Source organism: Caretta caretta, chromosome 1 (assembly GCF_965140235.1).
Source record: "Caretta caretta isolate rCarCar2 chromosome 1, rCarCar1.hap1, whole genome shotgun sequence".
Classification (NCBI taxonomy): Eukaryota; Metazoa; Chordata; order Testudines; family Cheloniidae; genus Caretta; species Caretta caretta.
Genome location: NC_134206.1, coordinates 66,549,370 through 66,621,458, shown reverse-complemented (window position 1 = coordinate 66,621,458; position 72,089 = coordinate 66,549,370). Strand labels below are relative to the sequence as shown.

At 41.6% G+C, this 72,089-nt stretch overlaps 1 long non-coding RNA gene across 1 annotated transcript; it reads left to right on the top strand.

Annotated features, from left to right (window-relative positions):
* The first annotated feature begins 26,450 nt into the window (after window positions 1–26,450).
* LOC142072218 (uncharacterized) lies at window positions 26,451–32,721 on the top strand. The gene is made up of 2 exons (XR_012668632.1): window positions 26,451–27,320; window positions 30,235–32,721. It is a non-coding gene; the product is annotated as an uncharacterized LOC142072218 (long non-coding RNA).
* Window positions 32,722–72,089: the final 39,368 nt, after the last annotated feature.

Below are 72,089 nucleotides of genomic sequence, written 5' to 3'. Positions count from 1 at the left end.
ATCGTTACCCCCCTCCTAACAGAGGGGGCTAGAGAGATTAAGGGTTTGTCTACACTTAGAAATTTACTGCTTCAACTATGCTTGCACAGTAAAAAATTGCATCCTCCTTTTCCTCCGCCCCCCACTATAAATGCAGTTATAGTTGTTATAGCTTATTTTGATTTGGGAACCAAAACAAGCTATACCAGTATCAATGCATCTCCACTAGGGTTTTTTACTGGCACAACTATGGTGGCAATAAATCACACCCACACTGACACAGTTATGTCAGTAGAACTTTTGAAGTATCTACCAGCCCTAAGCAATTTACCTGAGCAAGGTGGCAGAACTGCAAATTAAATGCCAATCTTGGGGTCTCATCCAGTGCCTGTAGCCACAAGACCACCCTTCCTGTCAAGACTGAGCTAATTTTGAAGGTAATTTCATTGGTGAACTGTGAGAGCTCTTAGAATTTGAGGATACACAGCAATTTGTAGAAAAGGGGTTCATAGAAAGAGGATGAAGTTAAGGTGGAATTGACAGAAATGGCATTCCAACATTTTCTCTCAACATGAAATTTATCTCCTGACTGCCCTTGAGTGAAAGTGTGTCAAGAAATAGCCCCAAGACAATGGTATTAACAGAAAAAGTGGTTACGTTAATTTATGGGGAGGAGTACAATGAATACATTTGATTAATTGTTTGAACTTTCTCAAAATAATGTTCCTGCAGGGGATTGATAGTTGACAGCTGTGTTCACTGATTAGTAACCTTTTGTTGCAAGTTCTCTGAAGAAAGATGTTCTTCTTCACTGGACTTGTCTCTGCTTTGTAATTTTTTTCTCAGAGCCAACACTGCTATTGTTACATTTTAAAATATTTTTATCATGTATTTCTTCTCTGAAATAATTATTTTTTCTTTACAGTGCTTGGTTGATAACATGTCATAATGTAGGCTGCCAAGTGTCAAATGACTCTCAGAATCATTCAAGCAATCAAAGCAAGGAAAACCATTCATCTAGATAAGATCTTGTCTGACAAGTCAAGCTCAAGGAATCTCAGTTTAATTATACGGTGTTAATGAAGACCATGTATACAGGCAGTTCCCACTATTAACCTCTGTGTTAATCTATCAACAGTAATGCGGATCCATCATTTTAAGTTAGAACAAATAAGTAAATTTAGAAAAACTAAAACAAAAACTTTTTGCATAAACAGAACTTTGTATCTTTGTAACAGCTCATTAAGTTATAGCCTTCATTAAGATGTCATTGTTCTGTTTTTATTAACCAGTGCTTTTGAACAGGTGCTTAGAAACCAACAAATAGGCATTTTTGCTCAACAAAGGCTATTGCTTGATGTCTAATGTACCGGTTAATAGAACCCATTGATTACATGTTTATCTTTCTTGCCATGTCTTTCTTGTCTATCTAAATTTAAAATGACTGAAAATATCTGGATTTCAGAAATGCTGTGATTAACAATAATTTCTTGAAAGTATTCTTAATGGTAGAGCTGTGAATATATTTTAATCATTGATGGTAATTTCCTCTGGCTCTTTTTATTTCTTGGTCCGAGGTTGGTGTGAGAAGGTTTTATTTCATTAATTTACTTATTTATTAATTAGGTTAGATGTGTCTGGTTTGGGAAAATGACTTCAATCATGTCCTCTTACAATTATAAAGTTATCAGAGAGTTTGAATAACGTATCACACATAAAAAGCCCATTATGTTTACTTTTCATGTCTAAGGAAGATCACAAATTGGGTAAAATTGCACATGTACAAGAAACTGAACACAAGCAGAAAGTGCAATAACCAAGGGGAAGTTGCTATAGCACACAGTTGGGCAAACTACGGCCCGGGGGCCACATCCGGCCTGCGGGGCCATTCGGCCCGGCCCCTGAGCTCCTGGCCCAGCCCCTGAGCTCGCCCCCGGCTCCTCCCCTGCTGCCCCCTCTCCCCTGCAGGCTCAGCTCACTGCACTGCCAGCGCAATGCTCTGGGCGGCTGGGCTGCAAGCTCCTGGTGCAGCGCAGCTGCAGAGCCCGGCCTGACCCGGTGCTGTGTGCTGCGTGGTGCATGGCTGGCTCCAGCCGGGCAGCGCAACTGCATGTTCTGGTACAGCCGCGCTGCCAGGCAGCGGTTCTCCAGGCAGCGGGGCAAGGAGCAGGGGAGGGGGTTGGACAGAGGGCAGGGAAGTTCGGGGGGTGGTCAGGGTCCGGGGATGGGGATAGAGGTTGGGGTGGTCAGAGGGCAGGGAATAGGGGGGTTGAATGGGGACAGGGGTTCCGGGCCTGTCACGGAGAAGGGGTGGTTGGATGGGGCAGGGGTCCCGGGGAGGGCAGTCAGGAAGGAGAGGGGGTGTTGGATGGGGCAGTTAGGGGTGGGGAGTCCGGGGTTGGTCAGGGGACACAGACCAGGGAGTTGGCTGGGGCAGGGGCCATCAGGGGGCGGGAAGCGGGGGAGGGTCGGATAGGGGTGGGGGCCGGGCCACGCCTGGCTGTTTGGGGAGGCACAACCTCCCCTAACTGGCCTTCCATACAATTTCTGAAACCCGATGCAGCCCTCAGGTCAAAAAAGTTTGCCCACCCCTGCTATAGTATGTATGTTGCCAAAAAAAGATGTAAAATCATATTGACTGTAATTGAGGCTATAATAATAATGCAGTACAGTAAATGTATGGATCACCTATATACACTGATATTCAAATGTTGGGCTCATTCCAAGAAACCTTTCTACATTTGAGTAGTCCCAATGTTGTTAATAGGTAATCTCTTTGGAGCAGGAACCATCTTTTTGCTATGAGTTTGTACAGCTCCTACCAGAAAGGATCTCTGATACCCCATTGGGGGCCCTAACCACTACTGCAATACAATCCAGATATATAATATTTCAACATAATAATGTAAGTAAGGATTGCTCATGTAAGTAAGGGTTTGCTGAACTCACCCACCACATGCTTTGACCCTCATCCTCCACAGTGACCAGTGCCTGATTTTGTGGTCAGTCTCACTAATAGTTGAGGTTTGATTTATTATTTTTGAACTTTGGGGGTTGGCAATATTGAATCTGCTCCCATGAGAGCAACTGTAGAGGGCTTAAAGGAATACGTAAAAAAAACTTTTAGAAAGAACTACAATTTCTAAATACAGAATTGTGTCATATTAGATTCAGGGAGTGAGAAGTGAGTGCCAAGTTTTACTGGGAAGTTGGGTAACTCCCTTTCCAATGGTACAGAGCCCCCACTTTTATCTATCTCAGTCATGGAATATTGAACAATACAGCATCACTGGTTCAATTCTGAATATTGACATGCGGCAGGTGAGATGAAAGCAGATGGGAGTCTAAGGGATTTAGCAGGTTGAGTTTGCTAACAGAGGAAGTCAGGGAAATAGAGTTGTATGGGTTTTTTTCCCTTTTCCTTTCCTTAACTTGCAGCTATCCCCAAGGAAGAACCTGCCAAGGAGGAAAACAGTATCACCAACAATACTGCTAACTCTTCTGTCTGCACCTCTGGAGATCTCCACCAGACAGGCATCCTCACCCGAGCCCTGGTCTTAACTTGCTGGGAATGCAGAATGCATGTTCCTGCCAACAAAAGCCAGACAGGGATATCATATTGTTGGAATCCCTCAAGAAAATGTAAGAGAGCTGCAGGAGGTGGTGGCTTGTCTTTGTAGCATCACTGACTTCTTTGACAGTATGCATGTAGAAATATCTGAGATGGAAGAATCTAGCCAACCACAGATGACTGCAGCAACACCAGAGGAGGAAGGAAAGCCAGTTGTTATACAGGGGCAGACTGGCTGCTGGCCACCTCAGGCAGTGGGCAGTGCTCAACCCCGCACCACTGGGTGACACTACCCTGAGCTATTGCCACTATGTAAAGCATTCTTTGGACTCTTGCCAGTGGGTGACACTACCTCAAGACATGAATGCCAGGGATACAGACTTTTTGACTCTCACCATGAGGTGATACTGCCCTACCTGGAGTACACCGCTAATCCCCTGACTGGCATATTCATGATTTTTTAACAATTTGGGTTAGCAATACTACACACATCTGTTTCCTCACATACTCACTCATGTGGAGAAACTGAACTCCAACTTCATGTTTTCAATTTAAAAGTACCATGTTAAAGATTTTACCCCATCACATACATCCGTACATCACATAACCAACCTGTATTTACATTCAGGTTGGGTATGTGAGTGTGACTGTGAAGACCTAGATATGCAAATTGTGGGTTGATATTGATTTTTTCCCTGGATTTTTGGTGATGGTATTGATAGGATGTGCAGTTGAGCAGCCATAACTGTAAATTAACAATGTTTTTGGTATAGAACAAAAACAGATATAAAATCACCATGGACAAATTTTTGCCTTCACCTTTACTGAACTGGTCAAGAATTATCCAGTACTCACAGAACATTACATTTATAAATAAGTAGCTCAGTGGTTTGAGCATTGGCCTGCTAATGAGTTCAATCCTTGTGAGTTCAATCCCTGAGGGGGCCATTTAGGGATCTGGGGGAAAAAATTGGGGATTGGTCCTGCTTTGAGCAGGGGGTTGGACTAGATGACCTCCTGAGGTCCCTTTCAACCTTGATATTCTAAGTACTGGCAGATTTTACTTTTGGTATTTCCAAAGAGAAAAAGCCACAACTTTGCTCATTGAATTTCACACTTTTTAAATTCTTAATTCTTCTGCTTGAAAATCCACATCACTGCTTCAAACACTGAAAAGATATACAGACAACTCTAGGTAGATGCATATAATAATAATTAGTGTACAAGGTGCAGTGGCTTCAGGATACATGAATCATATGTTCTAAAGAAGTAAAATCAGTGTCTTGTTCAAGAAATAAAGCATCGTGGTGAGTACAGACTGTATATATTACAAAAGCCCAATTCAGTCCTTGTCCAATTAAAATAATACAAAGCTAAAACAAAACTAGATATCAAAAATAGATTAGGTGATAACAGGAAAACATTTCTGATAAAAACACTTCAACATGTTTTTTCCTCTCATTTTGATTTAAGTATAAAATGGATATAGTAGTGTGGTACTGAAGAAAAACACTCAATGAATGGAAAAGTTCTGACTGCCTCATGACTACCTTGATTTTGAAGATTATCGCTAATGTGTCTTTTTTATTCTGACAGGGGCAGGGTAGTTGTTAGTTGTTGGAGAAGAATTCTGCCTTCTTTAGAAAGAAAGAAAGAAAGAAAGAAAGAAAGAAAGAAAGAAAGAAAGAAAGAAAGAAAATAGGAGGATGAATACAAGGAACAAGCAATCTATGAAATACTAAAAGATTTTTAAACTCCAGAAGGATCTGGTTCATATTTGAGCCAATCCGTAATGATCCACATCTCTTCTCCATTTTCATGGATTATTCTGTCTTCTCCTAGCTCTGCAAATTCTCAGCCCTCCTCCTTTCAGCTGCCTAATCTGTATTTTTGACGTTCTCTTCTCCAAAATAACCATCAACTCTGTCTCCAGTTTAGCTGTCACTCTTGTGCTTGTTGACCTCTTTCTCCAAGTGAAAGTTGCTCATAATGCTCCTTCCTTTCCTCTACTCACCAATAGAACCTGCTTTAGCTTTAATCCCATTTCCCCATGCCCAGCAAGCAGTTGCTACAATTCCAGTCCACTGCCCATTGAGCTACCACCTAGTCCATATCATGAGCCTCTCTAGTTAGTTGGGCTGGACACTAAGTAATTTCACAAGGAACTGGGAGGTGCGGGACATTCACCTCATCCCAAGTCACACAACTTGGCCAGTGGCCAGTAGTGTAGGCTATAATAGCCATCTCTAACTCACACTCTGGAGGGTACATGTAGAGCAGGAGGAACCTCCATCACTGTCCCATTCCCATGCTTGTTGATTTAAAGGGAGATGCCATATGAAATCAGTGAGAAGCAATCTGTAATTTGCAGAGTTAGGCTGTAGTGACGTCCACATTTTTATCTTCCAAACATCTTACACATGAAGAATAGAAATACCAACTTAGCTGCACAGTATACATGATCTTTTTCTCTCTTTCCTAAAATCATTGGAAAGGCAGAGGAAGCATTTTTTTGTATTCATTAAAACAAATGACCAGTGATACTGCATTTTAGGACAACCTGTAGTATTCCCCTGTTCTTGACGATACCTTTCTTTCCATACATTGCATTTTCTAGGAGCTCAGTAATAAGGGTATCAGAAAGAAATTTATCTTCAAATCAATGAAAGGTTGTTGGGTTTTTTTGGGAAAGTATCATCTATGTCATCACCTTTAAGAAAGCCTGACAGTATTTTCACTCAGCCAAAACAAGCAAAATAAGCCTCCTTTAAGTTTTGATTAGTTTAGAAAAAATATGTGCTCAGTATGCGAGGATAAAATGGGTTCAGTTCAGTTCATATACTCTACCTAGGTATGAATCTGTGTTTGTATCTTTTCTTTAAATGAGGAAAGCCTAAAACCATGTATACCTCGATATTCAATCATTGGATGTTACTCAGATTTTTTTGAATTAAGTAAGCCACCAAATGCTAGGCTGATGGGCACATTTAAAAGGTGAATACTAATTCACTAAACTGATTTTTTTTAAATTTACATATCAGTTGAGTACTCTGTGCAGAACGATATTAATCTTGTATGAATACTCCTTTTATAAACACTATCATATGTTTAGTATAAAGATCAGGTTTTTTGAAGTTGACACAAAAATAAGTTTTACGTCTATCTATCTATCTATCTATCTATCTATCTATCTATCTATCTATCTATCTATCTATCTATCTATCGTTGTGTACTAAACCGACCAAACACAGAAACATAGCACCCAGCCTGAGAAGTGGGAATCAGCAAATGCAAAGGTATGAGAAAATATAAAGTATTATGAAAATAAGTTTGTCTCAATTTTCAAAAAGGGCTTTCTGGTGGGTTCAGTCCAAATGTTGTTCAGAAACTGGTTTGTCCATGTTTAATGGCATTATGTCCTACTTCTGGTTTCTGAAATTGTTTTGAATACAGGTCCTGCTATTTAGTTCACTTCAGATATTCTTTCTGATTACCCTTTCCTGTGAATATTAATATCACGCTTGAGAAAGACAAGCTCTCTGTATGTATAATAATGTGTGTAGCACAAGTTTGTATAGCAATGTGGGTACTGTGAGTTACAATACCTTCTTTCAAATCCCTTATCCTTCTGAAATTCTATCTTCTAGGGAATAGGTATTAATCTGAGGAAGACTGAGCAGTGGGGAAACCTTCCTTCACCTCTTTTATGGATTTTTCTCAGTCCTGGTGAGATTTTAGATTCTGCACATGTATTTCTGTATCTTTACTAACATTTTAATCAAAAGCAGAATGGAAGAATTATTTATTTATGGTCAATATCCTCTGGAAGTCTGAGAATTGATGGCATGACACACAAAGTTCTGGGTCCCCTTGTGTCTTCCATTAATATTGCACCTGCTAGTTTGTTGTTGCTAACGTACTTACTGGTCTGTCCTGTATTGGCTCGTTGCTGTAACTGTTACCCTATCGCTGGCATTTGTAGAACAGGGGCCTGTACCAATACCTTCAGTTTTGTATTGTCTCTTTTTATTTCTGTTTGAAAGACCAAAAATGCCTACTCCACTAATCAGTAAAGCTTAGTCTCAGCCAGCAGGGTTATGGACACACCTCCCAGTTTGAACTACTGGGAGAGGACCCTTCTTTCTTTTCTTCCCCCACTCCTGGATATGTGGCAGTGTAGCCTCAATATGCAGCCAAACCCAGAGGAGTGATTGGTTGAGTGGCAGACCGCAGTCTTGGCCATACTCCTTCTCTCCTATTGCTGACTGAGCCATTTGCAGGCAACTAAGGGCTGGATTGGCCCCTACTGCATCTGTCCCCACAACACCTTATATGATTCCTCCTAAGTAAAGCTGCTTTAGTTGTCATCATTTTGTGCTGACTATTCTCGCTCCCTAAATAGTTAAGTGTCAGTTGGAGACTGTTGTTGTCTTGGACTTCTGGATGTGCTGAGAGCAGAAATGAATGTCATTTGTTATTGGAAAAGACGTTTTTCTCTCACAAAGCAAAGATGGCATGCTCCTTTCGTGGGTTTTGCCTTCCTGTCTGCACCCTGTAGATCTGGTCAGGGAGCTGTTTTGTTAGTTGTTTTTTGTTTTAATCATCACTGCATTGGCATGGGTCCAGTGCCTGCTGTCAGGGGGCTAGTTTGGAAGGCCAGAAATTTTGGCTGTGTTTAGAACAAATTTATCTTTGACCTTCATTCAGCAGGATGGACGTGCTAGGCCATTATGTCTTCTATAAATTTTGATATTTCTGAAGTCACCAACTCTTACAGTTTTATCACTAGTCATGCAATATTTGGTCCTTTTTCTTTAGTCCAGGTGTAGATTAATGTGGTTATATGACAATTTTAGCTTGCATTAAAAATAAAAAGTCAAAGTGAATGTCTAGCCCTTACTAGACAAAGATCGAGAAAAGCTAGAAAATATTAAGTGAGTGTACCCTAAAACTCAGAATCTGAAGACACATAAAAATAACCCAACCCTTTTTTTTTATCTCATTATTATTTAATGTTTGGAGTTGACAATACTGTACCTCTCAGTACTCTCATGAGAAATGGTTCTATGGGATATTGGCAGAGTAAGCTAGTTCCCAACCATTGGCTTGGACAGGGTGTGGTGAGGACTTGCGGTTGCACTAAACCTTCTGGATTACAAATTAGATGACCACTGGGACAGCTTAAAGACAGCTTTGGGCTAGGTATGTCAGGCCAAGCACTGGGGAGTATAAGAGTAAAAATAACACATACATTGAACGTAGAGTTTTGCACATATAATTGAACAAACTCCCGTTTGAAAATTAGATCCAAATGGTGCACCTGAATCAGCTCATTCTTTTTCCCGTTGCACTATAACTAGGCACTTTCCCCCATGTAATATTCAAGAGCTGTTTTATAGCCTTCAACCTCTCCTTAATTTGTTCATGGGTTTCAAAGGTTATTGGATAGCAAATGAAGAAAATACTTGATTTCAATTAACAAGGGTATGTAGCTATCTGATCCTTTGGAGATATTCTTTCTTGTCTATCATACATGTGCTTTTCCACTGGCTTAAGTCCTGAAAAAAACAGACACAAACTACTTTGGCAAACAGCTGATCTCTCAGAACCATGAAAACTTTACAGATTTTCTTTCTGCAGAATTCCATCATGTTTCTTTAATATTACACGTGTCACAAAGAAAAGAATTAAAGACGTTTATCTTCCACAGTGCACTATTTGTATCTTTATATAATTTACAAATGAGAAAAGGTCATTTTGGGACAGAGCCAGCTCTACGTGCCGAATACACCGCCGCCGGAGAGAACAGGAACATCGGAGAGGTGCTTCTGCCGAATTGCCGCAGGGGCTGCTGCCGGAGCACCACCCCAAGAACAGCTGGATTGCCGCCCCTTCAGCAGCACCGCCCCAGGCACCAGCTTGCTTAGCTGGTGCCTAGAACCAGCCCTGTTTTGCCAGGAGGGGAATTCATCAACATTAGAGGTGAAAAAGACCTCTTAGATTAACTAACATACTCTCTTGCACCCTGGCAACCCCTTGTTTAAAATCCAGTGTGAACAAATAAAAGGGGAGGGTTGTTTCCTTGCCTCCCATGGAATATATTCCCTCTTATAATACTGCTTACTTAATTAGCCTTGCCAGACACTATTTGCCTTTTTGGCTCATCATAAAGCTCCTGTAAAAGCTGCTTTTTTTCCCCCTCCCCTTTTTGGAATGTAACACATTACACTGAGTATAAAGAATTTTAAAAAGTAAAATTCCAAAAGGAGGATACTCCTGGCATTGCTCTACAAATTCTTCATAGACCCACCAAATTAAAATAGACAAGTTGAATACAGTGTTATACTATTATGATACTTGGCATAATTTCAGGGACAAAGTGTAACTATTTCCAGGAAAGTCTTACCAGGTTCTTTGGTTATGCATCTCAGAAAGGATTTTTGTTTGAGTAGTGTTGCCCTTTCTTTCAACACCAATATTGTTATTCTATCGGGGGGAGCAGATAACGGGCTTGCAGGATAGCTTCCTAATGGAGGAGAAATTAGTGACACAGTCTGGGTATATTCCAAGTGTAATTTGCTTTATTTATAAATGTATCCCACTGTGGAAATGAGATGACCAAATAGTATGCAGGCCAGGAATCTCAGCCCAATACCAACCCCCAGTTCCTAAAGAGTAACTCTCCCTCAAAAATTTACTGCAATGAGAGCCCAAGTTAGACAGCAAACTCTTCTTCCTCTTGCACAACTCCCTCTCCAAGATGTCTTTAACACACAACCTTGAATAACCTAAAACTAACAAAAACACAGCATATTTTCCCAAGAGTCAAAATTTCCTCACACACAAACTGAGAAAAAATGACTTGGAAGGCTATGTGGGGATGTCTTCCATAACAATAGCAAAACAAACAATCAAAAATAGATCTTTCAATTCATTACCCATCTTCCTTACAGGCATTTGTACCTCTGGTTATCATACAGAATTTTTCACAGGTTTTAGGGAATATATTTGTAGAAGTCCTTCATTAAAATATTGGCAATACGTTGCCACTTCTGTCCTGGAGCAATATATTAGTTGAAAGCTGAGCAGCTTTGGGGTGGATATAACGGTTAATGCTGGTACCTGGGATGCATTTACTCATTCTTGTGATATCTGATTTTTTTTAAAGGTTGCAACAGTAGATTTATTATTTTAGTTGAAGACAGCAGCCTTCACATGCATAAAGCAGGAACAAAGAGAAAGTTCACCTTCACCTTTAATCCCTTATTAATTGCTTTTGAGTAACACTGGCTATGGTTTTTCAAAGAATGGTAAAAACAGAATGAAATAATTTCACTAGACCTTAAAACATTTCCAAATTGTTATAACATGAGCATAGTAGCAGTTGTGCCTATATAAAGGTTGTGGATTTGTCACACTTGTGACAATGCATGAGATAAGATTGCTTTTCTTATACCAACATTTTCCACGTATATACTACTATGAGCCTGAGCTCAAACGTGCCCTAGTGCTTCATGCTATGTCAATACTTGGAACTAGGATTGTGATTCCCAGCTCATGCAAAAAGAAAAGGAGGACTTGTGGCACCTTAGAGACTAACCAATTTATTTGAGCATAAGCTTTTGTGAGCTGCAGCTCACTTCATCAGATGCATATTATGGAAAATACAGATGTTTTTATACACACAAGCCATGAAAAAATGGGTATTTATCACTACAAAAGGTTTTCTCTCCCCCCCCAAACTACTCTCCTGCTGGTAATAGCTTATTTAAAGTGATCACTCTCCTTACAATGTGTATGATAATCAAGGTGGGCCATTTCCAGCACAAATCCAGGTTCTCTCCCCCCACCCCCCCAACAAACCCACTCTCCTGTTGGTAATAGCTTATCTAAAGTGAAAAGGAGTACTTGTGGCACCTTAGAAACTAACCAATTTATTTGAGCATGAGCTTTCGTGAGCTACAGCTCACTTCATCAGATGTTTACCGTGGACATCTGATGAAGTGAGCTGTAGCTCACGAAAGCTCATGCTCAAATAAATTGGTTAGTCTCTAAGGTGCCACAAGTACTCCTTTTCTTTTTGCGAATACAGACTAACACGGCTGTTCCTCTGAAACCTGTCATTATCTAAAGTGATCACTCTCCTTACCACATTGTAAGGAGAGTGATCACTTTCGATAAGCTATTACCAACAGGAGAGTGGGTGGGGGGGGGGGAGAAAACCTGGATTTGTGCTGGAAATGGCTCACCTTGATTATCATACACATTGTAAGGAGAGTGATCACTTTAGATAAGCTATTACCAGCAGGAGAGTGGGTTGGGGGGGGGGGGGGGAGGAGAGAACCTGGATTTGTGCTGGAAATGGCTCACCTTGATTATCATACACATTGTAAGGAGAGTGATAACTTTAGATAAGCTATTACCAGCAGGAGAGTAGTTTGGGGGGGAGAGAAAACCTTTTGTAGTGATAAATACCCATTTTTTCATGGTCTGTGTGTATAAAAACATTTCTATTTTCCACAGTATGCATCTGATGAAGTGAGCTGTAGCTCACGAAAGCTCATGCTCAAATAAATTGGTTAGTCTCTAAAGTGCCACAAGTACTCCTTTTCTTTTTGCGAATACAGACTAACACGGCTGTTACTCTGAAACCTGTAATTTTGTAATATATTGAAAATAATACCACTTGTTTAGATCTCTAAAAACTTCTAAAATAGATTTTCTGTAACATTCATGTCATAGAATACATGATGTCATGGTAGAAAGTTGGAATTAGGTATTGGGGGTGAGATGCATAACTCATCTGTGATTTTGTCATATGTGAATAATGTGATCTTCTCAAACTCCTGTCAATGAAACATCTAAACCAGGAATCGACAAGCTTTGCGACACAGACCGTCAGGGATATCCGCTAACAGGCCGCGACGGTTTGTTTACCTGCAGCGTCCGCCGGTTCAGCCGATCGCAGGTCCCACTGGCTGCAGTTTGCTGTTCCAGGTGAATGGGGCCTGCATAAAGATGCATGGGCCAAGGATGTGCTGGCTGCCACTTCCCGCAGCCTCCATTGGCCTGGAGCGGTGAACCGCGGCCAGTGGGAGCTGCGATCAGCCGAATCTGCGGATGCTGCAGGTCAACAAACTGTCCTGGATTGCCAGCAGATTTCCCTGATGGGCCACGTGCCAAAGGTTGCCGATCCCAGCTCTAAACCATGCCACATCTTCAGATTCAGTCCTCATAAAACACAATTGCTCTGACACATGAGAAATAAACCAATTTATGATGGCTAAATCAGGGGCAGATATGGATAGCTGATGTTTATTTTGTCAGTTTATAATACCTTTTAAGAGGTGTAAATGCATACATGTATGTAAAATATTAGGGCTGTCAAATGATTAAAAAATTAATCATGATTTATCATGTGATTAATTGCGCTGTTAATAATAGAATACCATTTATTTAAATATTTTTGGATGTTTTCTACATTTTCAGATATACTGATTTCAATTATGACAGCTGTGTCATAATACGTGTACAGTGCTCACTTTATATATATTTTTGATTACAAATATTTGCACTGTAAAAACAAAAGATATAGTATTTTTCAATTCACCTAATAAAAGTATTGTAGTGCAATCTCTTTATCATGAAAATTGAACTTACAAATGTAGAATTCTGTACCAAAAAAACCCCGTATTCAAAAATATATTTTTTTAAACCTTTAGAGCCGACAAGTCCACTCAGTCGTACTTGAGCCAATCGCTCAGACAAACAAGTTTGGTTGCAATATGTAGGAGATAATGCTGCCTGCTTCTTGTTCACAATGTCACCTGAAAGTGAGAACAGGCGTTTGCATGGCACTGTTATGGCTGGCGTTGCAAGATATTTACATGCCAGATGCGCTAAAGATTCATATGTCCCTTCATGCTTCAACCACCCTGATGATGGATTCTGCTTGATAATGATCCAAAGCAGAGCAGACTGACGCATGTTCATTTTCATCATTTGAATTGGATGCCACCAGCAGAAGGTTGATTTTCTTTTTTGATGATTCAGGTTCTGTAGTTTCCGCATCTGCATGTTGCTCTTTTAAGACTTCTGAAGGCATGCTCCCCACCTCGCCCCTCTCAGATTTTGGATGGCACTTCAGATTCTTAAACCTTGGGTCGAGTGCTGTAGTTATTTTTAGAAATCTCACATTTTTACCTTCTTTGTGTTTTGTCAAATCTGCTGTGAAAGTGTTCTTAAAACGAACATGTGCTGGGTCATTATCTGAGACTGCTATAACATGAAATATATGGCAGAATGCGGGTAAAACAGAACAAGAGACATACAATTCTCCCCCAAGGAGTTCAGCCACAAATTTAATTAATGCATTATTTTTTAACAAGCATCATCAGCATGGAAGCATGTCCTCTGCAATGGTGGCCAAAGCATGAAGGAGCATGAATGTTTAGCTAATCTGGCACGTAAATACCTTGCAACACCGGCTACAAAAATGCCATGTAGATGCCTGTTCTAACTTTCAGGTGACATTGTAAATAAGAAGCAGGCAGCAGTATCTCCTGTAAATATAAACAAACTTGTTTGTCTTAGCAATTTGCTGAACAAAAAGTAGGACTGAGTGGACTTGAAGGCTCTAAAGTTTTACATTGTTTTGTTTTTTGAGTGTGGTTATGTAACAAAAAAATCTATATTAGTAAGTTACACTTTCACGATAAAGAGATTAATTTTTAATCATGATTAATGTTTTGAGTTATTTGCATGAGTTAATTGTGATTAATTGACAGCCCTATTATATATATATATATATATATATATATATATATATATATGCTTGGAAGGATCAGATTTTTATCAATAATGTCAATTTCACTGTAGCCACACAATTGAACAAATATTATTTATATTGATAACAATTGTAATATACAGATAGACAAAGTAAGAAAAATGCTGATCAATAACTTATTGGAATTTGATTTCAGGACATTTACTTTGTATATTTTGAAATGAGATGTTAATTTATCTTTTAACAGCTAGAAAAGCTTTAAATATTTTAATCTCAAAAACTATTGTCACTAAATAATTATTTTTAATTTCTCTTAACTACGAAAGCTGAAATGAATAAAAATAGAAGAAAATGCTGACAAACTGATATTATCTGTCAAAATGATATAAAAACATAAAAACTGAATTCTGTGAAGCCAATTATATCGGATTGTATTCCTCTAGTTCTATTCTGAGATGGCCCTTGTTAGGTCTCAATTCTGCAGACATTTCAACACATGTAATTTGCTTAGGTGAGTCCATTTTGGGGGGAAAATGATACTTTATCAGCCACACTTCTAGCTGGGTTTTTCCTTGTTGCCAGGTGGTATAAAGGGCTGCAATTCCCTTACATTAGGTATAGGAGATAGGAGGGGCACACACATGCAGTGAGGAGAGGGCATATCAGAGCTTCACTTCACCAGCGGCAGAAGTCAGAGCTGCCCAGAACCAGCTTCAGTTGCTGATGGGGCTAGGGATGGCCCTCGGAATGAGGGGACTGGAACCAACTTGCTGACATTGCCCCATCCTCCTGTGCCAAACAGAGCTCCAGCCTAGAAGAGAATAAAACCCTTTGAGTCTATTCCTGCCAACATGCACGTTAATCATGTGAATAGCCCTAGATATGTAAAGTTACTCACATGCTAAGGGTTTGCAGGATCTGGGCTCCATTTCATAAATACAACTACGAAGCCTCACTCAGTTGTGGAAGAGCAGACAGCTAGGTGAAGGCTCAAAGGGAATCTGTGTGTGTGCGTGTGTTTATACAATTGTCAATGTGCAGAAAAAGTACTCCAGCTGCTCTGCATCAAGTGACTATTATTTAGCCTACTGTCATTTTAACTGGTGACTGTGATTAAATGGAGCACATGGCTGATACAAATAACATTTATGATTCACATTTATTAAAATGATTCCATAAACCTTTTCTTCTCTCCAATCTAAGCCTGCTTTCGACTAGTCCTTGTGATGTCTCTGAGGAGGAAGTTCATACCAATCACATGACAGCATTCTGGAGAGTGACTTCTCTACGCTTCCTGAGAACATGTCATTCCAAATCACTAAGGCCAGGTCTATACTAAAGAGTTAAGTTGACCCAGTTACATCGCTCAGCCAACTTACCCTGGTGTAGACAATACTAGGCTGACAGAAGAATTCTTCCTTCAACCTAGTTACCTCCTCTCAGGATTAACTATAGAGATGGGAGAACCCCTCCCGTCACTGTAGTGAGGGTCTACACTGACGCACTACAGCAGTGCAGCTGCAGTGTTACCTCTGTAGCCATTCAAGTGTAGGCATAGCCTAAGGAACAACACGGCTGTTGTTTTCTTTTTGTAAAATAGTAGACAACTTAACTGATGTGGTTTAGACTGTGTTTAATTTTCTGGGCTTGCAAAAAGGTGCTCACGTTAGTTGTGTTTGGAAATAAGGGCTAGATTCCCTATGTATATATAGGTGTGCATACCACACATGCATGCGTGTATGTAGGTCTGTATGTATATAAATCTGCACATTATTTCCTCCGTGAAAGCAGCAAGCTCGTTTGTCTTTTGTTTGAAAGAATGCACACTGCTTGCCTTTCTTACTTTAAAAAAATAAACAACAAAACAAATTGTGTAAAATAAATACCCGTGAATTCAAAAGAACCAGTCATTAAAAAATAATGGCTAATAATTAATTATTAATTATGGTGAGGAAAGACTGTCTGCAGTTGCCTCCGGCTTGACAAGCTGTCATGAATACCTGCCAAGGCTGCCAGGCTTACCAGGCTCCTGGGTAGTCACCATGTTAAACACAGAAAGTTAAATGACATTTCCAGGAACCTGGAGAGTAGCATTTGGACATAAGATAAACTTTTATTTTTCCCTCTGTGTTTTTTTTGTTTCCTATTTTTGGCAAAGGATAGAAAGATAATAGAAAATCTGTTTAACAGACAGTAAGTGGCACATTAACTGTGGAGCAGCTAATAGATTCTTACAACAGTGCCCCGAGAAAACAATTTGGAAAGCCAATAATCACAAAGGGATAAACTCCTTCCCTCATAAATATAACTTGTATAAATGTAAATGATAAAAAGTGATAGAAGACAAACAATAATAGAAATCATGGTGTATAGAATACTGTGTCGGTGTAGCCATTACTCCAGCCTCACATCTGGAGTATCATCTGCTGATCCACTATACCTGTTATGTGGTGGTTAGTGGTCACTGGCCCCATGCAAGCCTGGACCCCGTAGCCCTCCACTGGCCCCCTCCCAATGCTCCCTTCCCCTCTGGCACATTATGAGGCATTGATGCCTTTTGAACTTAGTTTTCACTCTACTCAGAGCCTGGCAACCAGGATCGGTGCTGATCCCCTAAGGTACCCCATTACTAAAGCATACCTTCCCCAGAACTCCACCCTCATGGGTACTCCAGTTTATATTTTAACCCTTCACAGACACATGACTATTGAAGTAAGTAACCCATAGACTTTGCGGAGGACTTTTTAAAGCAATTATATTTTACTCAAAGGACATAGCCCCAAAGAAGCATTCTTAGTCAAAAAACAATAAACATCTGCATGCAATTCCGTCCCTTAGAGTCCTCATCATTCTTGAATGTTCTTTGTGTTTCAGTCAGTGCCTTCAGGTTCCCTCTCCTCACCCCGACTCCCATGACTCAGTCTTGTCATCATGGACTCTCTTCTAACTCCTGCAACAAGTTGTCCTTAGTGTGTTTAGACCAACCAGTCATAAGACTCCCTCTTAGCTCAGTGAGCATGTCCCTCTTTAACAGCAACTTCTAATACCTTCTATCTTTGTCCCTTCTTTTCTGCTGAGTCATTTCCATTGTTGCAACCCCACACCTTACAGGGAACCTGAGAAGAACTGATTTCTCTTAAGCTGCAGCCTTCTCATCATTCTAGCATGTAGCTCTTTGAATTGAAGATCAGTCAGTTAATGACTCTTATTTGTTCCTGTAGAATGTCCCTAGCTCAGGTCTGGGGGGTATGTGACACAAACCCTAATATCAAATAGCTGATTCAGTATACAGTGAGACGTTTTGTAAGGTTTACTTAGCTACATTTTCCAAACTGCCACACTAGGCTATTCTGCCTCTATACTGTCTGGAGATTTCCTCAACTGGGGAGATTCCTCAAGTCTGGTTAAGCTGGTTTACAAACCTCTTTTGTATTGCAAAATTCAAAATGGGTTAGCCCTGTCTTCTGTCAGACAAACAGTTTTCACCATTGGTTGATGAACATAGAGTGTGACAGGATTGTCAACAATGGGTCATTTTCCAAGTATCAGTGAACCTTAGACTATTGTGTGTGGAAGGAGCTAATCTGCAGTTTGCTGTTTCACTGGCTGTGAAAGATGATTGGTCTGGAATAAATACTTCTGGTTACAAGCCTTGTTTACACTAGGGATGAAATCCTGGTCCTATGAAAATAAATTGCAGTTTTGTCACTGACTTCAATAGGGCCAGATTTTCTCACTAGATATTAAAAAATGTGAAGGTAAAATGTCAAATACAAAGAATGCCACAGTAGGTATGGGTATTTTGTGAGTGCCATTGGGTCAAATAATAAACCGACACATCTTTTGATTTATTAACCTGTCTTGTAACTGAGCCAACTTCTGGCAAACTAAAAGTAGTATTCTAAATCATAAATTAACATGAGCTTCCCCCTATTAACAGCAAAACAACTTTTAGAAGACATTATGACACTTTATACAAAGGGAAAGTAATATGAGTGATTCTGGGAGTAAGCATACCGTATGCTATGGCATGTACAGCATTATAAAAAACATAAAGATGAAACAGTTAAATAAACAAAATAAAAACAAGTGCCAGGGTCCCAAAACACAATTTTCAGTTCAGCATACTGTAGATACTAGAAATAGTGCAAGAGGGAACTTTTTAAAAGTGCAAGAAAAATCTTAGAAGGAGCATATTCTCCAGAGGACTTTATGGGTACAGAGTAGCTGTATGTATTGTAATTGAAGAAATAGGAGCACTAAAAACAAACTAGCACTGCTTTTTTTTTAAATTTGTATTAAAGATGTCTTAATGGACTGGATAAATCTAGATATATGCTATACAATGTACAGTAACTCCTATATCCAGAATATAATATACATGGCCAAATTCCGTTATGATTTACAATCTCTGGAACACAATTGGGATGCATCTGGATTGTACCATGTGTAGAATTTCCCCCTGCCCCTGAAACCTCCATGTGACCGCAGCAGGGCTAACATGAGGAAGGACATGCTCTCAGACAATTTTAGAAAAGCCCAGCCAGCTTGCAAAAAAGAAATTGAGAAGACAGAATTAACCTTTCCTTCCTTCCTTATGTGCAAGCATTTTCTTGTCATTTTTATTTATTATTCCTTTTATAGTTGGTTATCATTTGCCTGATCTTGTTTCATTTCTGATTATGTTTCTATTCTTCATTTTGGTTATTGACACATGATTCTTTGAGATGGGCACAGGTTCTCATTGTTAAAGCCCATCTGTTAGCAATTGTACATTTTCCCATTGCATTACAGAGTTTGGTGTAACATTTATTTCCCTACTTCTACAGGTTTTTCAACTTATCACAAGGGATCCACTCTCTGTGCTCGCTCCCTCCTCATAGATTTGCTCTTTCTTTCTCAATCCAGGTCAGAAGCTTTGAGAATTTGCCCTTGTCAGCTGCTGTGCTTTTATTTTATAGTTGCTGACCACACAGTCACTTGGGAGTTGTTAAATCACTCCTCCCAGGGCCACTGAATCTGCATGTGCTATTATTAGAAAAGTCTGAAAGTACACAAAATGGATATCTATGATACAGAAAGCAGTCAAAATGGGCCCAAGTCCCATTTTGTGGGCACACAACTTCCTGGTGTTCATCACAGTTGCACATGCAAATTCTTTGCTACTGAAAATCAGGTATGCATCCTTCTTCCCACTCCTCTCAGTTTACTTGTATACAAGTTCCATATGTAGCCTTCTGAAAAGACCTTCTTTTTCCCTGAAGGCTGTCATAGTCATGTCAAACAGAGGGTTATATTTCGGTGTCAGACACTGGAATGTGGGATTTATTAATCTCACATGAAAAATACTGCTAGCAACAATGTTTCTAAAAAGCAATCCTGTCCTCACTGCAGATTTTAAGTGTATAAAGATGGTTGGCTATTGTTGAGATAGAAATATAAATGGCACTGGGGCAATCCATTGCTGCCATGCATAGACATTTGCCAGCAGCAGTAACAGCGAATCTTGTCCTTTGTACTGCATAATGCATACCCTGTTTTCTGTGCGGACAGGGACGTCCTGAAAATATCTCTCAACAAATTTCTACACTATCACTCTGTTGTGGCTGGCTGGACCTGCCAAATGAGATTACTTCTCTTGTTCTGTCTTTGTCTCACCTTCTGGCTGTTGTTCCTCTCCCCAGGTATTTCTGTTTGGCTCTTTGTTTCATGAGGAACTTTAGCAATAATTCTAGCAAATTAGACTACAAACAATTCTGTTCAACATGCGGTAAGGGTCTGACTAAAATCCACAAAAGAAAGGAAATTCAAGCCTACAGCAGGGCTTAAACCTACGTCTATTTCAGTTATTTATATATAAGCAATTATAGTAGTGCCCATGTGCTGTTCATAACTCACTCTATTATACCGTCCAGTAATCCCCCCCCCACACACACACTTATGTAGTCATGCATATTTTAGATGATACATTCCAAATCTGGTGTGTCAAGAGCAGCTGGTGGATAGGACACATGACATGCAGTCAGGATATCTGAGTTCTATTTCCTTTTTCCACTACTGACTTAACATTGAGGAAGTGACTGATATTACGAAAAAGAATGAGGAGTACTTGTGGCACTTTAGAGATTAACACATTTATTTGGGCATAAGCTTTCGTGGACTAAAACCCACTTCATCAGATGCATGCAGTGGAAAATACGGTAGGAAGATATATATACAGAGAGAACATGAAAATAAGGGTGTTGCCATACCAACTCTAACAAGACTAATCAATTAAGGTGGGCTATTAGCAGCAGGAGAAAAAAAAGATTGTAGTGATAATTAGGATGGCCCATTTTAAACAGTTGACAAGAAGGTGTGAGTAACAGTAGACAAATCACTTAAGCTGTCTGTGTGTTAGTTTCCTCACATCCACAATGAAGATAACAATGCTTACCTTTGAAAAGCAGTTTGAGATCTGTGGATGAAAATTACTATATTGTGTAACAATTTACAGTACTCAGAGTACTCCTTTGTTAAGTCTATGGGAGCACTCACATAAGGTACTACTCAGCATGAACAAAGATGGTAGGACTAGGTGCAATATATAAGGAAAGTATGTTATAAAATGATAAAATATTATTTATTATTTATCATCCCACTAAAAGTGTGGCACACACTAAGGCAGAGGGAAATCATCAAAGAAGTGAAAGCTAAATCCAGAATGTTATGCAGCAATTTTGCCTGCAGTGCAGTGAATGGGGCAATATCAAATAGGTCTGCTGTGTGTTAGTGGGCAACACAGTGTGAAAAAGCATGGTTTATGCACTGATGGACATTTTGAAGGGCTTGGAAATGGAAAGAGGTATCATTTCCCAATGAAATGGGTGTGTTGCATATATATGGGAGATGCAGGATCCAAACCTGCTAGGAGCTGTAACACGTTTTACCCCAGGTTGCAGTAGAGTTGCTGAGCATGAAAAACATGAAAGCTGGTCAAACAATTAAAAACAGGGATACATTTTCCAGAAAATGGTTGGGAAAGATGTGTTCCATTTTTTCTACCAGCTCTAATTCTGATTCATTACCTCAACGTCTGAGGATACCCACTGTTCCCCAATCTCTAATACCCATTTTCCTTTTATAGAGGATGTGATTACTTTAATATGCGTATCCATCAATGATTGGGGCAAAGCTCATTGCAAGTCAGTCTGGCCCCAATTCTGTCGCGCTTGCTCACAACCAATGATGCTTTACTTGGAGAGCTGTCCCATAAAAATCCACTTCAGATCAGTGTGATTCCTCTTGAAGTAAGGTATTACTCAGAGTTTAGTAAGGGTAGTAGAATCTGGCCCTGGAATAGCAAGAGATGAACTGGCCACTAGTGAAGAAGGGTAAGACCATTTCCACACTTATGTTCTTTACTGATTATTTTTGTTATTACTTTTTAATTCATATTATCACCCAGACAGTGATTTTAACCTTTCCTCCCTGGCACCATTGTTCTGGGCTCTGTTTGGCTCCTATGTCATTGTTCAATTTTGTTTTCTTGAGTTCATTTATGACATCCTTATGATATCCATAAGGTGATTTTCTGACCTTCTGTGTTACCGTGGAATACAACTATGTTCAGGCAACTTTGAGACCTTATCTTCTCTTGACTATACTTGTAATTACTAGCTCCTTTTCCCTCCATTTATAACCCCCAGCTTAAATTGTGGCTTAAATTGTGCTACTCAGCTTCTGGATGCTAACAGACAGCACATTTTCCCCCTGTGCAACATATGGTGCATTTCAAGTAACTGTACAATATTCTGAGCACTGGAGGAGATAGGGCCTCTGATTAGAAAAAATCCTCCCCTGTTTGTTTGAGAATATTTGAGTCCTTTGGATACAAGATTACACCAGAGCAGACTCAATCCCATATTGATATGGTAACTACAAGTTAACTCCTCAAATGCACAGGTTGTTTCACCTTTTGGGGTTACACTCATGGCTTTCAATTCAGGCCCAACTCCTTAGTAAATTAGTTCCCTTTTCAGATTTGTGCTAAACTGTGCTAAATTTGCTCGTAGTCAGTGTGAATATATATTTACATATTTGATGCTATGGAGCTGTGGAGATTTTCTTTACAAAATGGCACCACAGATCCAGTAGTTCCCTTCAACTCATTAGATTAGTTGGAATTTCTTATTTCTTTTGTGCCACTAGTATTAAAGCTGAGACCCCCGACCCCACCCCCCCACACACACACTTTTCTAGAAATAAAGGTCAGCGACTTAGAGTGAACACAAATGTTTTTTGGTCTATCAGGGCCATTGTCACTGACCAAAGGATTCTGTCTAACAGCACTATGGAGAAGCTTATCTTCATAAAAATGAACGAAGTCTCCCACACTATGCCTTGGGGACAGCCCTAAAGACTTAAGCAATCCACATGTTAAGGTCAGGAGATAAGAGGAAGTGCAAAAAAGTCAGAAAAAATTATTTGCCCATAGTCATGGACATCACAGAAGAGGTAACTTTTCTTTTTAAGTGAAATAAAACGCTGTTAGTCTAAACATGTTTTTACTGATTTCAGATTTTTGTTGTTCGGCTCACTTTTGTTCAGCGATTCACTTCATTTTTAATGGTTCACTGAGTTGGGACAAAGTAAAATGTACAATAACTATGCTTTATGTGTTTTCTTGTGTTGGGATGAATTTGGTGAAAAGTATTGCTTTCTAAAGGAATTGATAGGCACTAATAGCCCTGGCTAAAGCCGAGTAGACAGGGAGAAGGAGCTACACAGGTTTCGGCAAGTAGCTCTGTCAATGTAGCTCAATTACTTGCAGTCCCCCCTGCTCTTGCCATCCAAAATGTGCTGTGAGAAATGTAAGCGGTCAATTTCTGATTGCTAATCTGCCAAATATAATTTGAAACCTGAAATCACCCAGCAACCAGCCTTCAGACGTGAGATCATTATGGGTCTAGTACACCCAAAGATAGAACTGAATGCTTGTGTTTGGTGACACTACTGAATTCATTTAAAACAACGAGGAGTACGGTGGCACCTTAAAGACTAACAAGTTATTTATTTATTTATTTATAACAGATGACTCCATGCATCTAAAGAAGTGGGGTTTTTACCCACGAAAGCTTATGCCCAAATAAATCTGTTAGTCTTTTAGGTGCCACCGCGCTCCTCGTTGTTTTTGTGGATACAGACTGACACGGCTAGCCCTCTGATACTTGAATTCAGTTGCACCTGCATTTGTGGTTTTCTCATTTCTAAGTTGAACATCTGCAATATCTGCATCAGATCAAGTCATAAACTGGCTGATACAAGTCATAAACTGGCTGATATGTTTTTATGGGTGAAAATTCTTCACAGTAAACATTCTCGTCTAGTTGACTGAAGGAGAAGAAAACCAGATCACATTGTTATTTTCAGGTTAGCATAGAACAGACATTAACAGCTCAATTCATGTATATACCAAGCAATGATGTGAAAAATAAGACAAAATATTGGGAGGGATATACTTCTACTGAACCAATATCTTCCTATGCCAATGGCTGAACTGATAAAAATCTTTTGAAAGGGTCATTAGTAGCACTAGCTGAAGCACTAGCTACGGCCATCTCATTACTGAAATATTGCAAGCTCCTTGACAACAGAATGTCCCTCAGTTTCCCAATTGGTGAAAATTGGCTGACTGTGCCAGTTGTGGATCATTGTCTCTGGAATCACAGTGGCACTGTAGTTGCATTTTATTTAGATGTTTCTGTCTTAATTGAGTATTTAGTTTTGCAGCAGCAAAAACTCTGTAAAATGAAGAGGGGAAACGTAGTGAGGTGTGTGGGGGGGCAAGGGGGATTAATTAAAGTCAGACATTCTTTGCATTTCTTTTTTCGTCACTTTTCTTGGCAGTTTACTTTGTCAAAATGGGCACTTAACTTATAGAGGGCCCAAACATCCATCTTTTGTGCAGAGCGCAAAGGGGTAACAGTCATTTTGAGTGAAAGAAAAGTAGTCAAATTTAAACACACAAAAACAATATTACCATGCTGGTCCAGTGCACAGAGCAGGGAAAGTTGCACAGTGTGCTGGATGTGCATATCTACAAAAAAGAGGGCATGCCACATAAACAGAGAAAACGTGACCCAGGGAAACTGGCCTTTCCTTTCTTTGCTGCCCCCCAACCCCTGACACGCACATTAAAAATCTAAGCAGAAATAGGGAATGCTACTGCTGCCCTAGACAAATTAAACCCTACCTCCTTGTTGTGTATTCAAATATGGCCAACATTGGATGGGATTTCAGAGAAAGATGCTTCATTTGTCTGCCCACAATGCTAATCTTAGGTAAGGTAGAGAAAGGGAGTATTCCATGGGCTACTGAAGGACTGGAAGCAAATCGTAAGACTGCACTGTCAGAAGAAAAAGTTGATCACCTGATATAAGGCAAAGAGGCTCCTTTAGGGTCAGGAAGGGCACAGGAGGTAAATGATGGTATGCTGGATCAAGTTCAGTCCAAGAGAAGTGATGTTAGAAAGAAGGGAGTAACACTAAGTGAGCTGTCAATAGATGAAGTTTTCCATTTATCAGAAACAGCAAAACAAAGATATCAAAGTGTGTGAAATCTGAGAGCCATGTTATCACTGATGGGCAAGCAGATTGACATAGTGGGTAAGAATACTTTTCTCCATCTTCAGCTAGCCAGAAGAGCTCTCAGAAGAGGACCTAGTCACATTTGTCTCCTCAGGTGTAGACTACTTGTACTCACTCTGATGTGGGGTGAACATAATCATCACAAGAAGGCTGCAGTTGGTGCAACATGTAGCAGTGTGCCTGAGATGAGAACACAAGGTTATTAGGGAAGGACAGAAGAGGGAGATCTGAGGAGGTACTTAGAACGGACACTTTTGTCCTTAACAACAGCCTTATTGACAGGGGAAGACAGATTGCTTCTTTTGGCCTAGGGGAAAGCGGTGAAGGGATCTGAGGCTCTTCCCTTCCTCTGAGTGGGGAAGCTCCAGTAATCTTTCTCATAAGTGTGTGCATTCTAAAGCTTCTCTTTGCTTCAGTGAAAGCACAGCTGCCACATGGGAAAATTATTCTCCAAATAAGATAAAGGTCAGCTTTCGTTATATATAAAGAGGTGAGGTCATTGGGTCCAATTTGAAAATGTGGATGTTTAAACATAGTCACCTAAATATCCATTATGGCCACTTAAATTACCACTTAGGTGTCTAAAATGGTTGTTTAGGTGACTGAATATAGATTTAGATGCCTAACCAAGTTGTCAAACTTCAGCATGTGTATTAGAAATAATTTTCAGATTCTTGGACAAACTCCTGAACATATTAGAAATGTCAGCATCTTTAGTGATTGTAGATAGCTGTTAAACTCTCTCGTGTCTAAACATACACATCCATGCTCATCATGAATTTCATCTGTTGTCTTTTTTGACAGAAATAGGTCATAAAGTTTAGTACTGGTAGCAAATTGAAAGATGATAACCCCAAAAGCACAGGAAATAGGACAGACATGAATGCAAGTAAATGCACGTATATGGCTGATTGAAAAAAAACTGCTCTTGGAAATCAAAAAGAAGATAAATAGAACTGGAAAAGTACAGCCTCAGTGTAGCATTTTCTTGCAACTTTAGCCTTTCTGCCTCAAAGCTATTGTTTGTGACTGTACCATAGATTAGCAGGTTCACTTGCTGCTCCATCAATGAGTTTTTTGGTGGTAGAAGTGCAACTTGTTGATGGCCACGTCAGTCAGAATCACCTAACTAAGTAGGTGATTTTTTGCAGCCCTTTGATAGATGCTTGTATCACTACCATTTTCTGAGTACTAGTGTGATGTCCAAGATGTGTTTTGCAAATGTATAGTATGGAATGATGAATTGAAAATACACTAAGACAGCAGGTTTTTTTTAATAATGAATTCAGAGTTGTCAATTGTATAATAAGCACAAAACCATACACATAAATATTATTGTATTGGTCTCCATTGTTTCTGTTGTATTTTGAAAATATTTTATTTTGTCAAGTGACTGTGCTCTTACATTCCAAATGTCCTAATTACGCAATAGTTTAGCTAGATCAAAAGGAAGCATTCACAGTTTTCACATCCTTATCAGGTTATTGGGGACACTGGGGCATGGCCACTAGGTAACTCGAGGGGATGGAAGACCACGAGTGTCGATGAAGCCCCCTTGCACTAGGCCCCGGTGTCCTTGGCCCCCCATCCTGCCTGGAGGCACTCGCAGCAGCTCTGCGTACTAGGCCCAAGTGTCCTTGGCCCCCCTGCCTGGAGGCACACACAGCAGTTATGCTGAGAATCGGCAACAGTATGTTGCAGAGTCAGACTGCCTGAAACTAAGCAAGGCCAAACAGGGCAGATATGGAAGAACAATGCTGAATAAAGCAGCTTTATGTATAGTTTAACAAATGATACAGAGAATCAGGGAACTAGCTGGGAACTGGATTGGCTGGCTATATGGATACTTGGGGCAGCTTGCTATTGGATAAGTATGCTGGGAAAAAGGATGTATAAAAGCCTGTGTAACTTCCTGCTCTGTTGTGCAGGATTTGAGATTTTATTCTCCCTGTACCTTTTTGCAGCTGCAAATAAACTTTTCTGCTTCTCCACCCCGTTGTGATTATTGGGTGTAGCACACCGGGTAACGAACCACTCAAGCTGTTGTTCAGCCTCTCGGCACTGGGTGCCGGCAACAGCTTTTGGCGTCCCTGGGTGGGCGACGAGGCTGCAATTTAGGCATGCCCGGACCCCTCCTGGAGGTCAAGGATTGCGGCGAGAACCGACGCCCAGCGCGCACCGGTGAGTTCATTGGGGGCCTCGGAGGAGACGCGATTTGATCGACCCCAGAGGGCACAACGGTGCAACGCACTCATATAGTGGAGAAGCTGTTGTGGACGGCGGTGAAGAACCGGTCCCTTAGACATGGGGGAGGAGCAGCTGCAGGCCACGGTGAAGAACCGGTCCCTTGGATAAGGTAGGAACCTTTTAAAATCCGGATTGTATGCTCTGTTGGAACCTGGGGATGCCCAGAGTTACCCTGTAGGTATGGGACAGGGACAGAGCTCAGAGGTTAGGGCACGGTATACGCCCCTAGAGTGCATTCTAGCAAACTGGAAGGTATTTGGTGCGGATCCGATGACTAAGAGCCAATTAAAACGATTCTGTACAGTTGACTGGTCTCAATATCAACTAGAGGACCAGGAGTGGTGGCCACCAGGAGGGTCAATTAATTACAACACGATCCTTCAGTTACTCCTGTTCTGTCAGAGAACAAGGAAATGGAATGAACATATGTATGCACATTTGTTTCTGACTTTATGTACTCGACCAGATATTTTACAGCACTGTAATCTGACTACGACTGGTTCGGTAGCAGCTAATGTTAGTCCCCAGACCCCCACCCCCACTGTAATGGCAAAGCCGGTGTCACCTTCGGCCCCCACACCCCCACCTTATAAGGGTAGGATGCCTCGGGTTACAGAGATTGCCCCCTCGGTGGGACTCTATCCTTTGCTTACCGAGACTGCTGTGGCTTGCCCAGGGGCAGATGGACGTCAGGCTACCACTATGCAAGTTTACACCCATGTGCCATTCAATCCAATAGACTTAGCAGCTTTTAAAACACAGGGTGGGGAATTCTCAACAAACCCAAGCAGGTTTATTTCAGTCTTTGAGGGGTGCCTCAGTAGTCACAAGCCGATTGAGACGACTGTAATATCCTCCTGAGAACCCTGTTGTCTGAGGTGGAGAGGGATCAGGTTACAGCTAAGGCAAGGGGAGCGTCAGCGTTCAAGCGAAAAAAAAAAGAAAGGAATCTATCTGTCAAGTTCCTCTCCAAATAATTGTAAGCGGCTCAGGGCATTTCTGGGTATGGCAGGCTTTTGCAGGATATGGATCCCAGAGTTTGGACTGTGGGCTAAACCCCTGTACGACTGTGTAAAAGGAGCAGATCATGACCCCTTCTATTGGACCCCAGAGGCTGACAGGGCATTTAAAATCCTGAAAAGAAAATGGATGGAAGCCCCAGCTCTGGACCTGCCGGATCTCTCTAAGCCGTTTCAGTTGTATGTACATGAACGAAGGGGGGTGGCCCTAGGAGTGCTTACACAGCTGTTAGGAGCATGGAGACGTCCCGTGGCTTATTTTTCTAAGCAATTGGATCAGGTTGCAAAGGGTTGGCCAGCATGTTTACGGGCGGTCGCAGCTACTGCCCTATTGCTTGAGGAAGCGGAGAAGCTAACATTGGGAGGGGTTATGCAAATCTATACTCCCCACATGGTCCGAGCCTTACTGGATGCAAAGGGAGGGCTTTGGCTCACCCAGGCTCGGATTGCTCGGTACCAGGCTAAGCTGTTAGAGAACTCTGAAGTCACCTTACAGCCTTGCCCCTCCCTTAACCCAGCCACTCTCTTGCCAGAAACAAAGGAACAGAAACATGACTGTTTAGAGATCACAGATGTCCAGTACTCCAGCCGTCCGGATTTAAAGGATGTACCCCTCCCAAATGCAGATTATAAGTGGTACACTGATGGTAGCAGTACTGTAATAAATGGGCAAAGGAGGGCGGGTTATGCTGTTGTGACCCTCCATGACACTGTGGAAGCTGAAGGTTTGCCTGCTGGGACCTCTGCCCAGCTTGCCGAACTAATAGCCCTGACCCGTGCACTTGAACTGTCAAAAGGAAAGCGGGTCAACATTTTTACTGATTCAACATATGCTTTTGGGGTGCTGCATGCTCATGCTGGCCTATGGAAGCAAAGGGGAATGCTAACAGCCCAAGGCTCCCCAGTCAAATACGGGCCCCAAATCCTCCGGCTCCTAGAAGCCGTACAACTTCCCTCGGAAGTGGCTGTGGTACATTGTAAAGCCCATCAAAGGGAGGATCAAGATGTGGCCAGAGGTAACGCTTGGGCAGATAGAGAGGCTAAGCATGCTGCCACCCTGCCATCCCCTCAGACTGAGAACGCCCATATGCATGCCCTTATCCCATCAGTAGGGGAGCTTCCAACCCCTCAGTACTCTGGGGAGGAGAGACAGCTAACTGACAAACTCAGTCTCCGGGAAAAGGAGGGATGGCTCCATTCCCCAGAAGGGAAGGTCCTCTTACCAAAGGGCCTAATCCGGCCAGTGCTGCAGAAACTACATCAAACCACTCATGCTGGCAGGGAAGCACTTATCCAGCTAATGGGAAAATACTTTATCACTTCCGGACTCCGACCCCTGGCTGCCCAGGTACAAGCAGACTGCTTAGTCTGCCAAAAGAATAACCCCCGACCGGGACATCCTGTGCCACCAGCTGCCCTAGAACCCACTCCGGGCCCCGGACAAGTGTGGCAAATAGACTTTACTGAGTTTCCCCGGACCCAAGGGTTCAAATAGCTCCTTGTCATAGTGGATCGGTTCAGCGGATGGCCAGAAGCCTTCCCATGCTGTAACTGCACTGCCAGAACAGTGGCCCTCAAGTTTGTTAAGGAGATCGTTCCTCGCTTTGGACTCCCCCTGTGGATGGAATCTGACAATGGGACACACTTCACATCAAAAATCATTCAAAGCATCTCACATGCCTTACAGATCCCCTGGAAACTCCATACACCCTGGAGACCGCAAGCCAGTGGTGTAGTGGAGCGTACCAATCAGACCCTTAAACGGCATCTCTCAAAAGTGTGCCAAGAAGCCTCACTGCAATGGCCTGATGCTTTGCCCCTTGTCCTACTCCATATCCGTGTTCTCCCAAAGGGAAGATTAGGGCTCAGTCCCTTTGAAATTATGTTTGGAAGGGCATGGCCTATGAATGGCACCCCGGTTCTGTCAGGGGAATAGGAGTTGGGTAATGGTTTTTTGTCACAGTATATGTGTTCCCTGTCTGCTGTTCTCTTGTCTCTTCACAGGTATACCAAGGATTCCCAGCCTGTCCCCTTGGACTCTCCCGTTCACTCCTTACAGCCCGGTGACTCTGTGCTTGTTCGCACCTGGAAAGACGAGCCTCTCCAGGAAAAGTGGAAAGGACCCTATACCGTCCTGCTGATCTCCCATACAGCGGCAAAGATCAAGGGACACAAGAACCGGATCCATCACTCTCGTCTGAAGGCAGTACCCGCCCCCTCGTCAGCAGAACAGTGGACCATCCAACCTGCTGACTCCTCATCTAGTGACGATCTCGGGCTAAAGCTACTGTTTAAAAGACACAAATAGCGGGCACCTTAATGCTAAAATGGGCCCCAGGTACTGGAGACCCTGGGTTGGGAAGACTCTGGTCATAATTAATTGGGTAACATTGTTATTCTCTGTATTGGTATTTCCAAACTGTACATATCGGGAGCATAACTCCTTTGTTTTGCTTGTGCACCATGTTGCTAATTTAACAAACCAGACTGATTGCTGGGTATGTGCTCCAACTCCACTATCCCCCAAAACGGGAATGCCCCTTGACATGCTGCCCTTGACCCTAGCAGAATTAGCCACCACCAAAGAGCAGGAAAGAACGGACTCACCGTTCTGGAACAAGATCTCTTTACAGCAAGCCACCTATCAGGACCAGGAGTATTCAGTTGCAGTACTCACTGAGGGAGTATTATGTTTTACCTAAAACCAATCTGATCACTATGGGCATCCTGTGGGAAAGAGCTCCTGTGTTATTACACAGTGGGCTGATGGGTATTGGATAAAGACCAACAGGGGAGGCCAACAGTGTGGGTGTAATGGTTCCTCCCCTTTTAGGGAAACTCTTACAAATAATCTTACCACAAATAAAGGGGTTTGGAAATGTAACTTGCTGTCCAGTTAATATCTCCAATGTAGCAAGCCAATGGTGGGTTTGTAGTGGTCCCTATGGCGAGTGTAATTTGAACGGCACAATTAGAAATGCCCCCACTTGTACCCAATCAGGAGGATGGGATGCCCCCTTAGGGGCATATAAATTGTTTAAAAAAGCAGCCAAAGCAGCCTTAAATATCCCAGGAATCCCCTTAAGAAAAGTCCTTACTGGGCCCTACAGGGTCACTATTTTGTATGTGGCCGAAAGGCTTACACGGTGCTGCCAGCCAACTGGACAGGTAGCTGTTATATAGCTCATGGAGTTCCTCATCTTTCCATAACTGCCACACTGCCCAAAGGAAAGATTAAAAATGCCCGAGACACCTCTGTTGAGTCACGAGAAAAGACCCTGCGGCGACTGACTACGGCATTAGAGGGCAATATGAAGAATCCCCTCACAACCGAGAAGCTGGTAGGGTGCTCTGTACTGGGAATAGCGCCACTGTTTACTGGGCCAGCCATGGCATGCATAGGTCGCTATACTATAAGGCTGCAGATGGTAGTTGAGAAAGTGGCCTTAGAGTTAGAGGACTCGGTTAGTGATTTAGGGTCAGCAGTAAAAACATTAAATAAAGAGGTACAGCCGCTCAGGACGTTTTCCTTCCAAAACAGGCTGGCTTTGGACTATCTCTTGGCATCCCAAGGAGGGGTTTGTGCCCTCATCGGGCCCCGATGTTATGTATATGTAAATAATAGCAGTTATAAAATCTATAAAAAGGTGGTACAGGCTAAGGCCCATGCCCGAGCCGGAGCACAGGTTGCCTATACTGCCCCAGAGAACGATTGGTTGCAAACCTTGTTTTCAGGCTGGGGTTTGTCGTCTTGGCTTGGTGGTTTATTTAGCCTGCTATTGAAAATTCTCTTTCCTGTATTGCTTGTATTACTGGTATTATGCTGTGCAGTATCATGTGTCAGGGCCCTTTTGCAAAAGTTAATAAGTCCTTCTCTTCAGGCTATCACAAAGTGCTTATGCAAAGTCATATTGTAAAAAATAAGTAGCCCAAGTGAGAAAACTCAGAGCCAAGGCTGTTGAGTGTTCTCAAAGGGGGGAGTTGTTGGGGACACTGGGGCATGGCCACTAGGTAACTCGAGGGGATGGAAGACCACGAGTGTCGATGAAGCCCCCTTGCACTAGGCCCTGGTGTCCTTGGCCCCCCATCCTGCCTGGAGGCACTCGCAGCAGCTCTGCGTACTAGGCCCAAGTGTCCTTGGCCCCCCTGCCTGGAGGCACACACAGCAGTTATGCTGAGAATCGGCAACAGTATGTTGCAGAGTCAGACTGCCTGAAACTAAGCAAGGCCAAACAGGGCAGATATGGAAGAACAATGCTGAATAAAGCAGCTTTATGTATAGTTTAACAAATGATACAGAGAATCAGGGAACTAGCTGGGAACTGGATTGGCTGGCTATATGGATACTTGGGGCAGCTTGCTATTGGATAAGTATGCTGGGAAAAAGGATGTATAAAAGCCTGTGTAACTTCCTGCTCTGTTGTGCAGGATTTGAGATTTTATTCTCCCCGTACCTTTTTGCAGCTGCAAATAAACTTTTCTGCTTCTCCACCCCGTTGTGATTATTGGGTGTAGCACACCGGGTAACGAACCACTCAAGCTGTTGTTCAGCCTCTCGGCACTGGGTGCCGGCAACAAGGTCTCTCGAAAGGAAGTGTGTTGGGGGTGTGTGAGGACTACACCACGTTTCCTGGTCTCTATATCATGTTTGGAGTCCTACTTTATTTAAGGTTTTTTTCCCCTTTAGGCAAGGCTGTTGAAAGCACTAACAGGCATGGCGTATGCTCAGGCCTGATACTCCAGTCAGGGCGAATTGATCCAAAAATAGTTCATCCAGGGCAGAACTGGTGCTGATGCTTCCTGCGGAGGCACATCCTTATAATCCATATACTAACAGAGATGGGGAAGGAGGATAAAGCCTCACTGAACCTTAACCATACAAGCCTCTCAGCAGCTCTTTCTGTGGTTGGGCCCTGACCAATGTGGAAGCAAGTCGCTAGCTAGTAATTCATTTGTTTGTAATTCTTATTTTCAGTTTATTTGTTTATCTTTTCTTGCTCCAGACCTGTGAGCTGTACTCAAGCTTTGGGGAGAGCAGAACAAACCATGGAGCTGCTGCTTCCCTCTGCTTTTGGAGGTCTTTTTCACCCCTTGTCTATCAATTGATGCCTCCATCTCTTGTAGCAAAGGAGATCATCAGGCCCAAGTGCTATAAGTGATTCTTACTTCTTCCTAGTGAGCCTGTACCTTCCTTTTTTAAGCTTTGGGAGTGTGCGGGAGATTGTTGTACTGTGCAAACTGAAGGAGGACTGCCTGGACCTGATGACTGAATATGTAAGTAATGTAGAACAATGTATTGAGCAGAATCAGGATTAAGCTCCATGGAAGCAGAGTTAGGAAAACCCACCAGAGGATCCATAGCAAAATCCACAGACAATGAATGCTGACAGGAATTAAACCCTTAATTACATTACAAATATTTAATTTTGGAAGTAGGATTATTCATGTGTTATGTTCAATTGCTGACAGCTGCCCAGCATTCATGAGTCTGACTAATTTTGTTTCCTTATATCTATATGAAGAGAATGAGCTATGCAGAAATAATTTACAAAATTGCCATGGATGTTAGCAGAGCACAGAGAAATTGCCCACCAATGTTTCTGGTGCCACCTTATCTTTGTGTTTTCAGAGTTCCTGAACAAAGGAAGACTACACTACATTCATCTTTGTTTCTCATTTATTTTGAGAGCCTGAAGTGTCATTTTGAAGATCACTTCTTTTTTATGAGCTTTACTTAATTTCAATGAAGATATTTGGTGTTCCAAAAATACAGTTAGCTCAGCATCTTGACTGCCTCTAGCTTTTATTGCAGACAGATTTACCACTGCTTACATCTGTGTACTATTTGTGTACTATTTCCAAGATATGGTGCAATAGCACTTTGTACACTGTTCATATCAGCAAAAAGAAAAGGAGGACTTGTGGCACCTTAGAGACTAACCAATTTATTTGAGCATAAGCTTTCGTGAGCTACAGCTCACTTCATCGGATGCATACCGTGGACAGTGTAGAAGATCTTATTATATACACACAAAGCATGAAAAAATACCTCCTCCCACCCCACTCTCCTGCTGCTAATAGCTTATCTAAAGTGATCACTCTCCTTACAATGTGTATGATAATCAAGTTGGGCCATTTCCAGCACAAATCCAGGTTTTCTCACCCCCTCCCCCCCACAAACTCGCTCTCCTGCTGGTAATAGCTTATCTAAAGTGATCACTCTCCTTACTCTCAGTGAGTTTGCGTGTGTGCAGGGGTGGGGGGTGAGAAAACCTGGATTTGCGCTGGAAATGGCCCAACTTGATTATCATACACATTGTAAGGAGAGTGATCACTTTAGATAAGCTATTAGCAGCAGGAGAGTGGGGTGGGAGGAGGTATTTTTTCATGCTTTGTGTGTATATAAAAAGATCTTCTACACTTTCCATAATATGCATCCGATGAAGTGAGCTGTAGCTCATGAAAGCTGATGCTCAAATAAATTGGTTAGTCTCTAAGGTGCCACAAGTCCTCCTTTTCTTTTTGCGAATACAGACTAACATGGCTGTTACTCTTGTCATAAATATAAAGGGAAGGGTAAACCCCTTTGAAATCCCTCCTGGCCAGGGGAAAGCTCCTCTCACCTGTAAAGGGTTAAGAAGCTAAAGGTAACCTCACTGGCACCTGACCAAAATGACCAATGAGGAGACAAGATACTTTCAAAAGCTGGGAGGAGGGAGAGAAACAAAGGGTCTGTGTGTCTGTCTATATGCTGGTCTTTGTCGGGGATAGACCAGGAATAGAGTCTTAGAACTTTTAGTAAGTAATCTAGCTAGGTATGTGTTAGATTATGATTTCTTTAAATGGCTGAGAAAAGAATTGTGCTGAATAGAATAACTATTTCTGTCTGTGTATCTTTTTTGTAACTTAAGGTTTTGCCTAGAGGGGTTCTCTATGTTTTTGAATCTAATTACCCTGTAAGATATCTACCATCCTGATTTTACAGGGGGGATTTCTTTATTTCTATTTACTTCTATTTTTTATTAAAAGTCTTCTTGTAAAAAACTGAATGCTTTTTCATTGTTCTCAGATCCAAGGGTTTGGGTCTGTGGTCACCCATGCAAATTGGTGAGGCTTTTTATCCAACATTTCCCAGGAAAGGGGGGGTGCAAGTGTTGGGAGGATTGTTCACTGTTCTTAAGATCCAAGGGTCTGGGTCTGTAGTCACCTAGGCAAATTGGTGAGGCTTTTTACCAAACCTTGTCCAGGAAGTAGGGTGCAAGGTTTTGGGCAGTATTTTGGGGGGAAGGGCGCGTCCAAACAGCTCTTCCCCAGTAACCAGTATTAGTTTGGTGGTGGTAGCGGCCAGTCCAAGGACAACGGGGGGAATATTTTGTACCTTGGGGAAGTTTTGACCTAAGCTGGTAAAGATAAGCTTAGGAGGTTTTTCATGCAGGTCCCCACATCTGTACCCTAGAGTTCAGAGTGGGGGAGGAAACTTGACAAGTCACCTAGGCAAATTGGTGAGGCTTTTTACCAAACCTTGTCCAGGAAGTGGAGTGCAAGGTTTTGGGAAGTATTTTGGGGGGAAGGACGCGTCCAAACCGCTCTTCCCCAGTAACCAGTATTAGTTTGGTGGTGGTAGCGGCCAGTCCAAGGACAACGGGTGGAATATTTTGTACCTTGGGGAAGTTTTGACCTAAGCTGGTAAAGATAAGCTTAGGAGGTTTTTCATGCAGGTCCCCACATCTGTACCCTAGAGTTCAGAGTGGGGGAGGAACCTTGACAACTCTGAAACCTGTTCATATCAGGAAGTTGATGTGTGAAAAAGCATGTTTTTGTGGTTAAGGCATGGAGTTGGTCAGTTAGGAGATGCAAGTTTTGTTCTTGATTTTGTCACAGGTTCACTTGGCTAAGGCAGGTTTCAGAGTAACAGCCGTGTTAGTCTGTATTCGAAAAAGAAAAGGAGGACTTGTGGCACCTTAGAGACTAACCAATTTATTTGAGCATAAGCTTTCGTGAGCTACAGCTCACTTCATCGGATGCATCTTATGCTCAAATAAATTGGTTAGTCTCTAAGGTGCCACCAGTACTCCTTTTCTTTTTGGCTAAGGCACTGACCCTTTCCATGATACAGTTAGGTTGCTGGTAACCAGACCCCTGATAAGGCTATGAAAACAGTGATTGCTTCCTTTTGATCTAGCTAAACTATTGCTTAATTAAGAAATTTGGAATGGAAGAGTATAGCTACCTTACTGGTAAAATGAAGATAATGATCCTTGCTTGTGCATATATAAGTATATTGTAAGACCAAATGCATTTGTAACATTAGTGTTGTTTTTTAACTTCTTTTTTTAAAAAAAACATGTATTATATATATATATATATATATATATAGGATTGGTTGAACATTTTCTGTCAGAACTGTTTTTGATGGAAAATTGGGTTTTTGACAAACCAATTTTTCCCAAAGTGTCTGCTTTCTACAGAAAATTTCAATATTTTGTTGGAAAACTTAATGAAAACTGAAATGTTTCTGCTCTTTGGTTGACAATATTTTAGTTTTCAGACAAATATTTCAATTTTCAATATTTCACTGAAAAGCTGAAATTTCCCACAGGGAAAAAACAAAAACAAAATCAACTCAGCCCACCATTTTCCAACCACCTCTTTATTTAAATACAAACACATAGAACTTTAATTAACACTCCCTGTGAATACACACACACACTTAAAATGTTTTTTCAAAGTCATTGTTGTGAATTGGATGTATCTTTTAAAAAGTCCCCATTTTCTCCAGGAATGTTCCAAAACATTACAGCCTATTATCATTATTAAGATAGCCCATTGGTTCATTATTATGTAGAATTCTGGATTATTTCTATAAAGCATATTGAATATAATTGGTTGAACAGATATTTTGATTCACTGCTAATTTTGGAAAAAAATATTTTAAGTTGAACAAAGAGCAATATTTTTTTATTTTATTTATTTATTTATTTTGCAATTTCTCTGAATCCAAATCCAAAAGTGGAAGAAAATTGTTTCAGGTCACACGAACAGTTTTTGTTCAAACTAAAACAAAACATTTTATTTTGGCTTTGAGTATTTGTTAACCTTATTGAAAAATGAAAAGGTTTTGCTTTGGTGAAAGTTGAAACCAAATGCTTCATTCCCCTCTACCAAAAAAAGAAAAGAAACATTTGTTGAAATGGACATGAATCTGTGAAACATTCCAGTGTAAATGAATCTGCAATTCTGCCTAATTTCTCCTGGCTTCAATATCAATTACTGGCATTATAATTTAGAGGTGATGTGCATCATTTTAGCAAGCTCATGTTACAATGAAACATCTAATACATCCTTTGACACTGAAGCCATAATGTGACTAAACCATTTTGCCTTCCAACATTAAAGACCCCATTCTGCATTCAAGGTCAGCAAATCTCTCCTTAACTTAAATGAAGTTGACTTCAGATTTAGTATACAACGATTGAAGTAACATACATGAACAGAATCTACTTGATTTATACTGGTTTGGGTCAGAAGCTTGTTGGAATGCCAGAGGATTGCTTTATTTATTTCAATTTCTAATTATAAAATTATTATTCATACCAGGTCTAGGACTATTATGTTAGGTTGATATGATATCTTTGGAGTACTAAAATGTTGAATTTAAGGAAAGATTAAATTTGTCTGGATCAAACAGAAAATTAAAGTCTACAGTACCATAGCAGATTTATGTAAACTGCCACCCTCATGCTTTTTAAACTTTGTACAACATTGATCCCATGGGAATGTAAAACAGATCATTAAGGACTAGAAACTGACTGGCAGTTAATGTTTTCAAAGCTTGCTGCTTTGCTATGGAAATTGAGAGTTTCAAATTTCTTATGAATGTATTTGAATTTTTACTCATTGTTTGTCTTCGTCAGGCACTTCTGTTGGAAAAGTACTTGCAAAAATATCAAGGGTATTATAATCTATTTTTCTAGCATAGCCCATATGATTATATAGTGCTTCATAAATTAAATAGTAGTTTTACTTCTTGTTTGGGGGTCTATTTTTGGCAGAAGAATATGTGGTCTACTCATTTTCAATATAATTTACATTCACTGCTGGAAGGCTACAAGCTTGCTTGGTGCCACATGATGTTGTGGATGAGACAAAAAGAACACCGTTAGAGAAATGTGAAATAATTAGCACATTAACACTTGGCCACTACGGAATTTCTTTTGGTCATAATGATGAGGAGATTTGTGCCATCAAAAGTTGCTGTGAAAATGGTGACAATTAAGTATCTCCAAAAATTACCATTGCCTTGGGCAAATTTGTCAAATTTTTGCTATGTTTCAGCATTGAACTGTTTTGTTTTGGTTTTTTTAGCCAAGAAAAGTGTTGACAGAAAGGGTGATGATTTACCTTTTAACCACAGTTGGAAATTCCTGTATAAACCTGAGGATATATTGATAGCTTCACGTAATTTTATTTATCTGGGAAATCCTTGTTCTTAAAGCTGAGACCAGAAAAACTTTAAACATCAACAAAGCTCTAGTGAAGGAAACAGGAAATCAGACACACTGGCTTGCAACCCAGAATGAAAGCAATAAATGCGTGGGTAGACTTGAGGTGGAAACCCTGCAAGCTTAACAGGAATCCAGTTTTTCTAGTGTAAGTCTTCCACTGCATTTTCTTGACCCTAATACTAACAAGCTGGACTCAAGACTCTATATACTGTTCTGGTGGACATCAGGAAAAAAACACCAAGGCAGAAATCATGAAAGTAGAAACCCCTAACAAGAGTAGGATTCTTTGTCCACTCCAGTTACCAGAGAGGACCAGCATGTGTTGTAGGGAACTTACTAAACGCGGGGACATCCTGGCCAGTGAGTTTTCTCTAGTTGTTGCTTAAAGCATGGCTCTTTTTGTATGTGTTGTCATGCTACATGTGTCATCAGAAGTGAATCAATCCCTCTCTCTAAAGGAGTAAAGGAAAGAAAAGAGAACCTTAGATTGCCAGAGTTGTGAATGAGGGAGGAAAGTGGAAAATCAGGGAGAAGACCTATGAAAGCTTCAGCAGGAAGAGGCACAGCCCTGTCTCAGCACCATTGTGGAGACAATGGCGTAAACGGGAATACTAAAGAAGCTGGATTTTAGCAACGCAGGAAGCTGGACACTATTTCACTAGGAGGGTGGTGAAGCATTGGAATGGGTTACCTAGGGAGGTAGTGGAATCTCCTTCCTTAGAAGTTTTTAAGGCCCAGCTTGACAAAGCCCTGGCTGGGATGATTTAGTTGGTGTTGGTCCTGCTTTGAGCAGGGGATTGGACTAGATGACCTCCTGAAGTCTCTTCCAACCCTAATAGTCTATGATTCTATGATTCTATGGATCCATGGATCTGAGCTATTCCAGATGGCTTCTGTTTTAATTCAGAAAGCTCAAGAATACCAGGTAAATGACCTGATATTAGTCATGTGTGTGATGCTTCCAGGGGGCACCCAGCATTGTGAGGAACCTTGCCACCACCTGCCCTCAGTGAGAGGAAGGCTTGTTTGTGCCTTCTGTGGATAAGCTACCTGAAACCACCAGTTTCAGAACTACCAGAAACACAAGCACTGCCTTCTAAGCCTTCACAGGCCTCGCTCTGCCTGGACAGGTAACGATAGGCACACAGAGCAACCCCTGAGTCCTTGGAGAGTTTGTTGTAGTGTCCAGCCCTTATTCACTGAACACTCACAGAATTACCAGGCCTGCTGTTCCCAAAAGAACAGTACACACCAGTTTATTAGTTATACCTTGGAACACAACTCTCAGATATATTTATAGAGAAAACAAAAATAAATTTATTGTCAAAGAACAGAGATTCAGGAGATAGTGAATAATAATATTGGAAACAAATGTTTACAAATAAAACAAAATCATCACCTGCTTTCTAGAGACTAAATTTGGTTAACCAGGCATTCCCCTATCTGCTGCAAGAAATCGTAACTCAAATTCTTTCCTCAGCATTTTCAATCAGTTGTTTGAGACCCCTTCTCATAAGATTAACCCTGCAGATAGTTTGTTCTCACAGACTGAAGGAATAACTAGGGGTTCATCTGTATGCAATTTATATCTTCCAAAGTTCATTGTATTACCCCTAAACAGAATATTCCCTGCTGTTTACCTCTTCCTGTTAATTTCCTCTCTTTGGAGATTTCACAATCGCTCATTAGCATTTGGTTCAGAAATCTGAGGGGAGGCCCACTGTGAACCATACAGTACTTAATTTTCATTAAAAAACAGCCCGATTTTTGTTTTACCTGAAAGAAAACCTCTTTTTAACCTTTGCTGATGATCAGGCCCCAGATACAGACCTTAAGAACATTATTTTCAGTATAGATACGTAACTCCTTACACAACATCTATACATGTGTTTTGCAATGATATTGATGACCAGTCTGACATGGGCTCTTATTAAGAGACCTTACATGATCCCTTTTGGTGAACTAGAATGTAAATACCAGACTCAGGGGATTCTTGAAACACTTATGCACCTCTTACACTTGCTGGCATTAGGAGGTCCCTGGTCAGAACATCTTCCATTGGCACAGCAGGGTCAGCCATCGGCTGATCCATTGGCATGGTCTCAGGACCCTCTTGCCTGGTTAAAACATAAGCTACTACATTTTATTTACCCTTAATGTGTACAATTTCCGTGCTACATTCTTTGAGGGCAATGCTCCAATGTAGCAGTTTGAATTTGGTATCTTTTGTCCTGTACAGCCATACCAATGGAAAGTGGTTTTAGGAATTTTCTGTTAAATGGATAAGGTCTTAGCTGCTTGATTGCCCACACAAATGCATAACATTCTTTTTCTATGACCAAATAGTTCAGTTCAGTGATCTCAGTTTTATTTTTTTAACATAAGTAAGCAATGCATTGCTTCTTGTTATTTCCCCCTATTTGTATCAGTTCTGCTCCTAGGCCTGTGTCCGGTGCATCAGTGCACAGTTCAAAGATTTTGTCTAAGTTTGGACTGGCCAGAACAGGATTTCCTGACAGAATTTTCTTTATCTCAAAGTCTTTCTGACAAGCTGCCATCCACCCTACTTTATATGGTTTTGTCAATGATAGCAGGCACAATGTTACTGAATTTTCAGAGTAACAGCCGTGTTAGTCTGTATTCGCAAAAAGAAAAGGAGTACTTGTGGCACCTTAGAGACTAACCAATTTATTTGAGCATAAGCTTTCGTGAGCTACAGCTCACTTCATCGGATGCAGCTGAATGTTACTGAAACCATTTACAAACTGGTGGTAATAGTTAACCAAGCCTATAAAAAAACAACAACTGGATTTTCACTTTAGTCTGGAGTATAAGCAAGTTAACAATGGATAGGGAGGTGGAGAGATTCCTCTCAATCCCCCAAAGTCAGTGGTTCTCAAACTAGGGCTGCCGCTTGTTCAGGGAAAACCCCTGGTGGGCTGGGCCGAATTGTTTACCTGCCGTGTCCGCAGGTTCAGCCGATCGTGGCTCTCACTGGCCATGGTTCACCGCTCCAGGCCAATGGGGGCTGCAGGAAGGGCGGCCAACACATTCCTCAGCCTGCGCCGCTTCCCAGGCCCCCATTAGCCTGTAGTGGCGAACCGTGGCCAGTGGGAGCTGTGATCAGCCGAATCTGCAGACGCGACAGGTAAACAAACCGGCCCAGCCCGGCAGGGGCTTTCACTGAACAAGCAGTGGCCCTAGCTTGAGAACCACTGCTCTAGGGGCTGCTTAGAACATGTCACTTTGTGTTTGTCCTCACACTATTTAGTTCTGCCCTCCCCATAATTCCTGAAGTCATTTCCCCTAACCAGGAGGAAAGAAACAGAGTGGATCTGGGTTAACAATAATTTAAGTGGGGTTAGCATCTCCAGTACGTATTATTGGTTCATGCAGTTTCTCTCCTACCCCACCACTGGAATTCCTTATCCACAGCCAGAACTTGGACATAGCCAGTGTCATAAATATAAAGGGAAGGGTAACCACCTTTCTGTATACAGTGCTATAAAATCCCTCCTGGCCAGAGGCAAAGTCCTTTTACCTGTAAAGGGTTAAGAAGCTCAGATAACCTGGCTGGCACCTGACCCAAAATGATCAATGAGGGGACAAGATATTTTCAAATCTGGAATGGGGGAAAAGGCTTTTGTCTGTCTGTGTGTTACCTTTGCCGGGAACAGATCAAGGATGCAAGCCCTCCAACTCCTGTAAAGTTAGTAAGTAATTTAGCTAGAAAATGCGTTAGGTTTTCTTTGTGAAATTTGCTTGTGAAATTTGCTGTGCTGGAGGAAATGTGTATTCCTGTTTTTGTGTCTTTTTGTAACTTAAGGATTTGCCTAGAGGGATTCTCTATGATTTGAATCTGACTGCCTGAAAGATTATCTTCCATTCTGATCTTATAGAGTTGTTCTCTTATCTTTTTTTGTTCTTCTAATAAAGTTCTGATTTTTAAGAATCTGATTGGGTTTTTTGGGTCTTAAAAATTCAAGGCTGCTTTGTGCTCATCTTGTTTATTCTCAAGCCTCCCCAGGAAAAGGGGTGTAAGGGCTTGGAGGGATATTTTGGGGAAATAGGAATTCCAAATGGTCCTTTCCCTGCCCTGTTCTTTGTCTAAATCACTTGGTGGTGGCAGCATACTGTTCAAAGACAAAACAAAATTTGTGCCTTGGGAAAGTTTTTAACCTAAGCTGGTAAAAATAAGCTTAGGGGGTCTTTCATGCGGGTCCCCACATCTGTACCCTAGGATTCAGAGTGGGGAGGTAACCTGACAGCCAGTATGTATCCATACACCATACTGGCACTTCACTAATGCTACTATCTTGTTTGCTAGAATCTCAGCCTATTTATTTATTTTAGAGTCAGTCTCTGGTGGTTATGGTTGTGGGAAAATAACAGAAAATGTGAACCAAGGACTGGTCTACACTTAAATATTAGATCAACCTAACTGTGTTACTCCAGGCTATTAATAATTTGGTGCCTTGAGCATTTTCGTTAGGTTGACCTAACCCTCTGGGGTAGATGCAGCTAGAAGAATTCTTCTGTTGGCCTAGCTGACACCTTGGAAATGTGGATTAACTCTATCTGCAGAAAAACACATTTTATCAATGTAGGAAACATATATACTATTGCTCTACAATGGCACAACTGCAGCACCGTAGCTGTACTGCTGTGGGGGCTGTACTGTAGAGGTACCTTGATTGTAACATATACAGACCTGAGACTTTAGAGAGCCTGGAACAATTGCTCTGAGAGATACAAACTGCTCCATTCATCCAGCGTTAACTCAAATGCCCAGTGATGATAGTCAACCGCATTGAAGCTTAAATTATTTCACCCTTCCTGTAAAAAGTAGAGGTAGAATCATAGATTTACACTAGTTTCAGAGTAGCAGCCGTGTTAGTCTGTATCCGCAAAAAGAAAAGGAGGACTTGTGGCACCTTAGCAACTAACACATTTATTTGAGCATAAGCTTTTGTGATGCATCCAATGAAGTGAGCTGTAGCTCACGAAAGCTTATGCTCAAATAAATTTGTTAGTCTCTAAGGTGCCACAAGTCCTCCTTTTCTTTTTACTATTTACTATGTGTGTCATCTCACTGCAGTGCTACATTTTTCCCCTGATCGAGATGGAGCCAAGCCCAAGGAGCTTAGCAGAATCTATGGGCATATTTAAGTCCCACTCAAGGGGAGCCAAGCTAATGGAACTCATTTGATCCAAGTGGCACACATAATTATAGTGTTACTCCTTTGGATTCAATCAGCTGGCCAAAATTTGGAGTCTTGTAGGTTGTTCCATTAAGGAGAAGAAATAGGTGACAGGTATTTCTTTGATGCAGTTTTGTTTATTTACAAAGAATGTACAATGCCCTGTGTCTCTGAATACAAAAGGAATAAAATAGCAGGAAACATCTTCATTTGTTTAGAGCACCAAGAGCACTCCTTTTATCTCAAAAACCTCTCCTTAGGTTCATACACCATTCTTTCAGCTGTTCCTTCAGGCTAACTGTCTTGCTCTCTGGTTCTCTGTGTTCTGCCTAAAAACTTACTTTTATAAACAATACTCAGCAAAAACCCTGTGCCCACTTCCTGGGGAGGGTCCTATACTCCTTTTGTTTTAGGTGGGGGCTGGTGATTAATTCACTTTTACATATATATTAATTGAAGGGTGCATTCACGCCCATCAGTCTCTGTGTGGTTTGTAATCCATGCAGTTACCAGTATGTCTCAGCATAACAATATTTTTAATATCTGCACATCCTACTGAGAGCAGAATCTCATTTGGTTCCTCTTATGGGTGGAGCTTGGAAGAGTACAACCCTCTTTTTTCCCCCAACCTGCCTCTGTCTATAAGTATTTTCCCATCTATAAGCTGGTTAATTTTTGGACCGTAAAGACTGAGTATATTTGTAACTGAGTACTCAGTAGTCATAAAATGTGTAGGGAGAGAGTCTATGACTAAACTTGCTGTTCGTGGGGTGACAATGATTTTTGTTGTGATTTATTACTAGTGTATTTTAATAGAGATTTTTATTCTGACTTATTTAAAATAATTTTCTATTTTCAGTTTTGGATCCTTTGTCAAAAACACATTCTGAACCTGCTTTGTGTGTCTACTTCCCACATTCTGTATGCATGTTATTAGCTCCTTAGACTGTGGCATCAAATCTATTAGTGTAAGTGGGTCATATTTTTTCAAGCTAGCAGGGTTCAAGTAGACCCGTCTCTTGCTTAAAACTTGAAGACTGCTGGGCACCCTTTTTCTGGATAGGAGGCATTACATATTTTTTTTAAATAAAACTTTTATGGGATCCCAAATCTTTCTATTCTTCCCCCTCACCCCTCCCACCAACCATAAATGCTATCAACATTTGCGTTTTAAATCCTCCAGCAATTTCAGTGAGTTCCATAGAAATATCTTCTTTTATATTCCATCTATTTTGACTTAGGGGATAAATAAAGGGTAGCTAGATGCTCAGCTTCCATCCTAAATAGCAGAATCCTCAAAATCAGTTTGCAATTAATAAGATAAAAATATGGACCGAATTATGAGCTTGTTTATTGATATTAGTATAGCTAACATATAGCTATGTCTTCTGTGACTGACTCAGTCAAAGGGGCATCATTCCATAGTGCTTCAATGGTCAGTGCTATTGTCCTGTGGTTCCCATCTCCTCTCTAGGACCCTTATGATGTAAGGAAGTACTGTTATCCCCATTTTACAGTTGGGAAAACTGAGGCACAGAGAGGCTAAATGAAACGACTTGCCCAATGTCATAGAGGAAGTCCATGATGGAACAGGAAATTGAATCTGAGTATCCCACATCCCAGGTATAATGGGGCTTACTGCTAGGGTGCCTCCTCCTGGCTGCTCTGGGGATTAGCTCTTTCCAGGTCTGACACCCCTTCTGTCACACATTTGCCTGCCCTGCCACTCTGTGATTCAGGGTGCTCTGTCTTTGTGGCTTGGCCTTCCACCGAAGTCACTATGTGTTGTCCCCTAATGGGATATCAAAGTCTGTCCTTACAAACTATCTCAGGCAGTTTTTACATCGTTTCCCAGACTGTGCCTCTTCTCCAGTGGCTGGTAAGGGAACCTAGACCCACCCTCTATACTGGATTCCAGGTCAGGGACCCTCTAATCAGCAAACAAGATTTGCAATGTCCCACCCTACTGCCATTTCCCTGAGTCCTTTTCTACTCCACCATACTCCTGGACAAACCCTTCCTTCGGGGCCTGCATCCCCTGGGGTTTCTATTCTCCCTCTGGGTTTCCTTCCTTCCCTTTCTAACACCCAAAGAGTAGCTGCAGGCTCCCTCATGGCAGCCCTTTTTTGCTGCCAACTTCCTGGCTTTATACATGTCTGACTTGTTCCTTCTCTGCTGGACTCCATCATTGAATTCACCTCAGCTGTGGCTAGTGTGGGGTGAACAACCTATCACAGTGCCTCTCAACGTTTCCAGACTACATCTGATTTGTCTTGTGTACCCCCAAGTTTCACTTCACTTAAAAACTACTTGCTTACAAAATCAGACATAAAAATATGGAAGTTTCACAGCGCACTATTATTGAAAAATGCTTACTTTCTCATTTTTACTATATAATGATAAAATTAATCCTTTGGAATATAAATATTGTACTTACATTTCAGTGTATAGCATATAGAACAGTATAAACAAGTCATTGTATGAAATTTTATTTTGCACTGACTTTGCTAGTGCTTTTTGTCTAGTTTTACAACAGGCTACGTATCTAGGTGAGTTGATGTACTCCCTGGAAGACCTCTGCATTTCCTCAGGGGTACATGTACCCCTATTTGAGAACCACTGCCCTATCACACCAAGCCAGTGGCCCAACCAATGGGCCATGCTTCCTCCACCTACCATATGCCATATACTCTGCAAGAGCTGCAATTGGTACAAAATGCAGGAGTGCATGGGCTTAGGAGCAGAGTGTCATGAACACATTACCCTAATGGTCCGCTCTTTGCAGAGTTTCTCCATTTAACATGGATCATTTCAAAATCTGTGTCCTTACGTTCCAAGCCCTCCATAACATTGACTTCTCAATACTGAGCTCCCATGACATTATGTCCCACTGGTCCTGAAGGATGTGGCTGATGGGTGCAGAAAACAGTATTTATAGAGCAGATGGAACTAGATTGTAGAACTCATTCCCACTAGAGATAAAAAATGACCATTTGTTTGATTTAAGGTCAAAACTCATTTGTTTGATTTTAGCACTCTCTTGATGTATTCCTCACTTGCACACAGCATAAAAACAAGCACACCAAATCAAACTATTTTTCTGACTGGCTGGGAAGAAAGAAAGAGAGAGATTTTTCTCAATGTTTTAATTCTACTTTTCAATACGTAGGATATTCCCAAATACTACAGTGGTGTGGCCCATGTTAGGCATAACTCCATATTGTAAACTTTTCTATTTGTTTTTTACTACTTGCCCCATCTAAAATGTTTTCTGCATAGCCTACTGAAAAGAAAACCCTGTACTATTCTGGAAGAGCAAGGGTTAGAGTGAAGTGAATGTACCACATAGTCTTGTTCTGTCAGTAGCTCAGAACTGTCACTCTCGGTTGTTTGCCTCTCCTCCACAATTACATGTAGGACCTTTTGTGTAAGGTTGGTGTGTGTCAGCTTCCATGGAAACCCTCAGAAGCAGTTTGAGGAGCAGTTTGCTGATCTCCTGATACAGCTGTCATTTATTTCTCAGGATCTCACAAACACAATGAGCACCGTAGTAGTACTGATGCAGTTTAGTGACAAAACCAGCAACTTCACTATAAAGGAAATGAAAGATGATTTTGGAAGATGAAACTACAAAAAGCATCCAGATAGATTTCTGGATTTGGTAGAGTTTGATTCTATGAAACAATCAAAATGGGTTTTTGTTGTTGTTGTTTTGTTTTTTGTTTGGTTGGTTGGATTTTTTGGACCCCAGAGTACCTTTAAAGCTGCGTTAACTAAAGTCTCAATGTCTGCCCTATACAGCCCCTCCCCTCCACCACACACATCCATATATTTTGGAAACAACTTCTGGGAGGTGAAGCAGTTTATACTTCCAAGACTGAACAAGAACACTGATCAGTATGTATATGGAATACCACTTTCACAGTATACAACTTGATTGAGCTTCCAAAGGAAGTCCTGGGAAATAATATACAAATTAATATCTATAGGAATTGCTAAAGAGGATTTTACATGCTGGGCCTGAATATTGACTTTCAATAGCTACTTAATGGCCAACATTAGTTAAAGCTACTTTTCAATAGAAAAGATTTCCACAGTTCACAGGAGCCAATGACAACCTCAAACGCTAATAGCTAATTTTTGGCTTAAAAATGATTCAATATTTTAAAAAACTCCAGTGGCACGGAGATCTTATCTGATCACTTTTACAAAGACTGTCGTATAAGTGCATTGAATGATAACTCTACTGGGGCTCAATCCTGCAATCAGGAGGAATTCTAGTATTTTGTATTTCATCCACGGTAAAGTGTTTACAAAGAAGGACATTGAGACACAGAGCACTCAAATGATTTGTCCCATGTCACACAGAAAATCTGTGGTAGGCCTAGAATACCACCCAGAATTCCTGACTCCCAGTACCAATCTCCAATTACTAGAAGTCAAAACAGTCACGTAGGCCCAGGTCCACGAAAGGACATAGGCACCTAACTCCCCACTTTAGGTACCTAACTCCAAAATGTAGGCATCACTGAGAACCTCAGCCCTCCCAGCCCCCCATTCAGGTGCTGCCTAATCCTGTAGGTGCCTCAAAACTCTCAGTGTCTAAACGTTTGCTGTAAGAGTCCCCTTCATACCTAACTTTCTGCCTCTGGGCATGCACGCTATGCCTCACTGTAGGTGTCTGGATGTCTGTTTCATGCCTAAGCCCCAGCGAGATCCTCAAACTGGGTGCAGACAAGTGTTCCTCCACCTATTTTGCCTCTGGAGCCTGATCTGGTAAGTGTGCTCTGAGCATGCCTATCATCGGATCAGCCCCATACAAAATAGAGGTGGAGGATGAAGTGGTGCCTTCATCATAACTTTTAGCCCAGGATCTGGAAGACCCAGGTTCAATTCCCCACTCTGTCTGATGGGAAGAAAGTGTTTAAAGAGGGTGAGTGCCCTAACCACTGGGCTATGGGATATTCTGATATGGGGCTCCTTCAATCTCTTCTGCTGAAGCTGCTCCAGGATTGGAAAACTACTTAACTAGTCATTGGGGCAGACAGAGGGAGAAAAAAAGTGATTCTATACCCTTCTGATTAGGGTACTCATCTGTAGAGCCCTGCACAGACACAAATGTATATCCGCAGATGCAGATATCTGTGGACATAAATTGGTATCCGCAGAGGTGGAGGGCTCTACCAGGAACTATAGCAGCAAAAGGAGCAGCATGTCAGGCTGCCACTCCCAGGAGCCAGCGCCCCATGCTGCCAGCTCCTTTGGCATGGCTGTACCGCCCTCAGCCCCGTCCCCAGCCCTGCCCCCTGGAGCAGGCACCAGGTTCACTGACTGCTGTCCTTGGTCACATGGCTCACACACTGCCAGACAGGAGGCACAGACCTCTGCACAGAAGGAGCTCCTGTACTGCAACTGTGCCACTGTAGTGCTGATAATGTTGACATGCCCTTACGTGCCTTAAGGTACATCTATAAGGCAAACTCCTTTTGGTGGCACGTACACAACCTCCTGGCATGGATATAAGTAATAGGGTAGGTGGTGAGGCACCTGATGTCCAACTTGGATATCCCTTTCCTCAAAACTGGCCTAATCCCCATATATTTTACCTTAACCTGTACAGTGAATGTGCACAGTGAACAGATTCACACTTAGATTCTTATTACACTTCTTTGGATACCTATGCCATAATCAGGTCCCTTTTCAATCTGCTTATGTCAATGCAGAGTATTATGCTCACAAAGACAGACAGGATGGAATGTGGTATGGGTCAAAGTTAGACAGTTTGGGCTAGATCTGTCAGTTACCGGAACAAAGATGGTAGGTGAAACGACTTGAGTAGATAAGATCACGCAATGATAAGATGTGAAGGAAAAAGAGGAAGGACAGAAGTCAGGAAAGCAGGATAGGAGGGGTAGGATCAGTTCACAACTGATCTTGCTGAACTTCTCATTGAAAAAGATGGCATGTTTTGGCATGTTTTGTAGAGACAAGGCAGGAGAGATGGAGGATACTATGAGGCATTAGGCCACATTGGTCACCTATGGACTAGCCTCATTTTGATGTCACTGCACAGAATTCCGCATGGTATTCCAAATGAAGCCTGATAAGTGGTGACAAATGAATATCTGCACTAAATGGATTATGTGAGAAGGTACTAAAAACTATCTCAGATGATTTTGTACACTCCATGTAAAGTGTTATCTTACTTGTTAATGTTCCATAAAGCGTCATCAGTTTCTTGAAATATTTAGACTTCTCTTTTGCTATTATACCATGAAAATTTCTGCAAGAGAAAATATTATTGTAATAAAGTAATATTCTATTGTATTTCTTTCAAATAACCAGCTAGGAAAGCCCTCAACAGAATACAAAGGTTCTACTGTATATTTGTAATAGCAACTTTCATATTATAGCAACAACTACTGGTATGCAGGAAGAATTGTGAAATTGCATAACCAGTCTAAACAAATTAATCATTTGGTATTCAGCTTTATTCACCACGTTGGAATTCTTTCCTTTTTTAGATACCCTATAACTTGCAAGCGTTTTTTCTCTTTAATGTCACAGATGGAAGTCCACAAAAGTGTGCTTTTAATTTATTTAATTTCCATTGAAATTAAGAACAAATGTAGTTTCATTCAGAGGAAGAGGTATTTGTGGTCTTTTAAAAAAAAACTAAACTCTTCAGGTAATGGAATATGTTCTTATATGAGTTTGTACAGAACCTAGCTTTATAGGGGGCCCTGAACCTGACTGGGGTCATGAGGCACAACTGTTTAAATAATAAGGACCTAATTCTCATTTACACTAAGGTTACTTAAATCACTCTGTTAGGGTAAAGAGGGATTAAAGTGGAAGTAATATATATTTATGTCAATTTCAAGGCTTCTTTGAGCTACCAGAGCAGGGCAAAGTGGCTTTAGGGCATGTCTACATGGTGGGATAATGCATAATCCAGGGTAGAGATTTGTACAGCACACTGATATGTTGCACATTAATGATCCATGTAGACCCTGCTGGTGCACACTGGAAATGTTCTGCTATGCTTTTACATAGTGCTGTTTGAAACAGTACTACTTTAAAGCATACAGGGAACTTTTAGTCACACCAGCAGAGGCTACATAGACTAATTAATGTGCAAAATGTTAGTGTATTGTACAAATCATATCCCCACTGTGTACACAAGTCCTTAGTGTAAATGCAAATCAGGCCTTCCATAAGAATACTATACATTTTGTATTCATGAATAATCTCTGGGTCTGTGATGTTAGTTTCTCTTAAGTCTTCAAATATCCTGATTCTGTACAGTCATAGAGGAGGTAGATGTGACATGTTTAAAGTTTTGGGCACTCTTATGGGATTTTAAAGAGTTTTCAGTGGCCTCCACATAGGTATCAAGATTTCTCTAAGATAATCATTCCTAATATAAGGGGACTGTTGCCCCCTTACTAACATTCAGTGGGGGTGTTTTAGTTGCTAGCTGCCAGTACTAAAAAGGGGGAAGGGTTGATGGGGAATCAGGACCCTGAGACTGACAGGCCCCAGGAACAATGGGGAGAGGCCAATGCTCCAGGTCAGCCTGAATGACAGGGCGAGCGGCTAATCAGGGAGTCAGGAGGCCAGGGAGGTCTTGTCCTCCCTGTGAGCTGGATTTGCCTGGGTCAGACAGAGTGGGGCCAAGCTAAGGAGAAAGCAGGGGCCCAAGCTGAGCTGGGGAGCAGAGCTGGGCCAGATCCAGAGGGACCAGAAAAGCAGCCCAGAGAGAGCAGACTTGCCCTGGGAGCAGAGCTGCAGCAACCAGAGGCAGAGGGGCCAGAAAAGCAGCCCAGAAAGCAGGTCAGTGCTGGGAGCAGAGTCACAGAAGCAGCCTGCAGAGCAGACCTGTCCTGGGAGCAGAGCTGTAGCAACCAGAGGCAGAGGGGCCAGAGAAGCAGCCCAGGGAGCTGGCGGCAGAGCAGCAGTGCAGAGACAGAGTGGTGGAGCTGGGGTTGGAGCAGTCTGAAGCTGGGTGCGGTGAGCAGCTGGGGAGACCGAGGGGGACCCTGGGCAGCAGGCCCAGCACAGGGAGATGCCTCAGCCAAGAGGCTCTGCAGGCCAGGCTTGGATCGTAACCCCGACAGGGCAGGGGTGACACTGGGAAGAAGGGTCCTACCACTTAGAGCCTGAGAGCGGGAGGTCACCACCAGAGCAAGTGTCCAACCCACAGCAAAGCCAGCAAAGCCAGGGCCTGAGAAGAAGGCCTGGGACTTACAAGGAACAGACTGTGAACTGCCCTGACTTTCCAGAGATGCTGTTTGTGATGTTACCTGCCACAGAGTGGGTTGCTGTGTTTCCTTTAACCTTTCCCATTTTTCCTTATTCTTTTTAAAATTAATTGTTGATTAAATAACTTGCATCTGCTTTAACTTGTATGTGAGGTCAGTGGATCAGAGGAGTGCCCAGTGCAGAGAGAGTACCCCAGAGTGGGGACACCCTAGCCCCTGTCCTAGGTGACCACAGCAGGGTTGAGTGTCGAGCCCCCCCAGGAATCCTGGGCCCAGCCTTGTTGGGGTTACGAGGACTCTGGCAGACAGGAGAGTGGAAGAGGAGTCCTCAAGGGCAGGGAGGCCACTGGGTAAAGGAAATGGGAGTGAGGACTCAGATCCTTTCGCTAGCCCACTTCACCAGGGTAGTGCAGAAGCCAGGAAAGTTCCCCACAATAGCGGGACTATTCCCCTGCTTACACTAAGGAATGTCCAACCTGGGAGATTCAAATAGACAACTTTCTGGCTGTCACATCTCCTTTTCCACCCTGTTCAGGACTGGCCAAAGATATATAAGGCAGGACATATGATCTCAACTCAACCCCAGTTCCAAGCCTAAGAAGCCACACAAACTAGCCCCACTAGAGTGAGTCCGCAAAAAGAACAGGAGTACTTGTGGCACCTTAGAGACTAACAAATTTATTTGAGCATAAGCTTTTGTGAGTTACAGCTCATTTCATGGGGTGCAACTGTGCTGGGATGCTCACTCCCAGCAGTAGTATAGCCATACCCTAACGCTACCTAACTGGACTGAAATTTCCTAGGCTTCAGTTTTTGAAGGTGAGCTGCTATATTTTAAGGTGACGTTAGTCTCCTCTGTCAAATAAGCTGTAGCAGAGCAACTCATGGAAACAGACTTCTGGTACATAAATGTTGTGACATTTTTCTGGAACTGAGGATTTGAAGGAACTTTTGCTGTATATCAGAAGCTTTGATTTTTCAAAAAAAGACTAGGGATTTTACATACCCTCGTTGAGACACCTGAAAAGGACTGAGCATCTGCCCTCTGAAAAACAGGCCTCCTTAAGTAGTCTTAAATTGTACACTAAGAAACTGAACCACCCAAAAAGAAAAGAAGTACTTGTGGCACCTTAGAGACTAACCAGTTTATTTGAGCATAAGCTTTCGTGAGCTACAGCTCACTTCATCGGATGCATACTGTGGAAACTGCAGAAGACATTATATACACAGAGACCATGAAACAATGCCTCCTCCCACCCCACTCTCCTGCTGGTAATAGCTTATCTAAAGTGCTGAAAATGGCCCAACTTGATTATCATACACATTGTAAGGAGAGTGATCACTTTAGATAAGCTATTACCAGCAGGAGAGTGGGGTGGGAGGAGGTATTGTTTCATGGTCTCTGTGTATATAATGTCTTCTGCAGTTTCCACAGTATGCATCCGATGAAGTGAGCTGTAGCTCACGAAAGCTTATGCTCAAATAAATTGGTTAGTCTCTAAGGTGCCACAAGTACTCCTTTTCTTTTTGCGAATACAGACTAACACGGCTGTTACTCTGAACCACCCAAAGTCTCTAGTGACATTTAAAAATGTACTGTACACTGAGTGACTTTGTATCCCTGAAAACCATGAATGCCCCTGATTTCAGAGCTTACCCCTCTCGGTTTTATGAATAACAATGCTTTATTGTTGTTTTTATAAACCCCTGCTGCTTCTAGCTACTTGAAGAAGTCACTGCAATCTGAACTGTTGAAACCGACAACTTGTTGATAAAACGCAACTTACGGCCTAGGCCTATCAGATCTATCACATGTTGATATCTTGAATTTCCCACTTGTGTTTTTTAGCTGCTAAAATACAGAGCTAGGCAGGAAACAATGTTTACATTCTGTGAGATTTTTTGAGATTTAAAAAAAATTCCCATCCCAAATAAGGACAAAAAAATCAAAATCTTATAAACTTTCAAACTGAATATCTGAAACAAATCTGATCGAGTCAATCAAAATATTTGATTTTGACCTTCATTTTATTTTACTTTTTTTTTTTACTATAAAATAACTTACACTTTGAAATGAAAAGTCATTTCAAACCAAATAACGTTTTTATTTTGAAAACGTTCAAACAGGGCGTTTTGGCAGTTTTGGAACTTTGTTTCAATTTTTTTTTTAACAGGAAATTGGCAAAAACAACCTAGCCCCACAATCTCAGTTTCCATGAATTGGCATTTTCTCATGAAAAATGTGTTGAAAAATTCCCAATCAGCTCTATTAAAGGCCTCCTCTATACTCCCTAACAATTTCCCAGATTCATCCCTTTGGAAATCCTTCTCCCCCTTTACAGTTGTCCAGCTATTCTGCTTTGAATATCTGTACAGTATACAGTGTTAGAAAGAAACACTGAAGACCTGAGGATGACCCCATACTACATTATAATGCTTATCTGTATAAACCCATTAAATAAATGTCAGCCTATATATCATTATTGTTATATTTTCAAAGAGTTGCACAAGGTTTTAGCTGCTGGACTCCTATTGCCTTTATTAGAAGTCATATGGCTAAAACTTTGTGCAACACTTTGAAACTCTTTGGGAAAATATCTAGTTAAGGGCTGTATCTTCTTTTTCCAATAATTTGTCCAGTTCCCTCTTGAGCTGATTTATACTCTTTACTCCCACGCCTGACTTTGACAGCTTGTTTCATATTCCAGATAGCCTCTGTGGTTTTCTTTAAAGGCTTCCTGAAGTGCGGAAGCTACATGCTGGTGTCTCCTCACACGCATGTCCTGTTTTCCATCAAATTAATTAGTATCTCAAAGTGTTTGTTGTCATCAATACATTCTGTTCCTGTTAAGAGATTATTTTGTCAGCGACATTTGTACTTCATCTGCTTTCCCCCCCTCCAACCTACTGTATGTAGAAATGAGAGCTGGACAAATTCATTTCAGTAAGCAATTTATTCAATCAATGTAATACAGTTGGAGGTTTGCAAATTATTTGGAAGCAGGTCACAATTTTTACAAATGTATCTATTGTTGTTATATTTATTATGTATATTACAACAACATGTCCAGAGCCCGACCAAGATGGGACCCCATTGTGCTAGGTGCTGTACAACACACAGCCCTGCCTTGAAGACAAATAAGCAAGACAAAGAGTGGGAGAAAGGAAGGATTATTTGTCTGACATGTCACTTAAGGCAAACTGTATTTGTGCTGTCCTCTGATTCGTTAACTGGGAGAATCTCTATGCTGTTTGTGATTTACATGGGAACCTTCAGAATTTTTCAATAGATCTATTGTGTCAATAATATAAAGACCTTTTCAAAAAGGCCACACAAATAGTTATGGTAGGAAAGCCCCCATGGATATTTCTTAATGGGTTATTCATAATATATTTTGCTGTGTGAATGTCGTGTATTCTAGCAAAACCAATCATAGGGCTTTATTCTTCAAGAATATTTGTTAACACTCTTTCACTGTATTCATCCAGCTGTAGTTGAGCCAGCTATTAAGCAAGCATCAAGCAGCTTAAGTAATTATTCACTGGTGCTACTGATATGTTCACGTGTACTTAGGTAACTGGACCTACCTCACACCCATCACGATGCAGCTCAGGTTCCTAGAACCAGTAAATGATGGCCTGGAGTTGTTTACCTTGCATGCTTTCTCATCAGTATTCAGCAGCACTGCCGCAGTTTGGGGAAAAGAAAAAAACACAAAAACATAAGGAAAGAAGATAAAAAGAGAGCAGCGAGCAGAAAAATGCTTCAAGGGCCTTTGCTGCATACTTTCTTTTTACCCTCTGTCTGTTGGAATCCTCTCCTCCAATCCTAACTAAGGATGAGCAGCCGGTGTGCAGCATGCCCTGCTTATGAATAAGCAGTGGCAACTGTGCATAGATGTCATACAGGTGTTTGCATTTGCATGCTAGTCAGTTAGGGGTCAGATTTTATTGTTGTTTCAGACAAAGAATAATCTATATATAAAGGCACTAGCTTTCATAACAAACCTCTACAGAAGAATATTTGAGCAACAGACACACTTTTTCTTTGTTTCTCCTACCTACTCTTACCTCTTTTCCCAAAGCTGAGTCATTCCCAAATTCTACACCCTATTCAAAAACCAGGTGCTATTGTTTGCAATGGAAATAGGTAGATGCAGAGGGTAGAACCAGTACCATTTATACACAGTCTCAGATCTAGCTGAGCGCCGCGTCTTGGCCGCTCACCGGTCTGCTGTGAGGGGATTCAAATGCTCAATCCTCATGTGCTTTGAGCCTCCAGAATCTGAACACTCCAGGCACTGTCCCTTGCTGGGGTCTCTAGGCACACTCTTGGGGTGCAGCTCCTCTGTCTGACATCCCCTTTTGAGAACTGCAATCCTGTGATACAATTTTCTAACCCCTGGGACTAGTGCTGACTCCTCAGACTATGCTGTAGTGTAAACACCCTTTCTCCCAGATCTCCAACCAGGCAGTCACGTGATAAGTGTAACATGATAGGGGTAGCACACACATACACACACACACACTTTGTTCAGGTTTCTAAAATACCATTGCTGTTTAATTAATAGTATGATTAATACACACATCTAGTCCAAAATAATAAACTCTACACACATTTCCTTGTCTCAGTTTTCTCACCACTTTAGAGCATTCTTTGGGTGGGGTGAGGGTCCTTTGGGAGCCTTCTCCTCCAGTGCATGGCTTGTATTGTCTACGACGGAACATCTCTCTCACACACACACACACACACACGCATGCATGCCTTGATTTTGGCTGGTCCTGTAGGTAAAACAGCCCTCCCTGCCACAAGCGCTTGTGGGTCTCTTCCCTTCTCCTACCCAAAACTTCTTGTGTGGCTCTGAGAATCTTCTCCTTGTGAGTCCCTTTTAACCCCCCGCTTTGACACCTCTGTATTTTGGTCGAATTTGGGAATTTCCACTTTCTCTCCCCTTCACCAGCCCCTCGTAGAGAGATAAGATAAAACTGGATATTTGAGGCATGAGCTAACCCAATGTCCCAAAGCACTTCTACCTGAACATGTGGCCATTAAGTTCTAATATCCAGCCATTGTACCTGGTTTGGGAGGGACATGGCACAGCTCTTGTCAGGAAAGATAGAATTGATATACACAGAGGTATTCAAAATATATCAATGTCAGAAGAACGACTTCATAGCATCACCCAGAATTCATAACTTGTAATCACATATGACATGTAATCCCCAAATCATCACATCAACATTTCCAGTCTTTGGTGTCTAAAGTTAGGCACCTGCCTCCATATTTAGGTGCCTAACTACATTGCCTGGTTTTCAAATGTGCTGAGTACGAACAAATGACTATCCCACCACTATTATTAATTATTATTGCTTCTTCATGGAGAAAAAACATAGTCTTTATTTTCCAAAAAATGGGTAGTGATTCCATTAAAGCTGTCTCAAATGGGGACCCAAATCACTGCTGACTTTGGAAAAATTAGTCTGCTACTCCTACATTCAGTAAAATGGTTTACCAATATTTGGGAAGTTTTAGCCATGGAGAAAAAGATTATGTGAAAAATTATGCCTACCACCATTATTTGGAAATGGGGCTACTCTTCATTACTTATAATACAAACTGAACTTTTTGCTTTTTATGTACGTAAACTTTTAAAATGTTCTTAATTTGACTCAGAGGACAACCTTCAGCTTCACAAATAATGTACTTGAGTGAAAATAGTTTGAAATCCATTTGCAACCCTGATACAATTCTTTATTTTAAACATAGGTATTTTTAAGAAAGTTGACTGTGATAATATTCATACTGAGATACTTTATTTAATTTGTACACAGTGAAAAAAGATGCATAAATGGAAACCTCTTAGGTTTGATTTTTATTTGAAAGTCTTAGCATTATGTTTTACTCTTAAGGTCAAATGGATCACTGCAATTTCAGCACTATTATCTTTATCATCTAAAAATAATCTGTACCTAATGGAAATATTTTAAACCTTTTTTGTTAAGAAATGTAGTTTTCAGCATTATGCTTGTTTTTCATGAAGTGTTGCATGTTCGTGGCTTTTGGAATTAACTAGGGAATATACTTTGTCTCTTGTTGCATTTATGTAAAGTGCTTCATTCATTTTTCTTATTTATCTCTATTCGATTCACAGAACAATTCGGGCTTCCTCTTTCAACAATTTAACACTTAGAATTTCCACTTAACATTAAGTGAAAACTATGCTCCCTCAAGGTTTTGAGAAGTATTTTCTTTAGTTTTGGAGACATAGAATAATTTTAGAAAGTAGAGACAAACACCTATAAGATCTCTATCAAGCGTTCCTACAACTACAATACTCACCTGCTGAAGTAAAGAAACAGATTGACAGAGCCAGAAGAGTACCCAGCACTCACCTACTACAGGACAGGCCCAACAAAGAAAATAACAGAACGCCACTAGCCAGCACCTTCAGCCCCCAACTAAAACCTCTCCAGCGCATCATCAAGGATCTACAACCTATCCTGAAGGATGACCCATCACTCTCACAGATCTTGGGAGACAGGCAAGTCCTTGCTTATAGACAGCCCCCCAACCTGAAGCAAATACTCACTAGCAACCACACAACAAAAACACTAACCCAGGAAACTATCCTTGCAACAAAGCCCTTTGCCAACTGTGTCCACATATCTATTCAGGGGACACCATCATAGGGCCTAATCACATCAGCCACACTATCAGAGGCTCGTTCACCTGCACATCTACCAATGTGATATATGCCATCATGGGCCAGCAATGCCCCTCTGCCATGTACATTGGCCAAACCGGACAGTCTCTACGTAAAAGAATAAATGGACACAAATCAGACGTCAAGAATTATAACATTCAAAAACCAGTCGGAGAACACTTCAATCTCTCTGCTCACTCGATTACAGACCTAAAAGTGGCAATTCTTCAAGAAAAAAACTTCAAAAACAGACTCCAACGAGAGACTGCTGAATTGGAATTAATTTGCAAACTGGACACCATTAACTTAGGCTTGAATAAAGACTGGGAGTGGATGTGTCATTACACAAAATAAAACTATTTCCCCGTGTTTATTCCCCCGCGCGTCCCCCTCCCCACACACTGTTCTTCACATGTTCTTGTCAACTGCTGGAAATGGCCCACCTTGATTATCACTGCAAAAGGTGTTGTTGTTGTTTTCCTGTCGTGCTGGTAATAGCTCACCTTACCTGATCACTCTCCTTACAGTGTGTATGGTAACACCCACTGTTTCATGTTCTCTGTATATAAAATGTCCCCACTGTATTTTCCACAGTATGCATCCGATGAAGTGAGCTGTAGCGCACAAAAGCTTATGCTCAAATATATTTGTTAGTCTCTAAGGTGCCACAAGTCCTCCTTTTCACTTTACAGGGGAATTTTTGCCTGGGGCTATGCAAGTGTAAGGGGAAGTAAGACCTCTTTTTTACATCCCTGTCTGTACCAGTGGTCAGGGAGGGACAGAGTATGGGCAGAGTCTTGGTGGATCTGACACAGAGGAGGGGAATGTAATTTGAACCAGGTATAGTCCTGTAGCAATTTACTACCTCCTGAAGCAAAGTGGGAGAAGAGAGGGATTGTGGTTCTCTGAGGCATGATTCTTCCACTGAGCTGCTCATGTGCCAGTGGAGCTGTGCACCATCCCTTACACAATACCAGGGAAAACCCACATTCTGCTCCAACCTATAGTATGGTTACCCTTTTGCTGAGTGGTAGTAAATTTCAGGGTATGCAGGCCTGCTTTCCCCTTTAGAGCAGCAACTGATGAAATAGAGTTAAGTATTTTTTTAAGGTAATATATTTATTTAAAAAAAATGTCCCCAAGTCCTGTCCCTTTGAACAGAAGTAGTAACAGACTTCACACAGACAGCTCCATTTTACAAAAGTTTCAGGTCCCAAGAAGTAGCTGCTTTGGGCTTCTCTCTCTTTCTCCAGGACTTGCACCAGTCTCAGACAAATCCAACTGCTTAAGTATGCCCCATTTCTTCTCTTGGCATTGCCACTTTCCCACCCAAGTCTCCTTTCAATTACATGGTCAGGAAGAGGCATCTTTAATTGTTTCTTGCACCATAAGATTAGGTAACAGCATAATAAGCAGTCACCTTGTTGTTGTAATAGTATTGAACATTCAAATCCTGTATACATTGCATTTTTATGACAATTTGTTTGTTTGTTTGTTTTCTCTTAGGCCCAAATCCTGAGCCTCAGTGCTGGCCCTAGTAATGGAGCCAGGAGCTTGGCAGATGAATGAGTGACAGCAATATCCCCTAGGGTGTGGATACAAAGGCTGGAGTAGACTATGCAGATCCTCATGCAACCCCCTGTGCCTTTTGCATTAGGGAGAAAAAGGTGTGTTCTTACTTTGAGTTAGCTGAGCTGAGGTAAAATCCTAGTGAAGAACAAGGCAATTTATTGTTTTTACAGAAGTTAGCAGGCCAAGTTATATCCCCACGAGACACTTAACTCAACCTGCTGATTCGTGAGAAAGCTACAAACTGCCCTGTCTTCAGTAGGGTTTATTTTAAGTTAGCTAACTCAAGTTAAGAACACACCTTTTTCTCATACTGAAGAAAAAGTGTAAGTGGGGGAGGATGGGAGGATCTACAGAGGTGTTAATCTTTCTGCCCTTCCCCTCCCCGATCTACCTATTACCCACTGCTTGCAGTAGGACGGGAGTCTGTGCCACACAGGGTAGGTTTGTTCCATGACCTGCCCTCCATGTCCTTCCCTTTCTCTCCCCCATTCAGCTTCCTTATGCACTAGAACTGCAGTAGTTCTGCTGCCAGGGATCCCTTTGTAGCTACTGAAAAGGGGGTGAATTTTCCCCTTAATGTCAGTCAACATTTACATTTTTAGGGTTTAACTGTATCACAGTAAAGTACTCTACACTTTGCATTAAATTTGGATATTTAAATGACTTAGAATTGAGCAAAGAAATTGCTGAAATAGTTTACTCGTATAGTTAGCCTGTTTCCCTTCCTGCAGAAAGTCCATAAGCAGATCATGATTTCCTGGGCTGTATTTGTTATTCCGATTTCCGCAGCGAATGTTGTGATTTTATCTTTAGTTTCGCAACATGTGGTGTTTTCTTGGAATCCCATCTGATGAGAAAAAGTTACTAATGGAGAATCTCAGCTTTTATTAAAAGAAAATTAAAAATCTATCCCCCAGAGTGGTGGAGAAAATATTTGATAAATTGAACCCTAAATGCATGCACGCTGGTTAGCAAATAACAAGAACCCAGCTGTGATGCTTTTTTGCGGTACCCAGGACTTGTTATCTCTCTGTCTCAGCAAGAGATAAACTTGCTTGTGCTTAACTGAGTATCAGTTCCCTGACCCCACCAGTCTGTTACCACCTAAACACTGTCCTCAGGGCTCTGTCAGTACTTACTTTGCCTTACAGGTTAATATTAGTTACACCCAGTCCCTGAGCCCCCTTGAAGCATTCCTCTACAGTGTCTGGCCCTTAACCACTGGCCTCTCACAGAAAGGAACAGTGCACACACCAGCTTGTTTGATTAAACTAAGGATCAGCTCCAATATAACATCACAGCTCTGAAATACAGTTATAGTGAAAACAATATTTATTTTTATTATCAAAGATTAAGATTTGAGAGATAGGGAGTAAGGATAACGATGGAAACAGAAATAGTTGCATATAAAACAAACAGCATAACACACTTGCTAGAATCTAAACTTAATATAACAGGCTAAACCCTTGAATAAAGTAGTTTGTCTCACCTACAACTGTCTCCCAGCATCATCAACCAGCATGACTGGGATCATGCTTTCATGAATTCAAAAAGTGCTGTCCTTTTTGCTTCTTTAGCGAAGCATGCAAAGTTGTCCTTTTGCCTTCTCTTTATATCCCCAAGATTCATTGTTCATGCCAAGAGTGAGGATGACCCTTGTGGTTTATTCCCTGGTGTGTGGGCTCCATGTTGCCTTTGCACCTGTGTGATGATGTCATATGCAAGAGGCTTCCACTGTGTTGGCTTATGCTTATTCTGATCATTGTTTGTCTGGTCAAAATCTGCTGGTCAACCCTGCTTTGATTCAGACTTTAAAACATATTTTCCAATATATATACACACAACTCCATATATATAAACTATACATACATGGTACAATGATTACGAGGATCAGTATGACATAAGCTTTTATTAAAGACCTCACTTGACCCTCTTTGGATAACTATATGCAAGCAATGTGTTGGGTGTAGTGAGTAGTCATGCCTGTCAGAAGTACTAGTACAAAAACCTTTGCAAGGTGGCACTGAGGTGTTTTTAGGGTCACACCAATATTTACAATTTGAAAATCTCATGGGATTTTAAGCCAATCTCATGCTTTTATGGTGAGTCCTCATGATTTTAGAATCTTTGAGCTTGGCAATGTTTTTGTAAGTTGCTTCCCACACACTCTATGAATGATCACAAGCAATTCCACACTCAAAGACCCATACTCAGAGAATAGTTACAATTGGTTTGCTGTGTAGTAGTCCTGCAGAGGTCTGTCCTAGGTGTGGTAATATTCAATACTTTCATTAATGATTCAGCTAATACAAGAGTTCCCAAACTTGTTTTGCAGCTTGTTCAGCGATGGCATAGCCCACACCACTTCCCGCAGCTCCCATTGGCCGGGAAGGGCAAACTGTGGATGCTCAGGTAAACAAAGCATCTTGTGACCTGCCAGGGGCTTACCCTGAACAAGCCATGATCCAAGTTTGGGAACCCCTGAGCTAATAGAATGGCAAGTATGCTTAGAAAATCTGTATATGACAAGAAGCTGGGAGGAGTTGCAAGCACTTTGGAAGTCAGCATTAGAATTCACAATGACCTTGACAAATTACAGAATTACTCTGAAATTAAAAAAAATGACATTCAATAAAAACAAGTGCAAAGTAAAACATTAAATAACAGATACGCATTAGTAGTGCTGGAAATGATCTTGGAATCATAGTGGATTACAAACTGAACATGAGTTAGTAGTATGATGCCGTTGCAAAAAAAAATTAGTATAATTCAGGTGTGTATTAACAGACACAGGAGTTAATTGTCCTGTTCTACTCAGCACCAATGAGACCTCAGCTGCAGTACCATGTCCAGTTATGGGCAAAACGCTTTAAAAATATTTGGCCAAATTGGAAAGAGGCCAGTGGAGAGTAACAAAAATGATGAAAGGTTGAGCAAACCTGATCTCTGAGGAAATATAAAAAATCTGGGCATGTTTAATCTTGAGAAAAGATGACTGAGGTGCAGACCTGATAACAGTCTTCAAATCTGTTAGGGTCTGTTTTAAAGAGGACAGTGATCAATTGTTCATGACTGAAGGTACGATAAGAAGTAATGGGCTTAATCTGCAACAGGAGAGATTTGGGTTAGATATAAGGGAAAAACTGTCTAACTATTAGGGTAGTTAAGAACTGGAATAGGCTTCCAAGGGAGGTTGTGGAATCACCATCACTGGAGGTTTATAATACAACTTCTCGTGCAAATGCTCACATGGACACATTTAGGGTGAGATTTTCAAGAGTGCTCAGTCTGGTCTAACTCAGCTTCCTGGTGAGGTAAGCGGTAAAATTTCCATTGACTTCAACAGAGTGAAGTTATGCTACTGCTGAGCAGTTTTAAAAATCTGACTCTTAAAATTTGCTAACTTCAAGAGCTTGAGTGGTCAACTAAAATGTAATTTTTGCAAGAATTTTACAGATTTGTAGATCTTGGTATGAATTAGTAAGAGAGACAAGGTGGCTGAGGTCTTATCTTTTATTAGACCAATTTCTGTTGGTGAGAGAGACAAGCTTTCGAGCCACACAGAGCTGTTCCTCTGGTCTGAGAAAGGTATTCTAAGCATCACAGCTAAATGCAAGGTGAAACAGATTTATCATAAGTAATTAGCATATATTCGAAGGGACCATTCAAGGTAGAATGGCCCGTTAATCCCTCTTCAGTCAAAGACAAAAAGAGGGGTTAGTGGGTTACAGATTGTTCTAATAAGCCATAAATCCAGTGTCTCTGTTCAGTCCACAATATTTAAAGTTTAGCAGAGTTATGAATTTAACCAGACCTGAAGAAGAAGCCACCTGTGTGGCTCAAAAGCCTGTCTCTCTCATCAACAGAAGTTGGTCTAATAAACAATATTACCTCACCCACCTTGTTTCTCTAATATACTGGGACCAACATGGCTATATAGGAGTTACACTGCATATATGAATTAATAACACATTTTGTTTGAACTTTATAACCCTCTGATAATTTCTGTATTTTTTTAGTAATTCTCACCATATTTTTTCTTGATTTACATATGAAATGAGGTAGCCCTTGGGTGGACAAATTAATTCCCATAGCAGCAGCATGTTAAGTCATCTATGGATCAATCCATAATGGAAAACACTTCAAATCCTCCTTTCTTGCCAAATAAACCTTTTGTGCAGGTCCTATTGAGTACCATCTGCACTCTCTGTTCTGCCAACAATGCCAGCCCAGGTTCTCCATTCATTTCTTTCTCCCACCCTCCTAGCTGTGTCTTTTTCTATGATATTCCCTGTGCAAAGAGTGTCTCTCCATTTATGATCATGTAGGTTACCTCTCTCCTTTCCTAGTTTAAATCTCTTCCTTCTCCCATAACAACCTCTCCTCACCTTATTCAAATTCTTCCTAAAGACTCACTTATTCCAAGTTGTCTACAGGAAAGAGTCAACAGTTAAAATATCAAAGCAAGCAAATCACATCCCCCCCACCCCCCCACACACACCAAATGAATCCTCATCTGAGCTTGCCAGAAATCTTTCTTGTCTGTGTCTGTCTTTTAGACAGTAAGATCTTAGGGCCAGGGACCATATTTATTTTGTTCTTAAAAGGCCTGATCCAAACTCCATTTGAAGTCAATGGAAAGATTCTATTGACTCCAATGGGTTACAGATCAGGCCCATGGAGTGACAAGTACATTGTTCATGCTTAGCAAATAATAATGTCAGTAACCAAAAACAAGAAGGTATTCAAATACTTATAAAGTGAAAACTCAGGTAAATGACAGAGAATTCATTCCTGCTGAGACTCAACATAAGGGTCCAAATGTCTCTGAAGCCACATATTATTTACGTGATAAATATGAGAATATCTAGGATGCTTACCTTTCACCCCAAAAAAGCTTTATTGAAATTAACACAAACACCTTTTTCCTTTTTAAATGATCATTCTTACCAGAAAGATAATAGTTCTCCAATTATTTTCTTTTTTAACAGAACACTATAGGCTGTTAATTTACTGCACAGCTCAGTGACTGAATAATGCATTGGAAACAAAGTGTGTGCATGTTCTTTTTTTTTAGGTTGATCTTTATACCAAAAAATACTTCTGTCAGCAGGAAAGATGTTATATTTAAGCTTTCATCTCCTTTGAGTGTGTTTCTTTGACGAGAAGAATGGGTTATTTATTATTTGAAAGACAAAGGTGGTGTTAAAATCCTGACTATTACAGCTTCCTTTAGTTTCTATTCAGCAATAAAAATTACTTCTAATGTCTTTGATGTTTCTCTATGTAGCTTCAGTATCTTTGGTACTTTAGGGAATATCTTCCCAGCTGCATACAAACTATTTTGTTGTATGCAGAGAAAGGTAATGTGACTTGTCTTTGGTAATCTTTTCCCGTTATGCTTCTGGGCATAAATTATATTGATAGAGTTAACTGCCCAACATTTACAAAAAAATATTTTGCTGTGACACTTTTGTTTCACATTGTATAATACCGTACAAATTATTTAGCCTCTTCAATTAAATAAATGCAGTGTATCATACAAAATAAATACAATAAAAAAAAATTCAAAAAGCTCTTTAAGCAAAGACTTCAGATTCTAATTTAATAATATAGGCAATTGTGCAGCATTAAATAGATGACTGAATAGCTACAAATTTAAAAGAAACAACTTCTCAGTGTGACATTCATAACTGGAGATTTGGTAGGTGATCATTCTACAAATTAGGTTAATGGAATGCTAAAATACATAATACCTTGTATCCAATGAAGTTTAAAAGAAGATTATTAGTGGCCTTTTTATACTGATTTACAGAGAAAGGAAAATATTTAGACCCTTTATCACTGGAGATTGACCTTTATATGTGAATTAAAAATTAAATGTGCTCATGTATTATAGGTCCACCCAGGCAGTTACTAATATCTGTGGGGGAAAATAGTTCTTAGCTTTTTAAATATGCCAAGAGCATAGATGCTGGAACTAGGTGCCACACCCCCTGTCTTGAAGTGGTTTCCATTCTATACATGCTTTACAGTTTGGTTCAATGGCTCTCAGCACCCCTACTATAAAAATTGGTCCAGCACCCCTGCCATATATGCTTTCTGTGCTTCAATAGAAATGAAAGAAAACACATTTTCATAATAACAAATACAGTATATATGTTAGTAACTGCTGCCTGTCAAACAGGTTTTGGTAGCAGGAGAATTTTTGAGTGGATAATGAAAATACTCTTCTGATGGATTATCCAAACTTTGCACAATTTATCTTTTATCTGCCAAAATATTGGTAAAATACATGTCATCTAATCCTCCTGGAAAAGCAATGAAATGATAGGAAAATATAGTATACAGGATCACTAATGCTATAGCAAATATTACAGATCTTGTGGATAGTGAAAGATAGTGAAAAGAAGATACAGTTACTATCGTTAAATACATTTATTTCATACCACAATCCTTCTATAAAAAAAACATCACTTATAGTGACTATTTCTTACTGCCCATGTCCTGCAACTGCATAGTTGCAATTTGACATGAACAAAAAATCAATTACAGGCATACACACTGTCACAATAATAGCAGTAATAGTGAGGAGAAAAAAAAGGATCTTATATTAGTAATGGCGTAAGTAGCTATCTCACTTGTTTACCCTTGTGTCAAGGTTCCTCCCCCACTCTGAACTCTAGGGTACAGATGTGGGGACCTGCATGAAAAAACCTCCTAAGCTTATCTTTACCAGCTTAGGTCAAAACTTCCCCAAGGTACAAAATATTCCCCCCGTTGTCCTTGGACTGGCCGCTACCACCACCAAACTAATACTGGTTACTGGGGAAGAGCTGTTTGGACGCGTCTTTCCCCCCAAAATACTTCCCAAAACCCTGCACCCCACTTCCTGGACAAGGTTTGGTAAAAAGCCTCACCAATTTGCCTAGGTGACTACAGACCCAGACCCTTGGATCTTAAGAACAATGAACAATCCTCCCAACACTTGCACCCCCCCTTTCCTGGGAAATGTTGGATAAAAAGCCTCACCAATTTGCATAGGTGACCACAGACCCAAACCCTTGGATCTAAGAACAATGAAAAAGCATTCAGTTTTTTACAAGAAGACTTTTAATAAAAAATAGAAGTAAATAGAAATAAAGAAATCCCCCCTGTAAAATCAGGATGGTAGATATCTTACAGGGTAATTAGATTCAAAAACATAGAGAACCCCTCTAGGCAAAACCTTAAGTTACAAAAAAGATACACAGACAGAAATAGTTATTCAATTCAGCACAATTCTTTTCTCAGCCATTTAAAGAAATCATAATCTAACACATACCTAGCTAGATTACTTACTAAAAGTTCTAAGACTCCATTCCTGGTCTATCCCCGGCCAAGACGACTACAGACAGACACAGACCCTTTGTTTCTCTCCCTCCTCCCAGCTTTTGAAAGTATCTTGTCTCCTCATTGGTCATTTTGGTCAGGTGCCAGCGAGGTTACCTTTAGCTTCTTAACCCTTTACAGGTGAGAGGAGCTTTCCCCTGGCCAGGAGGGATTTCAAAGGGGTTTACCCTTCCCTTTATATTTATGACACGCCCCCCAAATCTCAGCTAGGGTGAAACACTGGCTGGGATTTCTTCCTGGAGCTCTAGGAAAAACAGAGTTAATAAGACACATGCATCTCTAAATATACTACCAAGTACATAAAGACTAACAATATTTTCTACATCTCAAGGACGATTTTAACCAGTTGATTCTGGGAAACTTTCACGGGAGAGTGCATCAACCACTTTGTTAGAAGCTCCTGAGATGTGTTGGATGTCAAAATCAAAATCTTGGAGAGCTAAACTCCACCGAAGAAGTTTTTTGTTAGTTTCCTTGACGGTGTGAAGCCACTTCAGTGCAGCATGGTCGGTTTGCAGGTTGAAACGCCGTCCCCAAACATATGGGTGTAGCTTTTCCAGAGCGTAGACAATGGCGTAACATTCTTTTTCAGTGACTGACCAGTTGCTTTCCCTCTCAGACAGTTTTTTTCTGAGAAACACTACAGGGTGGAATTCTTGATCAGGTCCTTTCTGCATTAAAACTGCTCCCACACCACGCTCGGACGCATCTGTGGTTACTAGGAACGGTTTGTCAAAGTCTGGGGCCCTTAGTACAGGGTCAGACATGAGTGTCGCTTTAAGCTTGTTAAAGGCCATCTGACACTTTCCGGTCCACTGAACAGCATTTGGCTGTTTCTTTTTGGTTAGGTCTGTCAGTGGGGCAGCGATTTGGCTGTAGTGCGGTACAAATCGTCTGTAATAACCAGCCAAGCCTAAGAAGGATTGAACCTGTTTCTTTGACTTTGGGACAGGCCACTTTTGGATAGCATCCACTTTGGCCTGTAGGGGGCTGATAGTTCCTTGACCCACCTGGTGTCCAAGGTAAGTCACTCTGTTTAGGCCTATTTGACACTTCTTAGCCTTAACAGTTAGTCCTGCCTCCCTTATGCGCTCAAGGACTTTTTGTAGATGTTCCAGGTGGTCTGCCCAGGAATCCGAAAATATGGCCACATCGTCAAGGTAGGCGACTGCATATTCTCCTAATCCCGCTAGGAGACCATCTACAAGTCTTTGGAAAGTGGCGGGTGCATTTCGCAGCCCGAAAGGGAGTACATTAAATTCATACAGCCCGAGATGTGTGATGAAGGCTGACCTTTCCTTGGCAGATTCATCTAGCGGTACCTGCCAGTACCCCTTGGTTAAGTCCAAGGTAGAGATGAACTGGGCCCGTCCCAGTTTCTCTAATAGTTCATCTGTGCGTGGCATTGGATAGTTGTCTGGGCGAGTTACAGCATTTAGCTTACGGTAGTCCACGCAAAAACGTATTTCCCCATCTGGTTTGGGAACTAGAACCACTGGAGATGTCCATGCACTTTCAGAGGGGCGGATTACACCCATCTGTAACATATCCTGGATCTCCCGTTCTATAGCAGTTTTAGCTTGAGGAGACACCCGGTAAGGTTGGACCCTAATTGGGTGAGCATTACCTGTGTCAATGGAGTGGTATGCCCGTTCAGTCAGTCCTGGGGTGGCTGAGAACGTTGGCGCGTAGCTAGTGCACAGCTCCTGGATCTGCTGTCACTGCATACACCCAAGGGTCATGGAGAGGTTCACCTCTTCCACACCACCAGCACATTTCCCTTCGTAGTAAACACCTTCAGGCCACTCAGCGTCGTCTCCTCCCTGGGCTGTAAACTGACAAACCTTTAATTCTCTGGAATAAAAGGGCTTTAGAGAATTAATATGGTACACCTTAGGCTTTCGGTTGGAGGTGGGGAATGCTATGAGATAATTAACAGCTCCCAGGCGCTCCTGGACCATGAATGGCCCTTCCCACGATGCTTCCATTTTATGGGCCTGGAGCACCTTTAAGACCATGACCTGGTCTCCTACTTTGAAGGAACGCTCTCTGGCATGTTTATCATACCAGGCTTTTTGCTCTTTTTGAGCATCCTGTAAGTTTTCTCTAGCAAGGGCTAAAGAGGTTCGGAGGGTGTTTTGTAGGTTGGTTACAAAGTCCAGAATGTTAGTTCCTGGAGAAGCTGTAAATCCCTCCCATTGCTGCTTCACCAACTGCAATGGCCCCTTAACCTCACGGCCATATACAAGTTCAAATGGGGAAAACCCTAAACTGGGATGTGGTACAGCTCTGTAGGCAAAGAGCAACTGCTGCAACACTAGGTCCCAATCATTGGAGTGCTCATTTACAAATTTACGTATCATGGCCCCCAAAGTTCCATTAAACTTCTCCACCATGCCATTTGTTTGATGGTGGTAAGGAGTGGCAACCAAGTGATTTACCCCATGAGCTTCCCAAAGGTTTTTCATAGTTCCTGCCAGGAAATTAGTCCCTGCATCTGTGAGGATGTCGGAGGGCCAACCTACCCTGGCAAAAATGTCTGCTAGTGCCTGGCATACACTTTTAGCCCTGGTGTTGCTTAGAGCTACTGCTTCTGGCCATCGGGTGGCAAAATCCATGAAAGTCAGTATGTACTGCTTTCCTCTGGGTGTCTTTTTCGGAAAAGGACCCAGAATATCCACAGCTACTCGCTGAAATGGAACTTCAATGATGGGGAGTGGCTGGAGAAGGGCTTTGACCTGGTCTTGGGGTTTTCCCACTCTTTGGCACACCTCACAAGACTGGACATAGGTAGAAACATCCTTGCCCATTCCCTCCCAGTGGAATGACCCCCCCAAACGGTCTTTGGTCCTGTTCACCCCAGCATGGCCACTAGGGTGATCGTGGGCTAAGCTCAAGAGCTTGGCCCGGTATTTAGTTGGAACTACCAACTGTCTCTGAGGATGCCAGTCTTCCTGGTGTCCACCAGAAAGAGTTTCCTTGTATAAAAGTCCTCTTTCTATAACAAACCTGGATCGATTAGAAGACTGAGAGGCGGTGGGTTGCTCCGTGCCGCCGTCCAAGCTCTCTGGAGGCTTTCATCTGCTTCCTGTTCGGTCTGGAACTGTTCCCTTGATGCTGGAGACATCAGTTCCTCATGGGATTGTGGACCTAGGCTTGGTCCCTCTGGAAGCGATATAGGGGATGGAGCTGTTTCTGTTGACTGTGAACTGCTCTCCGCTGGTGCACTATGTTGGGATTCAGGCTCTGGCTGAGCCTCTTGTGTAGGGTTATCGGCTGCTGCCAGTTCAGGTTCGGTGGGGCCCTCTGGTGTTGAGGTTGCAAGTACTGGATTCAGTGCTGACACGGGGTCTGGTGTTGGTTGTTCGGCTGGTTCTGGTTCTAGGACTGGTTCTGTCTGGGTCTCTGGGACTGGATCCACTATTGCTGTTGCAGACATTGGCCTGGGGTCCAGGTCCATCACCTCTGACCGGGTCCTGATAGAAGTTTCCGGAACAGAGCTAGGCCTCACAGCTTGTTTAGCCTGGCTGCGGGTGACCGTTCCCACCCTCTTGGCCTGTTTCACATGATTGGCCAAGTCTTCCCCCAACAGCATGGGGATGGGATAATCATCATAGACTGCAAAAGTCCACATTCCTGACCAGCCCTTGTACTGGACAGGCAACTTGGCTGTAGGCAAATTGAAAGAGTTGGACTTGAAGGGTTGAATCGTCACTTGGATCTCTGGGTTGATTAAATTGGGGTCCACTAAGGAAGCATGGATAGCTGACACTTGTGCTCCGGTGTCCCTCCACGCGGTGACCTTCTTCCCGCCCACACTCACAGTTTCCCTCCGCTCCAAGGGTATCTGGGAGGTATCTGGGCCTGTGGACCTCTGGTGTGATTCCGGTGCAATGAACTGTAATCTGTTGGGGTTCTTGGGGCAGTTGGCCTTTACATGCCCCAGCTCGTTACATTTAAAACATCGTCCAGCTGACGGGTCACTGGGGCGAGGAGGGTTGCTGGAGAACGGGGTGGTGGGACGATAAGGGGTCTGGAGGGTTCTTTGGGAGGTAGGTGGGGCTTTGGGCGGCCCCCGGTAATAGGGTGTGGTCTGGGGTGGTCCCTTCTGGTCTCCGCTCCAACTGCGACCAGTTTTCTTCTTCTCTGCCACCTCCACCCATCTGGCTCCAATCTCTCCTGCCTCAATTACAGTTTTGGGTTTCCCATCTTGGATGTATC